Genomic DNA, 72,089 nt, shown 5'->3' with positions numbered 1-72,089 from the left:
TTGAACTATATGTAGTGACATAAATGTGGATCAAGTTCAAACATATAGCCAAAATGGTCTATAGTATATGAATAAGGTTGGGCGCCTTATTTTGGGGACACTATGGTTGTGGCCCACTTTGTAGTTAGTACAAAGGATGTGATCCTGAATCGTTCATATAGAGATATGTGAGTGGGGGCATCCTATGCAATGAGTTTGCATGAGACTGAACCATGAAATAGTCACTTTTTACGTTCTAAATGTCGTTTTATGTATAAAACTGACTATTTCGTTAATTGATGACCTAGGTAACTTAATCTTAATCCTGAGCTAACTATGAACTCCCGTTTACTCGGAATTATCCTTAGATCTACATAGGTGAGGGTAGCTCATCATCGCTGGCCCAATAAGCCTCCTATTTCAGGGGTAAGATCGGGTGGATAACTGGGAACATAGGGTGCAAGACGGAATTCACTCCTACCCATTATAGGGATAGTAGATAGGTTGTTCCCTTTAGTACTGAATCCAGGTCTTGAACAAGGGGCCTCACCCTCTCCTTGGCCCGATAGGGATTCGGTGTATAAGTTGGACCTTAAACCAATTGTTCATTAGAGAATCAGTGGAACTTAAGGAACAAGATGTAGTTTTTAGGGTAAAACGGTTTTTATGACCCAGCCGAGATTACGAACAACCTGTGAATGATTGACTTACTAATCATGGTTATATCAAATGGACACAAATATATCTATAGTGAGGGGAGTGCAACTACGAGACTATAGTGGAATGACCCGTTAGTTAACGAATGTTGATTAGCTCCGTCTAAAGAGTTTAGCCAGCTAATCTCGGATCTTTAGAGCCTATAATCTATATGTCCATTAGGTTCCCCTACTAGCTCATATGGAATAAACTTAGAACAGTATGATAGAATGATTCGAATTGTTCGAATTAGGTGAAGAAAGAGAAACCGACAAGTATATGTGATATAGTGGTCGGGTTTTTCAGTTTAGAGATACAACTTTAATATTTAAATGTGATTTAAATATCAAGAATATGAATACTTTCATATTCAGAAGCTCGGAAATAATAGAAATGGTCAAAGATGTAAAAAGTCAAAGAGTTGACTTTTGACTTTGAAAAGTCAAACTTTGACCGACCTTATATTCAAATTTAATTTGAATTTCGAGAAATTGAATGTGGATTCATGCTCGGGAGGTCAAAATTAATCAACACAGAAAAAATCATTAAAAGTCAAAATGTTGACTTTTTTTGGCAAAGTTTGACTTTGACCAAATGACTATTTTGCCCTTTGACTATAGTTAGTGGGAAAATCCAAACTTTTGTTGGATAATTCCACTAACAAAATAGTAGGCTAGGTGTTGGTTTATAGTGGAGACATTAAGCCCATTAAGATAGTGGATTATAGGTGTTGGATTTTTATTGATTTGGTTCATGCAATTGTTGCATGGTTTTTTCTATAAAATGGGCTTTTAAATTTAAATAAAAGACTTTTGACAATTTGCCAATTTTTTGTTTTCAAAATTGGTCTGGAAAAGCAAACCGAAACCCTGCCCAAACTCTATCTTATTTTCCATCTCTTTTCTCTCTCTCGGTTTCCTTCATCCACCAGGTCCCACAACCCGGCTCTAAGTCCACAGGATAGTAGGTCAACTCTAGTGGTGGTCCGGAAGAGTTCAGGTCGAGATTCAGCGAGGAAAAGCAGTGTTCAGAAGCTACAAAGGTTGTTTGTTATCCACTTTTATTTACTATTTTTTCCTCCATTTGTATGCTTATTTCCTTTAAATTAGAAGGAATTAGAGTGTAATTAGATCCTAATTCCGCTGTTTATGTCTCGTGTTCCATCACATTTAACTTTTTAAGTACCACTGATCCCTCTAATGAACATAAGTCATAGTCCTACTATGACTGAGTCATCTCTTCCAAAGAGAGGCTGTGGCCACTATGTTCAAGTCCCGGAATCAACCCTTAAGGGAGCAATCTATCTACTTACCCCTGCTTCGGGGAAGAAGTGAATGTCATCTTGTGTAACTGAGTTCCCAGCTCCCAAATTAGACAAATTTCCAAAAAGGTAAGCATGTTGAGTTGGAAATCTAGCCACTCTCACCCATACTAATCAAAGGACCGCCCTCAAAGGCAAGAGTTCCCAAAACACTTAGGATTGAGGTCATGTCACCTATGGTCGTTTAGGTGAGATGTAAGTTTCCAGTATCAACGACATATAGAGAGATGAATCATCTCGTGGTCTAGTCTTATACAAACTCTTGTATAGGACACCCCCGCTTGCATGTCTCTACATGAATGGTCAGGATCTACTATCTATAGTAGTTCACAATACTTACAAACCTCTACAAAGTAGGTCGTATCCGTAGTGTCACTAGGATCAGGTATCCCTCCTTAATCCTTATACTAGAAACCTATTTAGGTTATTACTTAAGGCATGATCCACTTGTATATCTCATATACATGCTTAAGTTTACATACAATAACCATGGAGCTTTGTTTATTGGATATGAATAAATGTCAAATAAAATAACTCTTATTTTATTCATAACAATGTGTGAAGATTACAAACTACGAGACTCCGGGAGAATTAGGACACCAATCCCAACATCTTTCTCCTCAATTTCCTTAATTCAAGCTTATTTTGAGTCTCATAACTCAATCTAAAGCACTAAGAGGATAGTAGGGAAGACCTTGTGGTGGTTCACATCCAAAAGAAGGGAGAATTGCAATTGGAATTCGTGATTCAAGGGTATCTTCAAAGGTTAGTGTTGAAACCCTTTTTTAGTTTATGAGCATGCTGAATTTGAAGCCAAGATTAATGAATTAGAATGTTTGATGATCCCTGTTTTCTTCCATTGCATATTTTCTGTATTCCAACACTATAGTAGACAGATGAGGTTGGATACCTTATCTTGGTGACACTACGAGTATGACCCACTTTGTAAATGTTATAATTGTTGTAAAGTGCTACAAATATTTTGTTCCTGATCATTCTTATGGAGACATGTGAACGGGATATTCTATACAAAGGAGTTTGTATAAGATTGGACCACAAAATGACTTGTCTCATTATATAATGGCGTTCATAATAAAGACTTACATTTCACAAGGATGACCATAGGTGACATGACTAAATCCTGAGTGAGTTATGAACTCCTGTCTATGAAGGCGATCCTTTGATTTGTATGAGTGAGAGTGGTCAGATCGTCGACTCAACAAGTCTACCATTTTGGGGATTCGTCTGAGTGGAGAGTTGGGAACACAACTACACAAGACAAAATTCATTCCTTACACAAGACGGAATTCACTCCTTCCCTAAGGTAAAGGAAAGTAGATAAATTGCTCTCTTAAGGGTTGGTTCCAAGACTTGAGCAATATGGCACTACACCTCTCCTGGCCCAAGAGGGGTTTAGTTATAGTTGGACTATGATTTATTGTTCATTAGAAAGTTTAGTGGTACTTAAGGAGTTAGATGTAACTATAAGGGTACAATGGTAATTTTGGCCTACTGTACTTACGAGCAATTTGTGAAGGGTCGTCGCGCTGTTGATTGGTTATATCCAATGGACACAGAAATATATTTGTAGTGTAAAGAGTGCAACTGCCAGTCTTTAGTAGAGTGTTCACAGTTAATGAGTGTTGAGTAAATTAATTAAAGAGTTTAATTAATTATTCAAGTACCGTTGGAGCTTCAAGCTACAGGTTTATGAGGTCCCCTCTGTAGCTCAACGAGGTATTTATGAGAATCAATTTTGAATTGATTTGAATTTTTCAAATTAATTGGGGAATTAATTATATGTGATATAATTAATTCAATTTAATTATATATGATATTTACTATAATGTATTTGATGCATTACAATATAAAGTTTATCTGAGAAGAAATAAATATTTGAATATGATTCATATATTAATTATGTGAACTGGATTCATATAATTAAATTTAATATAAATGAGATTTATATTAAATATTGTTTGAGAAAATTAAACTATATGTTATATTGTATTGGATACAATATTAAACTATAGGTTATATGCTATATTTGATATAACATATAGTTTAATATATATAATATGATAAAGTGGTTATCATATAAATATATATTAAAATTTTTATTAAAATTAATTTTATTTATTATTATTTTTTTAAATATAATTTTAGGGAGGGAGTTATTGTAACTCCCTCCCCCTTTTTTCTCTCTACAACGTGCAAGAGTAGGAAGCAATTCATTTTCTTCTTCATCTCCCTCCTCCTTGTGATTGTTACAAAAGTGTTATGTAAATTTTTCTCTGCTTCCCCAATCTCACAATTCTTCTTTCCTAATTCTTTCCATCACCAAAAAGCTAGAGTCCAGACACTCTTGGATTCTCATCCTAGAGAATACAGAGGAAACTGATTGGTGGTCGCTTTTGATATAAATTAGGCTTTCAAGTTTGTGGCCTTTTTTGGCAGAGGAGTTTTCTCACGAGAAGAAAATTTCTTCAAGGGTATGTCTTTTCTCCTTATGTTTCTTCTTATTTTTATTAGCATGCTGTATTTTTAATTTAATGCATGATCATTCCGTTTCTCTGTAAAATTAAGTATTCTTTAAGTTTTGGGATTTGGGTTCGATCCTGTTTCAGCTCAAGAACCTTCCATGGTTCCTTCATTATAGACATTAAACATATTCTATTTTGCAATAAATATGTTATTGAGGTTTACTATGAATTTCACCTTTTAAACCTAAATCCAATAAACTAAGAACTCATGACTATAGCATGAATACTTGGACTTTATGTGGAGACATAAAAGTAGATCAAGTTCGAGTAATAGCCAAAAGGATCTATAAGTATAAGGATAAGGCTAAGTATCTTATCTTGGGAACACTATGGATGCGACCTGTTTCTTAATTGTTACAAATTATTGTAAAGTGTTACAAACGATGTGGGCCTAAATCATTCATGTGGAGACATGCGAGTGGAGGCATCCTAAGCAATGAGTTTGAATAAGACCGAACCATGAAATAGTCACTTTTACTTTATAACATCCTTTACTGATAAGACTGACTATTTCAATCCGATGACCTAGGTAACTCGATTTTAATTCTGAGCTAACTATGAACTTCTGTTTATTTGGGACTATCCCTTAATATTCATGGTGAGAGTGGCCCAACATCGTTGACTTAATAAGCCTCCCATTTTAGGGGTAAGATCGGGTAGATAGTTGGGGACATAGTCCTGTAAGACGGAATTCACTCCTACCTGCTTCTAGGGTTAGTAAATAGGTTGTTCTCTTAAGTGTTGAATCTAGGTTTTGAACAAGGGGCCCCGCACACTCTAAGGCTTGAAAAGGACTCGATTTGATGGTTGTACTGCAAACCAATTGTTCATTAGAGGATCATCGGAGCTTAAGGAGCAAGATGTAATTACGAGGGTAAAACGATAATTTTGACCCAACTGTAATTACAAACAACCTGTGAATGATCGACTTACTAATCATGGTTAAATCAAGTGGACAAAAATATATCTACAATGAGGATAGTGCAACTACTATGATTTAGTGGAGTGCCCCAGTAGTTAACAAATGTTGGTTAATTAGGTTAATGAGATTAACTAGTTAATCTCGAATTGTTGAAATTCATGATCTGTAGGTCCATTAGATCCCCTGCTAGCTCATATCAAACTAAGCCTTGGAACAGTATATTAAGAGAATTTGAAATGTTCAAATTCAGTTTTAGGGGATTAAAGTATTAATTATATATGATATAATTAAAATGTTTAATGATCGAATTAAACAAAACCAGGGAGTTGGATAATATTTAAATATGATTTAAGTATTGTACATGGATAGAAAATCATGTTTGGGATTGGTGTTAATTATTAATTTAATATTTGATATTAAATTAATTTGATTAATTAAATTATTTAATTAATTATTTAAAAATTAATTATTGGAATTAATTTTATCTAAAATTATAATTTTAATTTATGAAATCCAAATTTGATATAAAAAATCATTTTAAATAGAATTTGTGAATTTTATTTTAAATGATTTTAGGGTTAGTGGGTTTTCCCGCAAAATCCACTAACCTAAACACCTCAATCCCCGTTAGCTTGCATGTTGAATTGGTGTCAACATGAAAAGCAATTTCTTTTTGCATGATTTATTCTATAAATTAAACAAAAATTGAATGGAAAAAGATTCATGCAAGTTGTTGCTTTGAAGAAGAGTTTGTTCTTCTTTTCCATTCACAAAAAGCTCTCCAATCCTCAAATTTTCCTAAAATTCATTACAAATTTGGTTCCCACAAACAGTTCTAAGGCCAACGAAAAGTGGGAAAGACTCCTACGATGGTCCACAAGTCGTTCATGATCAGAAATTTGTTGTAGATTGGATCAATTTTGGAGTTCTTCAAATGTTGCATTTTTAAACCCTAATTCTATATTCTTGAACATGCATGCTTGTTAACAAAAAATAATGAAATTAGAGTGTTTAAGATCCTAATCATTTTCGCATGATATTTGTTAGCACCAACCAAAATGTGGTTGCTATGCATTCACAATTTATTAATTACTTTTCTTAGATGCTGAAACTTAATTAAATCTCACGTTTTGTTGTGTTGTCATTGACTTACACAAATCACCATCCAACTATGTTTAATAGGTTACTTTTGATTTCACTCTTAAGTTTTTCTTAAAAATTGTACTTTGTAAATAGTCTCTTGGGATATGATACTTGAAATATTTCAACTTTATCACTCGTTAAAAATGCGCACTTACACTCGACCATCACTTTCTTACCAGCTCTCCCATTTTGGTCATACATCTCCACATCAAAGAAAATTCGAACCTTTTTTTTTTTTATTGCTTCAAAGAGATCAACAATTATAAAGAAAGATGGACGAAGATCTTGAAGTAGAGAAATCACTCGATGAAATAAGTTTTTAAGTTACACTTTGAGCTTTAATCATGTTGATGTCAAAATTTGGACAAGGAAAACACATTTGACATTCACATGACAACAATGGTAAATTTGTAATTTGGAGAAGAATGTGATCTCCACTGGTGTGGTGCTTTTCACACAGACTTTGATGTTTAAGTCAAAAAGTATAACTGTGTAGCAAGTAGAAAGTTTGAGTATTAAAATGGACTTACTACCTCTAGAGTCATGATGATGCATTTATATTGAAATTCTGACCTAAGGCATTCATCTCGGAGTTCCCAAGTCATATCAGATTAACTCTCAAGCCAAATAGGCCAGAGTATGCATTTAGCATGCCATATTTCATCAAATTTGGGAGCTCGGCCTCAACCTCATCCTTGGCCGAGCCTGAGGAGCTTGTTTTGGATTTTTGGCCCAAACTATCTTCTTTTAAAAGCTCAAATAGGTCGTAGTACGCTCCATTCACTAAACTGAAAGGGTCAACCTCGGTCTCATCCTTGGTCGAGGAGGTTGGTTTGGGCTTTTGACCCAAACTATCCCTTTCTCAAGGTCCAAATAAGTTGTAGTACACTCCATTCACAAAATGGGGAGGGTCGGCCTCGATCTCTCATCCTCTCAACCCAGTTGCTTGTCTATACTGTCATCTTCTTGGCCAGTAGCTTTCTTTTCTTCGTTATATCGTTTCTACCTAAAGCCTGAAGATCACCCATTTGAGCTTTAATAAAACTTCCAATATCAAGAAAATTTTGTATGATTGAACCCATTATAAACTAAACAAAACTAACTTGTTAGATTTCATAAATAGAAATTGAAGCCACAAAAGAAAAGAAATGAGGCTTTTAACTTTTTCCTATGATGCAACAAAGCCACAAGTTGTCTACTCATTTATTTGTAAGACTTAGGCATCCCATGAGGACCGTGGAAGTTCACATATATCAAATATCACATGTCAACTTATTACAACTATTGATAAAAATGACATATCACTTCTTTGATTTTAAGCAAAGAGACAAAGTAGTAGGTATAAACTTAAAAGCAAAAGAAGACAGCTCATCAAAATATCAGTATTTATTAAAATGTTTAATTACCTTTTTAATGCTTATGAATTTTAAGTTCTACTCTATTTCAATTTCACCAGAGAACAATTACTACGATATGATTTATGGTTGAAAGTATGAAAAAAAAAAAGATTTAAAAATTTTGAATCTGTATCAATGATTATTAGAGAACAAGTTAATTTTTAGATTCACGTATAACGATAAATATGAGAGAGATTAATAGATATATTATGGTAGTCTCGTTGAATAATTTTTCTAAATTTACTGTTATAATGTTATTAACTAAGATGGTCTTGTTGCTACCAAACATGATTTTAACACTTTTTTTTAGAATGCGCGACAATTTTTCTTAGGATGACAATTTGGATAAAAGGTTGGAGTTTAAAGAAAAAATATTGTCAAAAAATTATTAATATATGCCAAAAGAGTATAGCTCAACTGAAATATATATATAATATGTATTAGCAATCATGAGATATGTGGTGGTTAATTCGAATCCCTATTATTGTCTATTATACTTAGAAAATAAATTATCAATATCTAATCAACCGAAGTTTAAAGATATTTAACCAAATCTTTGGAATTCAAGATAGTAATTACTAAATTGATACGAAGTATAACTTTCTAATCAATTGACCAAGTTTGCACCCCATGCTTGAATAGACATTCTTAGAGATCTGGCTAGAAAATCATCTTCCACGAGTGGATATTCTTTGTTATACTGTAGTTTACATTTTCTCTAACTATCTTATTTGTGTTTTATTATTAAAAAGTTGTCATTTAATCTAGTTAAAACATTCTGGAAAAAAACATTTTTTTTAGTGCTCGAACTTTTAAGAATAGATTTATTTGATTCTTATGTTTTAAACAAAATGTACATTTTTAGCTCTCGAGTTTCTAAAAATAGGTTTAAATGTATTTGAAGTAATTTCTTTTATTATTCTAAATAACTATACATGATATTTTACATTAGAATAATAATCTTAAAAAAAATGATATTTTCCATTTAAAGTTAGTTTTCTAATTTAAAATGTTATATAATTAGTTAAATAACAAAAAATTACTTTAGTGACATTTTCAACTTATCCTTAAAAATTCAGAACTTATTCGATAATCATTTTGTTTTTTAAAATTAAGTTTATGGATACGACATTCACCTCCAAATTAAGTTTTTTTTTATTTTGAAATTTGGCTAAGAATTCAACCATTATATTAAGAGATATACAAAGCATTTGTAAGAAATGTGGATTAAATAGGCTTAATTTTCAAAAACAAAAACAAGAAACCAAATGGTTACCAAACGGACATCAGAGACTAAAAATACATTTTTTTGAAAACTTAGAGCATGTTTGATAATGGTCATATCTCTTATTTTCAGTTTCAGTTTTTCAATTTTTAAGAAACAAGACTATTTGATTATCAATTATGTTTCTTGTTTCCAAAATTTTGAAGTTGAAATTAAATTTCAAAAACTACAAAAAGTAGTTTCTCCCTGTTCCATTTTTTATTTGTTTTCTAATGGTATAAATTCCTTTTTAATAGGAAATGGTTATTTTTTTCGGCTGATAGTTGTAGCACATATGTCATATCTAAATCCGAATCCAAGATAAAATAGCTCTATTTTTCTTATTTATTTATTTATTTATTTTAATTCTCCAATTTACTATATTTATATGTTATTCATTTTAAAATTTAAAATTTAAAAATTTTCAGAGGTATATTTATATGGGCTGTTTAAAAATGATCAAAATATCTACGAAGTATCATGGTCATCATCATCTATCAATCAGTGATAGATAGTGACATTTTATTATATTTGAAAATAATTTTTAAACAATTTTTTAGCAGCTTTACCATTTAAAACAATTTTTCTACTTATATACTATTTTTATTTTGAATTTTAAAATTTAAATTTCACAATTTTTATTTATATATTTTTTATTTTAAATTTTAAATTTAAATCTTTTATTACACTTTAAAACCTGTTATAGCAATATAATTGAGTTGAATTTGAGTGGACATCATTTATCATTTAAAATAAATGAATCGAGTGACAAATAATATTACGGATTAAATATAGACAACATTTGAAGGACGGAAACAATTGTGTTATTGTTGTTTTTTTATTTTAGGACAATTGTATGATTGTTATTAATTTTTTATTGGAACTTATCAGTATTAAATAATGTAATTTTTTATAATTGTATTTTATATATTTTAATGGATGTTATACATTTTTATTTGTATAATAAAATTATAGTTAAACTATAAAACAAAGAAAAAGTCAGAAAATAAAAAATGCCATAAGGAAAAACAATAAACAGTTAAGAAAGTTTTGTTTCTCTGTTTTTTTTTCCAGAAACAAACCTAACATATTCATGTTTCTCAATCTCAAAAAATAAGAAACTGAAAATTGGAACGTTATCAAATAGGATTTTACAATAAAAAACACTCCTTTAAAAAAATCGAATTAAAATGTTTTGAAAATTTAGAAATCAAAGACTATATTTGACATTGTGTTAGATGTGTCAAAAAGTCATTTATATAATTATTTTTTGCATTTGGTAGAATAGATTTAGATCTATTAAAATTACTTTTAAAAACCCGTTAATTAATATTTGATTTTCAATTTTATAATCTTAAAAAAAGATATATTTTATATATTTATTTATTTTTCGCCTAATCAAATCTATTTTCTATTTTTCATGAGTTAAATACATCATTTTTAAAAATATATTTCATATAGATTTGTTCTACGTAAAACTATTTTCCTTAATATTTAAAAATTATTCTATAACAAACAAAATTTATCATACTAAATAATTATTTAAAATATTAAATTACAAAAAAAAATTTAAAAAGTTGATTATAAGTCTATTTTAGTTGTTATATCTAAAATAAAATATTTTTGTATTTATTTATCAAACACTCTAACATATTTTTTCAAGTTTATGCTGAAATTTACACAATACTATTTTACTACTTTTCAATAATTACAACAATCCCAAATCGGGCCAAATACACTTATTTTTCAAAATTTAGGACTAAAAGGTGAATCTCGAAAATAGAATTGCAACATTTTGAAACTTAGAGTCTAAATTAAAACTAAACTCAAAATTTAAAGACCGACTGTATTTTGAAACTCGGAAACCCCACACAAAACTTAGTGGTGTATTTTTTTTTTGTTAGTATTTAATATGGTATATATGTTTACCAATATCAATAGAAACAGAAACTCCCATCTTTTTCCATTAAAAACAATTCAAAACAAAACTACATCTCCCTTCCATTTTTTTATTACCTTCTTTATTGCTATTTTTCAATTGTTAATAATTAATTTATAAACAAGTTTTCTGTTATAAATTGTATTAATTATTATTTTATAATATCATATCATTTATAACATATTATAATAAAACTTTTGATTTAACAAATTGAAATGAGTTAATAATATAAAATACCGTGCACCAAAATTTTTAACTTTTTAATGTTATTTTACATTTTAAATTTCAAATTCAAAATACGAATATAATAAAAACATAATAATAGATGTTTTTAGAATTTCTACCTATTATTGAAAGTGTTCAAATAATCCGACAATCAGAACAATTCGAATTACCTAACTTAAATGGTAAGTATTGGGTTAGATTAGTTTTAATTTTGGGTTGAGTTGAATTTTTTATGTTTCTTTTCGGGTTGGCTTGGGTTCTGGTTATACTTTTAAAAATTCGGATTGACGTAATCCAACCCGAATTTTTAATATATATATATATATATATCGCAACTTATAAATATTATAACTCATATACACCTTCATGATGTTTGTTTGAAGTTTGTAATAGATATCTTAGATTTTGCTATTTAACCTTTGAATTTGATGAAGTTTTAGTTATTAGTATATATTGTAGACAAATTTAAGTATTTTAAATAAATAATCCAACAACAACCCAATCTAATCCGAATTTGAAGGGTTTGGTTGAGTTCGGTTGGAGATCTAATTCGAATCAGTCGAGTAGCCAACCCGATCAATCCAAATTTTCAAGTTGGTCTAAAAAATTTTCAACTCAATCCAATTCAGGTACACCTCTACCCTTTATGATTAGAAATCTGGAAAATGGATATTGGCTAAATTCATTATACTCATAAATTTGAACACATGAGAGAATTTTGATTTCAACTGCATACTAATTAGATCTTTTATTAAAAAAAAAAAATTATATTTCTATTCAATAATTCATTATCGCCCCATGTGAAAATTTTGTTTAAAAGATAAGCCTCCAATGTTCCATCAATGAATATTCACCACAATAACTAAATAAAATCCTAATTTAAATTTAAAAACAGTAATTAATTAACCACATTGTAACTAAATTTGTAATATGACCAGCTGTTTGCTAGTTTATTTTATTGGACAACCTATTTTTTAAAACCCAAATTGAAAAGACATAGCTATACTACAAAGGTTGTTACAATTTTATAATTCATAAGTGGTCAATATATTTTAAAAAAAAAAAATTAAAAATTGATTTATAATGACATCATTGAAAAAAATATTTTGAAAAATGGGTGTAGAAGGAAAAAAAAATGTAAACTACTAACATCTTAGTCTGGTCAGATAGTTGAACTATAAATTAAAAAGAATAATTATTTTAAATGATTCATAATTTAACAGTAATAGACACATTTGTTTAGTTTTTTTCATTATAACCACCAATTTAATCTCTTTTCAAAATATCTTAAAACATAATTTATCAATAATAGATACATCTGTTTAGTTTTTTGCATTATAGCCACCAATTTAATCTCCTTTCAAAATATCTCGGGATATAATAAGCAAAAATTAGTCACTGAGACATTGTTTTCAAATAGTAGTGTTTATGGAAACAAAAGCAAAATAACTAATTTAAGAACCACTATGACACAACCCTTCTTATTCACTAACACATGAGATCTGCCCATAAATACACATTAATGAAACAAATCAAATATCCATTTTAAGTAAACATTGCCTCATTTCCAACACAAATAACTATAGGCTTAGAAAAAATAAAGCCAGTCATTTGAGAAGCTTTCATAACCTCACTCAGCTATGTATTTTTACACAATTTCTACCTATAACAAAATCCAGACCGAGCGAGTCAACGACGCTTGGATCTCTGTTCATACTCAACTGGGTAAATCAGCACTGAATCTAAACAGAGACCGCCTTTTGTGTGCGTGCAGTCAATCTGAGTCATAGAGAATTTGATCCTTATCGATTCATTTCGAGCATTGACGTTGAAGTTACCTGCATGATGCAGAGTCCATTTCCCAGCTTCGTCTAAATAGCATTGAGTTTTGGCATGCTGACCATCTGAAGTCCAAAGCTGGAATTGCACAGGCTTTATGTTCCAACCATGAACGTGCTCGAGGTTATAGATTCGACGGCCAAACCTCTTCGATGTCCGACCCAATTGCAATCTGAAGTATAGGCTGTAAGTTCCTGGTGGAAACGGAAACTCTACCTCTCCACCAACTTCAAACCACCATATTTGCTGAAGATACGCAACATTGTGGAATCTACAAGCAAGAAAACAAAAACCGATTTCAGTTCCATCTCAACGGCGCAGGCGACAAAATCCCAAGAGTGCTATGCCTATGCTAGAAATGTTAATATGGATATATTGGTAATTAGTAAGGAAAGTTGTTAGAGTATTGGTGATGACAATATTTTGGAGTATGAATTAGGGCTTGAGAGTGATCTCAAGATTCAAAGGGTCCAAATACCTCAAACACTTGGGGGTTTATAATTCAATATATTTCGGTTCTATCAATTTGATATCCATACAAGCCTTGAACAAGGCAAATCATGCATCTTATTTCACTAATCACACAAACTTATACCTTATCTTTCCAGTTCTATCAGCTTCAAAAGATCATCAAATCTCAATGAGATAACAAGACTTCATCAAGAATACTACTGAAAACGATACGAATACACATAAACAAACGCTTTGTCGACACGAAAACGCTTTGAATGACCATTCCATTTTAGATGTTTAGAGGGTAGACGCAGATATATTTTCCACATGACTCAAGATAAAAACTTACATCCATGATCCAAACCAAATCTTAGTTGGGCACATCATTGTTTTTACAAACTTGGAATATTTGTTTCAAAAGCAACTTTCCATAGGAATCATTCTGCCTAAAACAAACAGATGGTACAAAATGATATTTAAAAAGTGAGATCTAGACATGTTACATGAAATTCGGCAAGCAAATCCATGAAATTCATCACCAATTTAAACAGTAATGATAAGAAACAAGCATAGATTGATTTCCACATCCTAATTCCAAAGATTCATTCCAACGCAATCAAAACACATAACAAATTAGTTCATTTTCAATATACATTTGATGAATCTGACTTACCTCGATTCTTCAGTCGAGATACGATTCCAATACCTCCGATCATCAATCCCAGTAATCCTCAAGTCCATAGAAGAAATCGACAAGCAAAGACCACCTGAATATTTATCCAGCCAAACATTCTGAAACCAAAATCGAAAAACAGAAATTCAACAAATGATCGAAACAGAGCAAGCCAAAAGAATTCAAACAATCCCAATTTGCCCTAATTTTGCAAAAATCAAAGAACACCTAACACTGAAATTAAAATTACCTTATTTCCACCATCTAATCGATTCTGCTGACAAAGTCTCGTATAAATCTCTCTTTTACTCATAGTCAAACCAACATCTCCAATCAGTCGTTGAACAAGAACCCTATAATTAGAAGGCAATTTGGACTCCCAAACGAAATCAGCCCAAGACGCCCCACGAAAAGCCCGATTCATCTTGGCAAGTTTACAAATCTCCACCGGACTCAAATACTTCAAAACATCCGCCGCACAGCTCTCCGGCAAGTCTCCGAGACCGGGAAACGGCGGCGGCGGCGAGGGCTGAGACCCAATATGGAGGCGGAAAAAAACAGAGATATTAAGACCCATTAGAGAAGGAAGAAGATCATGAGAAAATAATCAAAAGGGGTTGTTCATATAAGGGAAAAAGGAAGAATCAAGGTAATGGGGTTGCTTAGAATTGTCAGATTTTGAGAAAACTGAGAGCCAAGAGGTGTTTGTTTTGTTAGAAAGTGAAGGAATACAGCGAGGAATGATATGGACGGAAAGTAGGAGAGGATGATGAGTAGATATTTGGGGAATTGGAGATTATTTTAAAATGGAAGGAAGAATCTTGGTTGTGGAATGAGTGGACTTTTGTGCCAAATTTTTTTCTTTCAATAACAAATATTTATAATAATGGCTGCTGTTTATGTACTAGATTGAAGAACCAGTTTTCTTTTTTTTTTTTTTTCTTTTTTTTTTCTTTAAAGAAAAATAAATCAGACAATACAGTTGTCCCATTTTAATTAGGATAATGATTTCTATTTATTTAATTATAAAGAATTTGGTCTCAAATGTATGATGTGGATCCATTTCAGACAAATATTTTCCTCTTATTTTTATTTGGGTGGTGTTTGTTTGTGTTTGGTTCAAATATTCTTTTGGAAAATTCATTTTTTTTTAGTGGTGAAGAATGGGTGTGTATGGTCCAAATGTATCTTTTTTATCCCAAGTTTTTAAGAATATGTGTTTGTAGACTATGATAATTTCTAATGATATTAATGATTCTTTTTAAATACTAATTATTGATACATTAATATTGCATAAAATAAAAATAGAATTATTTTCAGATAAAAGAAAATGAATCAATTTATTTATAAAGAAGTTCATCATGATCTATCACTATAGATAATGACATTTTGCTATATTTGAAAATATTTTCAATAATTTTATTTTTTCGAATAATTACTCATAAGAATATTTAACAAAATTTTCAATCTGTTCACGTCGATAAAAGTATATATATAACACTAATATAAGTTATTATTTTCCTTTAAAAACACTAATATAATTTATATTAATTGAATTGTAAACTTTAAAAGAATATTACATTTTTAATTATAGAATTTCGTAATTATAAAAGAAAAAAGAATGGAGCACTAGATTGTTCCATTGATTATTTTATTTTATTTTATTCTACCATCTAATGTTATTTTTCAAGTTGGATTAGAATATTCCATTAAATCATTTAGTTGAGAATTAAGATAGGATAAGGACCAATGACTAGAATCAATTCTTTCTTCTTCAATAATTGTAATTGAATATCAATTAAAATAAAAGAAATTGTAATTAAATATTTTGATATTGATATTAATTGATATTAATTGATATTTTGAAATCTCAAATGTGTAAGATATGTTGTAAAATAACCCAGAAGTTTTGCTCACCAACTTAAGTTGGTTTGGGTTTATAAAAATTATCAATTCAACATTTGGCCTACCAACTTTAAATGTCGGTAAAATTGAGTTTAATTATTTTTACCAACTAAACTCTCCCTCCCTCTAATGTTTTCAATGGATCCATACCTTGGCCATTATCAACAACTACCGCTACCACATTTTGACAATCAACTTCAACGATCACCTTCGTGCAACTAATTTCAGACTCCGATAACCACCTCTGATAACAACTTCGGCGAAACCCCGCTTGATGATCAACTTTGGTGACAACCAATTCTAATGACCAACATTGACATTCGCCTTAGGCAACCAACGCTAGTGGTCAACTTTGATGATCACCTCGAGCGACCAACTCTAATTACAAACTTCGTCGTTCATCTCCAAAGATCAACTCTAATGACCAACTCAACCAATCATATACTGGAAAAAAAAAAGTAAAAACACAAAAAATTCGATCGACAAAAATATTTTTAAATACAAACTTGAAATTATTAGTCTATAGTGTTTTAATAGTCGACTTTTATAGCAATTTGATATTGAGTTGTGTGATGATGATTGGGTCACCCTTATGTTTCATAGGCATTCAAAAGATGGACTGCTTCTTAGGAGTCTCACTACAGTCTAGGAAGAGGTATTGTTTACATCTACTTGGTAAGACTAATTAGCTTGACTATCTTAATGAACAATATTTTTTTATATGCATGAAATTGATTTATTATCTGCAATAAATAAATAAATAAATAAATATATATATATATATTGTGAACATATAAATAGACTTCTGATGGCAACTCTACTTTTTTTTTTTTTATCTATATTCAATTCATGCTCATAATCATTAAAATATGTTGTAGTATTATCGATTATATGAATAATTATAGTATTTTGTCAACATTATACGCAATAATTGAATGTAGAAAGTTGTAAACTATATTTTTATTTATTGAGTTTACATCTCAAATGAAGGTTAAGAATTTAGAAAAGGTAGTTAAATAGTGGAACAAAAAATTAAAGAAAAAAAATAACAAATAAATCCCATAAAGATGCATGTTTTTTTAAGTTATAAAAAACCATCTTAGATATTCATAACTCAACACAACTCTATACCCCAAATGTAGACAATTATTACCAATTCAGCTCACTTTACACCCTAAACACAAACAATTATTTCCACAAACAATTACTGTTAACTCAACACAGCACAATTTGAGAGCCAAACACACCTAAATTTACCTTAATTATTTATGGTATATAGTCTTGACACCAAAAAAATAAATGTTCGAATCCTTCGCTTCACACGTTGAATTAATTAAAAAAAAAAAAGTTGATATTCTAATTAAATTACAAATAAAGAAGCTTGAAAATTTATTTGAAACAAAATATGTATTTCACTCTCTCTAAATAAATTAAAAATGATTATGTGATTAGTATTTCAATTCATATTATTAGTAGTTATTCTAGATAAAATGGTCTTCAATCTTGACTATAAATAGTTAGTTAACTCTAATATGCGCAAGTATTTCAAAAAGGAAAGCCTCTCATATTAATTATTTTAGCTTTTGGTTAGTTTAGTTCTCTAATATTTACTTGGTTTGACCTAGATAAAGTACACAAATCCTTAATTCGAGCAATAATATAACACACCCATTAATCTCCTAGTTAATTAATCTAACTTATAATAACTTTTTAACTTTCCTACAATAATTCTATCCATAGTATAATGAAGGTTCAAATAAATCAACTAATGTTTTTCTTATATAAATATAAATTTCATGTGATTTTCCTATTATATTGATATTTACGTTACTCAATTAAGTATATTCGAATTTATTTTTTACTCAATTAAGTCGTTACTTTCTCTTTATCAGATTTTCATACATAATTGTAGGTTTGTTTGTATCGTGATCTATACCTATGTAAATGTTGGAATGCTTTGAATATGTTATTTGACGAATGACGAAGTACAGAGTTTACGTATTTATCATTTTTATGTCTTTTATATTTATAACCCTAGGGCTTAGAGAACTGAGTTATATAAACTCTTTAAATCTTAGAGGCGCTTTCATTTGGTAATTTTGTATCATTGTTTCTGATAAAATTATTCTCTCTATTTCGTGAATGTAACTAACACATTGTTGACGAATCACATAAATTTATGTATCGATTCTTTACTTTTACATTTTGTTCTGTTATCTTTATTTTTCGATTTCATAACATCGTCATTATTTCAAGAAAAAAAAAGAAAGATTAGGTACACATTTGTTCGGAATTGTGTAAGATAGAATAGGATGAAATTTCTTTTTGGTGTGTTGTTGGATGGGCACACAGATTTGTTTTGAGAAAATCCAACATGGCCAAAGTCAAATTAGAGCAAAACAAAGTCAACAAAGATGAGCCTTCATCTCTCAGAAATTAAAAATATATTATGCTTTTGAAAAATGTTTTCTTAAAAAAAAAAAAGGTGTTTTGAATACCCACAAAGATTGACAATTTCTTTTCTGTTTTTTTTTTTCAAAAATTATAAACCCACTCATATAAAATAAAATTATCCTTCAAAGTTCAAACTATTTTCTTATATTTTCTTTTCATGTTCTTTCTCTCCCTCTTCCTAAAAAAATTCACCTTATTTATTGAATTAAATTTAATATTAGATTTTAAATTTTATCGAACCAAATTCTAAAATTTTGAACTTTCAATAACCAATGAAATTATCCATTCAATTAGTTTTTCTTTTAATTTTTTTTTAATAAGTGGTGGCACACAAGATAAAATTGTAGATTATTAGTTCTTATAATTTATATTGTCTAAAGAAATATGAATTATGTACATAGCTACATTCCAAAAAATAATAATGATAAAGAAGTTTTTTTTTTTTTTTAGTTTTCATAAATTTAGTTTAAATTATAAAAACATTTCTACAAGATTAAAAAAAATCAACAAGTGAAAGTAGGGAGGGTAAGCTTAATTTTTATTACAAAAATAAATTTTAAAAATATATTTAATAGAAAGTGGAATTGTTTGATAATAAATTATATTTTTTTTATTCTATTTTTCAAAAGTGGTATCTAATCTATGCATCTCATTTTCAATAATAAAATTAATTTAAAAAATTACCACCTTTATATTGATGTGCAATCTAGGCTTAGTTAAGTCAAAATTAAGGGTGTTTATAGGTTGGGTTGGGTTGAAAGATTTTTTTTAGACTTAACTTAATTGTTCGGATTGTAAATTTCTTCAACCCAAATAACTCTTATTAAAAAATGAACCCAACCATGAAATATTTGAGTTGGGTTGGTTCGGGTTAATCGGGTCATTTACTTAAAATTTTGTTATAAAAAGAAGCAAAAAATAAATATGTAAAAATCTAATTTAATTATTTTCATATATTGAATTAAGATTAACAACTCAATTTTAATTTATATAGTGAAAAAAATGCAAAAAAAAACTACTTTTAAAAGTTGTCGAAGAATAAATTACTAAAAAAATATTTGAATTAAATAAAACAAAAATCAATATATGTATAAATAATTATGTTATAAGTAATAAAAAATATATATTTTAAAGTTAATAATAAATTCGGGTTTGTTTGGATTATATTAGGTGAACCTATGAACTAACACTCAACCCATAAAATTTTCGTTTATTTGAATCCAACCCAATCCAAATGAGTTCATAACCGAACCCAAACCGGATTGAATTGGGTTGATCGATTTTTTTGGGTCATTGGGTTGTTTGAACACCCCTAGCCGAAATTGCACTCTTAAGATTTTTTTTCTTTTCAAAATCTTATTTGACTTCTATTCATCTCTTTCCAACTAATTTCTTTTTCAAACTTATATCCCTAAAGATTTTCTTGTTCTCTCCTATAATTTTTAGACTAATTTTTAATTCTCTTTTCCTCTTCTTAAAATTTTCATAGCTTTCTCTTCTAATATACGTCGTCATTTCTTTCTCTAAATAATCTCTCCAAAATTTTCTCCCTCTAAACTTTTCTTTATCTAATTTATCCCTATAATCTCACTCTAATTTTCTTCTATTCTAATAAACAAATCTCTCTAGTAAACTTTCCTCTTAAAAGATTTATTTTTCTCTCTCACTTCAATTTTTCTTTACTCATTCATATTTATATAGTATATAATTTACTCTTTAGATTGTTTCGAGCTAATGCTGAGTTGAATTATGAAATTGAAATGAATATGTTTGTAGAGTGAAGAAATATGTGTTTGGGGTACAAAATTGTTCAATTTGAATTTTTGAATTAGAACTTAAGAAGTCTATATTTTGAGGGCAGAGTTGAGTTATTAAATTAAGAATATGCGGTACATTTTTTTTGTAATGTAAAAAAGTGGTTTTTGTTTTTATTGAATTTTTTCCCTAACTTTTTGTTTAGCCCTCCAATTTCATATATATTTTCCTAAATTTTTAACACTCAATTGAAATGTCAACTTAACACATTCACATATATTTTACAATTTTTTACATGTAACCATTGTACTTAAGCACACACAAAATACTCTTGTTTCATACCAACAATAAAATTACAATATACTTTCAAAAGTGAAATGTATAAATGTAATATGAAAAAAAGAAAAAAAGAAAAAAAAAACGATCAACAAGGGGTTTAGGGCATGTATGTTGGTGTTCGTCAAAGTTCCACATTAACTAGATACGGAAATGATCATGGTATATAAGGGAGGACAACTAACTTGAATGGTATGAAACCTTTTAGGTGAATCTCAAAGTAAAGCTATGGGGAATTTATGCTCGAAGTGGAATATTAAAGTGTCAGACTCTAACTTAGCCATATTGGTAGAATGCTCGAGTGCTGAACAAAGAAGTGGAAGACTAGTGTTTTTTAAATTTCTATTTTCATGTCACCATCTCTAAGCAGACAATATAAATGTGAGGTATATTATTAGTAACAAATGTAATTAACAAACAACCATGTTCCTACCATCATTGATAGAGAATAAACTTGAATATCACATATATCCCACACACAAAAAAGCAAACACTAATAGAAAAAAAAAAAAAAAACTAATTATGATTGGTATATATCATTTTTATTGTTTTAGTACAATTGGGGTAAGGGAATTTCGAATCAGGAATCTCGTTACTTCTGGCACACTTGGACAATGACAGATCCAAGAATTTATATTACATGGAGAACAAATTTAAATGAATTAAAACTATAGTGCATGAACTTTTAGATTTGTATCTATATATAGTGCTTGAACTTTAAAAAAAATTTCTATGACTGGTATCCACTCATGGTTGAGCTTTCAAACCAGTGAAAGTTTTATTGAAAAGTCATTTACATTTAAACATTTTTTATGAAACTATTTATAATAAAATACAAATGTGTTTGGTGACATCTTCTTAAAAGTGTTTTATACACAAGTTTGTTTAATTTGACTATACACTCAAAATGTCTTTATTTGTATTAGATTACTATATAAGACAATTATTAAACACCATAAACTAATAATTTCAAATTTGTATTTAAAAACACATTCACCAGCTAAGTGTTTGTTTGTTTGTTTATTTTTTAGTATGTGGTCGACTGAGTTGGTTGTTAGAGTTAGTCATTAGAGATGAGTGATGGGGTGGGTCACTGGAGTTAATCGTTGATAGAGGTAGTCATCAGAACATGTCGTTAGGGAAATGATGATTGTTGCCCAAGTTGGTCGATGACGGTGGTCGACATGTGGAGTTATAGGAAAAATTGGAGAGAGGGAGAGAGAAAGAGGAGAGGACGGAGTTTCTCAATAAATGTGCAAACCTAAATAGTGAACACTGTTGAAATAGATGAAATTGAGTTATTTGACACCAATTTGTAAAGTTGGCGGATCAAATAGATGTTGGAAGGTACCAATGTGTAGTGGAAGAAACCAGGATCCATAAGCACTCTAATTCATTAATTTTGGTAGAAAAGAAAACATGCTTCAACAGAAATAAATGGGTTTCATAACATAACTTTGAAGAACTTCTTCTAAGCTTTGATTCAGCTGCAAATCTCTACAGAATCTTATTGTAGACCACCCCAAGATCTTCCCTACTATCCTCTTGGAGCTCAAGATTGAGTAGTGAGACTCAAAATTGTTGGGTTTTATGTCCTAAAAACTCGCAGTTTATAAAATGATAAACATTTTCTATTATCAATATGCTTGTTATTGATCTCATAAATTGTATGAAAGTCTAAATCCAATAAACTAAGACCCATGACTATTGTATGTGTATTTGAACTTTATGTGGAGACATAAGAGTGGATCAGGTTCGAGTAAATAGTCAAAATAATCTATGGTACATGAATGAGATTGGGTACCTTATTTTGGTAACACGATGCAGCCTACTCTATAGATGTTACAAAGAGTTGTAAAGTGCTACATACGATGTGATCCTAATTTGTACATGTTATGACATGAGGAGTGGGGGCGTCTATGCAATGAGTTTGCATAAGATCAGGACCAAGAAATAAGTCACTCTTACTTTATAACGATGTTTATTGTTTAAGACTGACTATTTCACCTAAATGACCTAGGTAACTCGATCTGAGCTAACTATGAACTCCTGTTTATTCGGGATTGCCCTTAGATTTGCGTAGTTGAGGGTTGGCTCAAACGCGTCGGTTCAATAAGACTCCCCTTTCAGGGGTAAGACCGGATAGATAGCTGGGGACATAGGGTGCAAGAAGGAATTCACACCTACCCGATTTAGGGATAGGAGAAAGGTTGTTCTCATCAAGTACTGAATCCAAGTCTTGAACAAGGGACTCACCATTTCACTGGGCTGAGAGAGTTCGGTTTAGTGATTGGGTCACAAACCAGCTGTCATTAAGGATCAGTAGGGACTTGAGGAATAAGACGTATATCTTGGTGGTAAAACAGGATAGTTGACCCAGCCGTTATTACAAACAACCTGTGAAGGTCGACTTGCTGATTATGGTTAAATCATGTGGACATAATATATCTAGAAACGCAACTATGACTTTAGTAGAATGACCCATTAGTTAACGAATGAGGATTTAATTTGGTCTAATGAGTTTAGCCGATTAATCTTAGATCGTGGAGCCTATGTCTGTAAGTCCGCGAGGTCCCCCTACTAGCTCGTAATGGACTAGCTCTAAAATAGCGTTGATAAGTTAATTTGAAACGTTCAAATCAGAATTAAGGAAATTAGTAATTATATGAGATATTAATTACATGTTTAATTTAGAATTAAACGGAATAGGAGAAATTTATATATTTAAATATGATTTAAATATATAAAGATGGATATGTTTAATAATTAATATTTGATATTAAATTAATTAAATTTTATTTAATAATTAATTTATGAAATTAATAATTTTTTTCATTTTTAAAATCAAATAGATTTTTTAAATCAAAGTTTGATTTTTAGATAAAATTGGAAAATTGGAAAACAAAACCCACTTGAATGGAAAATGAAATTTTTTTCATTATCCATCACCTAAATAGCTCACACATAAGCATTAATCTTGCCTCTCCAAGCATGAGCTACAACTCATGCAGCTCTTCTCTTTGCATATTGATCTGCAATATAATGAAGAGATTGGAGTGAAAATCGGGCATGCAATCAAAAGAGTTTTGAGAGAAAAACTGGTTTGAAGAAAGGTTCTTCAACAAGGTTGCAGTAGTGAGCTTTTCTCCTTCATCCCTTGATTCAAGCTTGTTTTGAGTCCCACAACTCAATCTAGAGCACCAAGAGAATAGTGGGGAAAATCTTGAGGTGGTCTACAACAAGATATGGAGAAGAATGCAGTTGGAGAATGAGCTTTGAAGAAGTTCTACAAAAGGTATGTCTCGAAACCCATTTTTCTGCAGAAGCATGCTTTATATTATGCCAAAATTAGTGAATTTGAATGCGTAGATTATCCTTGTGCTTCCGCTGCTATTGATACAATCCTACAAAAATAAGCTGGAATTCAGGGAATTTAGAGAAGCTCACAGCAGCAACCAAGTAGAAGAACACCCTTCTTCTCTCAAATTTTTCTCAAAATTTTGTTTGGTTGCAAAATCCTTTCAAAACACTCCAAATTCTTCAATATATTGCAGACATTCATGCAAAGAAATTTATTGCATGTGATGCAGCTCATGCTTGGAGTTAATGAAAAGTTAATATGGGTTGTTGGTGAACTAGTAGAAGACAAAGGAAAAAACTATTTTCCAATTTTTGTGTTTTTGTTTTTCTTTTTCAATTTTTCAAATTGATTTCATAAATCAATTTTAATTAATAATACTGAAAATAATATTAATTTTATAAAATTAATTTCATAAATAAATTTCTTAATAAAATTAATAAATAATTATTTAAACCATTTAAATAATTCTAATTAATTTAATATCAAATATTAAATTAATTTTTACATAATTTATCTTCAAATATTTAAATCATATTTAAATATTATTTCTCCAAATTCATTTAATTCTAATTTGAATACTTCAAATTAACTTATCACACTATTCTAGAGCTTATTCATTTACGAGCTAGTAGGGGACCTTGCGGACCTACAGATCATGGGCTCCAACGATCCGAGGTTAATAAGCTAAACTCATTAGACCGATCTAACCCCTATTCGTTAACTAATGGGTGATTCCACTAAAACCCATAATTGAACTCCCTTGTAGATATATTATGTTCACTTGATATAACCATGATTAGTAAGTTAACCATTCACAGGTTGCTCGTAATAACGGTTGGGTTAAATCTCTGTTTTACCTCCAAAATTATCTCTTGTTCCTTAAGTTCCACTGATCCCTTAATGAACAATTGATTTATGATCCAATCAACAAATCGAATTCCTCTCAGGCCAATGAGAGAGTGAGATCTCTTGTTCAAGACCCAAAATCAGTACTTAAAGGGAACAACCTCTCTACTAACCCTAATCAGGTAGGAGTGAATTCCCTCTTGCACCCTATGTTCCCAGTTATTGATCTGGTCTTATCCCCAAAATTGTAAGCTTATTGAGCAGAGGCAATTGGTCTACTCTCATCGTTTGTAGATCAAAGGATAATCCCGAACAAACAAGAGTTCATAATTAGCCCAGGATTAAGGTTACGTTGCCTAGGTCATTGCCTTGAAATAGTCAGTCTTAAATTGTAAACAACATTATAAAGTAAGAATGACTGGTTTCGTGGTCCGATCTTGCACAAAACTCATTTGCACAGGACATCCCCACTCCTCATGTCTCAACATGCACGAATTAAAATCACTTCGTTTGTAGCACTATACAACTCTTTGTAACAACTACAGAGTAGGCCGCATCCAATAGTGTTACCAGAATAAGGTACCCAACCTTATTCATATACTATAGATCATTTTGATTATTTACTCGAACCTGATCCACTTGTATATCTCCACATAAAGTTCAAGTATTCATATAATAGTCAAGGGACTTAGGTTTATTAGATTTCTAAAAACAATATATTCAACAACAACTTTATTGAATTCTCAGAATAAGTTCTTATGTTTACCAACCACTAGTTTTGGGACATAAAACCCAACAATAGAGAGTTGTATTAAAAACTTAATTCAAGTCAAGTCAATTCAATGCCTCAGAGCACACTTTTAACTTTTTTTCTCACTAAAATTTACTCTCTCCAACTTCTTTATTTTCTTATAAAATTATATGTTGATGTGTGAATCTAGTCGGTAGGTTTGAAACTCTTAATCAAACCAAATGAGTTTTATAAGACCTGCTAAATAGAAGACTTGCACATCGATGTGATGCACTTCTATGGTTAAATTAATACTAAGTATTATGTGGTGTCAAGCATAACATGATTTAGATCCCTTTGATAACTATTTAGGCCCCGTTTAGTAACCATTTTGTTTCTGAAAATTAAGTCTATGAACACTATTTCAACCTCCAATTTTCTTCATTTGTTATCTACTTTTTATCAATTGTTTAAAAAACTAAGCTAAATTTTGAGAACTAAAAAAAGTAACTTTCAAAAAATTGTTTTAAGAATTTAACTAAGAATTCAATCATTGTACTTAAGAAAGATACAAACCATGGTAAGAAATGATGATGATATAAGCTTAATTTTCAAAAATAAAAACAAAAACAAAAAATAAAATAGTTATCAAATGAAATCTCTTTTTTTTTTTTTTTGACAAAAACAAAAAATAAAATAGTTATCAAATGAAATCTCTTTTTTTTTTTTTTTTTTAAGTTCGTCCTATGTTTCTTTGTTTTGTTGTCATTTGAGGATTATTTTAATATTCAAACAAAGTTTTGAAAATTAAAAAAAATTATTATTATTATTATTATGATTGAGAATTTGATATTTAAAGAGATGAAAATATGATTAATAAATTGTGAAAAAAAGAAAGTACAGATTTCAAAAACTACGAATAAAAAATAAAATAACTATCAAATAAGTTTTTACCATCAAAATGGAAAAGAAAAAGTGGTGGAAAAAAATATGTGATTTCCACTATCAAATCAGAATAAAAGCATTAATAAAAAGGAATAAACTCTCAACCACAAAATTGTTCTTAAAAAAGAGAGAGAGAGAGAGAGAGAGAAAAGGCAAGAATATGACAAGGACAAAAGAAGAGCATTACGACATGTCGTGATCAATGATATTTTTCAACAAGTCCCTTTTAAGCGTATTTAATATAAAATTCTTCCTTTGCACCGTCAAATTTAATAATTAATAAAAATCTCGAATTGGTAACGTAGACCAGTCGATTATGGACTGTTTGAAAGCTTTACACGTGTGTGCATGTTCATACTAAACCCACGATCACATATGTAACTTTTGACACGTATTGTATAAAATGTGTCTGGCACTAATTAATATTTAAAATATGGACGATATTATAAATATGTTAAATTACGTGTAATGTAGATGTCTATTATTAATGTTTTGGGTCATGTGTTACTTATCCATTATCCCATGTATTATCATGTATCTCAAGATTATACACTATTAGTATTCATGTAGTCCACCTTCTACTTGTTAAATTGTCTATAAATAGTGACATTTTGTGAGTTTTGGAAGACATACATATTGGATAAAATCCATGAAAATTGGAGAAAGTAAAGAATTTAGAGAAATTTTTTATTTTTTATTTTGTTATTTTATTTATTTATTTATATATTATGTCTAATTTATTTTATTATTATATTTTATTTTATTGGTATTTATGTTCCCGTTGTACTCCTCAAGTTCACAATACGTTATCAGTATGAGCTCCTATTGTTTTCCTCGTTAAAAGTAGATCTTGAAGAAACCTGGATCATTTTTATATGTTAGATGACTCGAAAATGAGTAAAGAAGATCTATGTCTGGCAGATAGTGTAACTACACATACAAAACTTATAAGTAGAAAAGAATTTTCCAAACTGACAATGTTGGAAGCAAAAGTCAATACAGTATAAGGTTCTGCAAATCTAATTGAATGGTTTGACAAAGCAAATATTATTTTTTTCTAGAGAAACAAAATTTATAATTAACAATGCATTGTTCTCTAGTTGATAAAAAAGAAATCTACTTAGTTTTAAAGATTACATTGTAAGGGTTATCATACTGAGACTGATAGAAAGAATAATATGGAGTATATTTATATCATATCTACTGTCTTCTATAAAAAACGTATACTGGAAGAGTTGCCTACTTTATCTTCTGGATTATATTATACTTGAGTAATTGAAACATATGCAACAATGAACTTGAAGTTCATGAATCCATACATATTTATAATTTGGCATGACATATTAGGTCATCCATGGTCTATAATGATGAGAAGAATTATTGATAATTCAAAAGAACACCCATTGAAGAGTCAAAAGATTCTTCAATATAATGAATTATCATGTGATGTTTGCTCTCAAGGCAAATTAATCATTAAACCATCACCAGTCGAGACTGAATCACTTGCATTTTTAGAACGAATTCGTGGTGATATATGTGAACCTATTAACCCATCAAGTGGAGCATTTAGATATTTTATAGTATTAATAGACGTATCTAACAGATGGTCACACGTGTGCTTATTATCAAGTCGAAATCTTGTTGGATTTTATGTCCTAAAACTCGTGGTTTGTAAACAATAGAACTTATTATGAAAATTCAATAAGTTGTTATTGAATAGATGTTTTGCTTACTAGAAATCCAATAAACCTAAAAGTCTCTTGACTATTACATGAGTACTTGAACTTTATGTAGAGACATAAAAGTGGATCAGGTTCGAGTAAATAGTCAAAATGAACTATAGTATATGAATAGGTTAGGTACCTTATTCTGGTAACATTATTGGATGCGACCTACTCTGTAGTTGTTGCAAAAAGTTGTAAAGTGCTACAAATGATATGATCCTCATTCGTACATATTATGACATGAGGAGTGGGGGCGTCCCTGTGCAAAAGGGTTTATACAAGATCGGACCACGAAATCAGTCACTCTTACTTTATAACGCTGTTTACTGTTTAAGACTGGCTATTTCAAAACGATGACCTAGGTAACTTAACCTTAATCCTGAGCTAACTATCAACTCCTGTTTAGTCGGGATTATCCTTATATTTGCATAGGTGAAGGTTGGCTCAACAGCGCCAACTCAATAACCTCCTATTTTAGGAGTAAGACCAGATAGATAGCTGGGGACATAGGGTGCAAAAAGGAATTCACTCTTACCCGTTGTTAGGGATAATAGAGAGGTTGTTCCCTTAAGTATTGGTTCTAGGTCTTGAACAAGGGGTCCCACCTTTTCTTTGGCCTGAGAGGGACTCGATTATTTGATTGGATCACAAATCAATTGTTCATTAGAGAATCAGTGGGACTTAAGGAACAAGAGGTAATCTTGGGGGTAAAATAGAGATTTGACCCAGCCGTTATTACGAACAACCTATGAAGGGTTAACTTACTAATCATGGTTACATCGAGTGGACATAATATATCTACAGTGAAGGGAGTTTAGCTATGGACTTTAGTGGAGTGACCAGCTCGTATATGGATTAGTTTTAGAGTAACGTGATAAGTTAATTTGAAACATTCAAATTAGAATTAAAAGAATTAGTAATTATATGAGACATAATTACATGTTTAATTTTAGAAATTAAACGAAATTGGAGAATTAGTATTTAAATATATGAATGTGGAATTGTGTAAAATTAATTTTATATTTGATATTAAATTAATTATAATTATTTAAATTGTTTATTAATTTTATTAGAAAAATTAATTTATGAAATTAATTTATAAAATTAATAATTTTTTATTTTTGAAATCAAATTATTTTTTCTACAATCAAATTTGGATTTTCGAAATAGAAAAAATACACGAAATGGAAAAATGGTTTTTCCATTATCATCTTTAAGTAGCTCATCCATAACCCACCATCTTTAAGCTTCAATTTCTCTAAGAATGAGCTGCATCTCATGCAACTATCTTCCTTGCATGATGGTCTGCAATATATTGAGAAGATTGGAGTGAATTTGGGGTATGCCATCGGTAGAATTTTTGCTCAAAAATTTTGTTGAAGAAGGAGTTCTTCAAGTGGGTTGCTGTTGTAAGTTATCCTCCAAGTTCTCTTGATTCAAGCTTATTTTGAGTGCCACAACTCAATTTAAAGCACCAAGAGAATAGTGGGGAAGATCTTGTAGTGGTCTACAACGAGATTTGGAGAGATTTGCAGCTGGAAATCGAGATTTCAAGAGATCTACAAAGGTATGACTTGAAGTCCACTTATTACTGTATAAGCATGCTTTAGATTCTGCCAAAATTAATGAATTAGCATGCTTAATGATCCTTGTTGCTTCCGCTGCATGATGATACAATCCAACAGATCTTGCATTTGCAAGATTAATTGCTCAAATAATTATGTTAAGAGTACAATTTCTTGATTATACAATTAAAACCATTCAACTTGATCATCCTGGTGAAATTACATCTCAAGCTTTTGATAATTATTGTATGTCAGTTGGAGTAAGTGTTGAACATCTTGTAGCCCATATTCATACACAAAATGGATTAGTAGAATCATTCATAAAACGTTAGCAGTTAATTGCTAGTGAGAGCTAAGCTTCCTACATCTGTATGAGGACATGTTATTTTGCATGCAGCGTCACTTGTACGCATTAGGCTAGTATCTTATCATAAGTACTCACCATTACAATTAGCTTATGGTTATAAGCCAAATATTTCTCATTTGAGAATTTTTGGATGTGTAGTATATGTTCCAATTACTCCACCACAACATACTAAGATGGGCCCCCAAATGAGGTTAGGAATATATATTGGATATGATTCCCCATCCATTATCAAATATCTTGAACCCCTGATGGGTGATGTATATACTACATGATTTGTTGGTTGCCATTTTAATGATACAAATTTTCCAACATTAGGGGGAGGAATTAAGAAGTTGAAAAAAGAAATTACATGAAATGCATCGTTATTGTCTCATTTAGATCCCCATACAGATTAATGTAAACTTGAAGTTCCGAAGATAATTTATTTGCAAAATATAGTAAATCAGTTACCATATGCATTTGCAGATGCAAAGAAAGTAACTAAATCACATAACCAGCTACAAATGTTCCATTGAAAATTGATATCCCAACACAATAAGTTGTCACTAATGAGTCTGGAACACGCCAGAAACGTGGTAAACGAGTGGGTTTCAAAGATAAAAATTCTCAAAAAGAAAAATAATTAATAGTAAAAAAGACTTGGTTGAGGATGTAAATACCCACGAAGAAATCCTTGACATGACTAGTAAGGAAAGTGAAATACCTAAAGATAATAATGAGATTTCAATAAACTATATCATGACAAGAAAAAGATGGAACCAAACTCATGTAGTTGTTGACAACATTTTTGCATATAATGTTGCTCTTGATATTATATCTGAAAATGAGGATTCTGATCTAAAATCTATTGAAGAATGTCTACATAGAAAAAATTGGCTTCAGTAGAAAGAAGCAACCGAGGCAGAACTAAACTCGCTTTCAAAATATCGGGTTTTTGGACCAGCAGTTCGAACACCAGAAGGCGTCGAGCTTGTGGGATACAAATGAGTATTTGTGAGAAAAAGAAATGAAAATAATAAGGCCACAAGATATAAAGTAAAACTAGTTGCACAAGGTTTTTCATAAAGACCTGATATTGATTATGAGAAGATATATCCTTCGATGGTGGATACAATTACATTAAGACATTTAATTGGTCTGATTGTGTATGAAAATTTGGACATGCATCTTTTAGATGTAGTTACAACATATTTATATGGATCTCTTGATATTGATATTTATATGAGAATCCCAAAATAATTTAAGGTAGATGAAACATATAAATCAGATTCCAGGGAATTATATACAATAAAGTTACATAGATCACTATATGGATTGAACAATCAGGACGAATGTGGTACAATTTCTTGAATGGATATTTGTTTAAAGAAGGATATCAACAATCCAATATGTCCATGTGTTTTTATAAAGAAATCACAGTCAGGATTTGTTATTATAACTGTATACACTACATGAAATATAGCCTTTTATAGCTTTTCTTTATAGCAATTTAAGAAATATGCTATAGAAGTGTGGGAAAAAAGGTAGTAGATTTCTTTTAAGTTGTGTGCGCTCACGTTTATTCCTATTTAACCATTTGGATACCTCTCTTTCCTTCTTTATTCTATTCTTAATTCCCCCTCTTGCCCTAATCTCTGAATCTTCACTCTCTTCCTATGGGTATCTGATGCCCTAGTTTATCGTATTTATTTTTTTTATTCTCTTAGTGTAACTCAACATTGTATATATTTATATATATTGATCCACTGAAGTTTCAGTCCAAGTGGGAGTATTGTTGGGTTGTGTGTCCTAAAACTTATAGTTTGTAAAGTTAAACACATTCTATTATCAATAAAGATGTTATTTAACATTTCTTCAAAGTTGTTATTGAATCTTTAAATTGCATTCATATAGTCTATATCCAATAAACTAAGATCCATGGCTATTACATGAATACTTGAACTTTATGTAGAGACATAAAGATGGATCAAGTTCGAGTAAATAACCAAAATGGTATAGTATATGAGTAAGGTTATTCTAGCAACACTATTGGATGCGGCTTACTTTGTAGCAGTTACAAGTTGTTGTAAAGGTGCTACAAAAGAAGTGATCCTGGTTCGTTCATGTATTGACATGAGGAAGAGGGGTGTCCTATGCAATGAGTTTGCATAAGATCAGACCAAGAAATAAGTCACTCTTACTTAATAATGTTGTTTACTGTTTAATACTGACTATTTCGCTTAGATGACCTAGGTAATTGGATCTTAATCCTGAGCTAACTATGAACTCTTGTTTATTCGAGATTATTATTAGATTTGCATAGGTGATGGTTGGCTCAACAGCCCCGGCTCAATAAGCGTCCCATTTCAGGAGTAAGACTAGGTAGATAGCTGGGGACATTGGGTGCAAGATGGAATTCATGTCTACCTGATTTAGGGATAGGAGAAAGGTTATTTTCTTTGAATCCAGGTCTTGAACAAGGGACCCCACCCTCTCATTGGCTCGAGAGGGATCTGGTTTATTGATTGGATCATAAATCAATTGTTCATTAGAGAATCAGTAAGAACTTAAGGAATAAGACGTAATATCGTGGGTAAAACAACATATTGACCCAACCGTTATTACAAACAACCTGTGAAAGGTCGACTCACTAGTTATGGTTAAATCATGTAGACACAAATATATCTACAGTGAGGTGAATGCAACTATCAAGCTATAGTGGTGTGACTTGATAGTTAACGAATACTGATTAATTTGGACTAAAAAGTTTTAGCCAATTAATCTTATATCGTTGGAGCTCATGACCTGTAGGTTCATAAGGTCCCTCTACTAGCTCGTAAAACATGAACACCTTGAATGAATAAATTGAGTGAATTTGGAATGATATCAATTTGAATTGTGCAAATTGGATTTCAATTTGAAAATGTTCAAATTGAAATAAGGATTTGAGTTTGAATGAGTTCAAATTCAAACTAGGGTTTGTATAATTATATATGATATCATTAAACGTTTAATTTGTTGAAATTAAACAAAATTGAAGAGTTTATAATATTTAAATAATGTTTTAAATATTAATTACATGAATAAGATTCATGTTGAAAATTAATATGTTGATGGCTTAAATATAATTGGGACTCCGGAAGAGTTTTAAAAGGCAATAAAATATCTTAAGAAAGAATTTGAGATGAAAGATCTCGGAAAAACAAAATTTTGCCTTAGCTTGCAAATTGAGCATTTAGCGTATGAGATATTTGTTCATCAGTCAACTTACAGGAAAGGTTTTGAAAAGGTTCTATATGGACAAAGCACATCCATTAAACATTCCAATGAAAATCCGTTCACTAAATGTAAAGAAAGATATATTTGGACCTCGAGATGATAATGAAGAATTTCTTGGTCCTGAAGTACCATATCCTAGTGCATTTGGTGCACTTATGTATCTTGCTAATAATACAAGACTAGATATTGCATTTTCAGTAAATTTATTAGCAAGATATAGTTCTTCTTCAACAAAAAAAATATTTGAACGAAATTAAACATATACTCTATTATCTCCAAAAACTTATCGATATGGGTTTGTTTTATTCAAATAAATCAAATTTTGATCTAATTGATTATGCAAATTCTGGATATTTATCTGATCCACACAGCTAGATCTCAAACAGGTTTTTCTACACAGACATTGCATTTTCTGCAATTTTGATCCACACAGCTAGATATTGTGCTTTCTGCAATTCACGAGGCTAATCGAGAATGTGTATGGCTAAGATCAATGATATAGCACATTCGTGGAACATGTGGTTTGTCTTCTAGTAAAAAACTTCCAACGATATTATAAGAAGACAACATAACATGCATAACCCAAATCAAAGGAGGATATATTAAAGGAGATAGAACAAAAAATATTTCACTGAAGTTTTTCTACACTCATGATCTTGAAGAAAATGGCGACATTACTGTACAACAAATTTGTTTGAAAGATAACCTAGCAGACTTATTTATAAAGGCATTACCGACTGCAACCTTTGAAAAACTAGTGCACAACATTGGAATGCGGCGACTCAAAGATCTCAAATGATATTTCTATGAGGGGAGTAGATATACTTTTGAAGGGTATCAGATTATATGAAATATTTACTCTTTTTCCTTTAGTAGGATTTTTTTTCCCAGTGGGTTTTTTTCTAGTAAGGTTTTAACGAGGCATATTTCATATATAATAAGCATCTAAGGGGAAGTATTATAAATATGTTAAATTAGGTGTAATGTAGATGTCCATTATTAGTGTCTAGCTATGTGTCACTTATCCACTACCCCATGTATTGTCCATGGTCTCAAGATTACACATTATTATTGTCCATGTAATCCACCTTTTACTTGCCAAATTGCCTATAAATAGTGGCATTTGATGGGTTTTAGAAGATATACACACATTGGGTTAAAGTCCATGAAAATTGGAGAAAGTGAAAAATTTAGAGAAATTTCTTATTTTATATTTTGTTAATTTATTTATTTTTTATTTATATATTATGTTTAATTTATTTTAATATTAATTTATTTTATTGGTACCATATTCTCGTTGTGCTCCTCAAGTTCACAATAGACAATGGATTATGTATTGATTAAAAAGATGTGATATTTTTTACAATTTTTTTTTCGGAAAGGCCTAAGTTGAGAATGTATCTTAAGAAATGGTGATAGTTTTGAGAATTAAAAAAATTTAGGGATGAATGGAAGAAAGTTTAAAGATTATGCACTGTTGATGACAAAACCAGGCCAAAAATTTCTCTTTTTGGTGAGGTAGTGAATAAGTTTTGAAATAAAGGTATTCGACCATACATTATAGCTGTTAAAGTTACTTAAAATTTATTCCAATCATTATTTTTCTTGTATCTCTTCATTATCTAGATTTTCCTTTTCTCTTTCTTTTCACTATTGGGTACGTTGATGTCTATTTATTCTTTATTTCTCTATATTCTGAACAAGTTAATTATTTTATAATATATCACAAATTAACATGGTATCAGAGATTTAGGGTTTCTTTCCTCCGTTGATCAGTTGTCGACATGAAGGAATGGAATTCCTTGTGGAAGTGTGTGAACATCGTGCAATTGATTATCATGTCTTAAAAACATCAAAATTCAGAGAAGGAACATATAAACTTACAAGATAAATAATTAAATTCTATAAGTATGCAATTCTACTTGAGGGGAAGAGCAATGGAAGAACTTACCTTGTAGAATTCTTTCTTTACTAAATTCCTTTTTTGAAGATCACAAATAACACCTTTGCACAAACACAGGAATGCCACAAAAAACACGAACACCAAAAGCTAAACCGCAGGAAACTACCACACAGTGACCTGCTATTCTCCGATAAAGAATGAAGTGGTGAGACTTCTTTAGAGTTTTTGGAAAGGGAAAAGGAAAAAAAAAAGTTGTAGAGAGAGCTTGAGAAACCTTTTCGAGTGAAAATCACATTCAACTTTTTAAACTCTACTCACTTTTGTATTCTCCAATACAGATTAAGAGGAAAAGAGAGTTATAGTAACTCCCACCCACGTAAAAGAATAACCCCCTGTCATGGGAAGTTATAAAAAATAATATTACATTATCATATAATATAATACACACTATACTTTAAACGATTAATTAACTAACTTAATTAATTAATCATATAGTATGCATTTTAATCACATTAAAATGCAAATCTCTTTGTTAATCTATAGTTTTAATATAAATCTTATTCACTTTTTTAATCTATAGTATTTATATGAACCCCATTCATATAAATAATATCTGAATCTTTTTCAAATATTATCTCACATATTAAATAGTTTTAATTATAAATCATATTTACAGTTAACTGTATGTACTATAATGTATCAATATACATTATACTTTATATTAATCACATTAATATAAGTAATACCTTTAATTTTCTTAAATAATTTGAATAATTCAAATTATTCCAAAACAATTATTCCTTGTTTTATCTTTAGTGAACTAGCAAGGGGACCTTATGAACCTAGAGATCGAGATTAATTAATTAAGTTCTTTAATTGAATTAATCAATATTCATTAACCATAAGTCACTTCACTAAATACCCACAACTGTACTCTTCGCATTGTAGATATATTTCTGTGTCCATGGATATAACCAATCAACAGTAAGTTGACCCTTCACGAATTGCTCGTAACTATGGCTGAGTCAAATTACCGTTTTACCGATATAGTTATATCTAACTCCTTAAATTACCACCGATCCCTTTAATGAACAAACAGTTTATAGTCAAACTATAAACTATTAACCTTAGGCCAGGGAGAGGATGAGGCCTCATTGTTCAAGACCCGAATCAGCTATTAAGGGAGAAATTCATTTACTTACCCTCAAGACTGAAATGATTGGTTTTCATCATGTGTAGTTGTGTTCCCAACTATTTACTTGGACAAATCTCTAAAATGGTAGGCTTATTGAGTCAACGAATCTAGCCACTCTCGTCCATACAGATAAAAGTGTTGGGACTGATGCCCTAAAGTATTGTGTCTTGTAGTTTGTAATCAGTTTGTACAAACGCTTGTGATGTATAATATATGATATTTACTTCACTTCTTGACTTTGCACATTTTGATGTTTCATTTGCTTTACCACAAACCAATAAACTTAAAATCCCTGGTTGTCTTTATGTAACTTAAGCATGTATGTGGTGACATACAAGTGGATCATGTCTTAAGTGATAACCAAAATGGTCTATAGTATATGGATATAGGAGGGAAACCTTATCCTGATAACGCTACAAATGCGGCCCGCTTTGTGGAATAGTTACAAGTGTTGTGACTTGTCACAGATGGTCTGATCTTGATCATTCGTGTAGGGGATATACGAGCGGGGGCGTCCTATACAAATAGTTTGTATAAGACCTGCCCATGAAGTGTTAATGTCTCGTCATATAACCTCGTTCATGACAGAGACTTCACTTCACTAGGATGACCATTGGAAACATGACCTCAATTTTGAGTGAGTTGGGAACTCCTACCATTGAAGGCGGTCCTTTGATTTACTTGGGTATGAGCAGCCAAAATTCCAAACCTACAACTTTGGAGATTCGTCTGATTTGGGAGCTAGGAACTCGACTAAACAAGATGGAGTTCACTCCTCCCCCAAAGTAGGGAGAAGCAGATAGTGATGGAACATGAGACATATCCAGCGGAAAAAAGGACCTAATTATACTCTAATTGCTTTTAATCAAAAGGAAATTAGCATGCAAAATGAAGGAAAAATAGTAAATTAACTTACCTTTGAAGCTCCTGAAAACCGCTTTTCCTCGCTGAATCTTGATCCGAACTCTTCCGAACCACCACTAGAGTTAACCTACCATCCTCTGGACTCAGAACCGGATTGTGGGACCCGATGGATGAAGAACCCGAGAGAGAGAAAAAGATGGAAAAAAGATGGAGATTTTTTGGGTTGGGTTTTTAATTCTTTCAGCTCAATTTCGAAAACTAATTTTTTCAAAAATGGCAAATTTTTTTAATCCAAATTCAAAGCCCATATTTATAGAAAAAGGCCATGCAAAAATTGCATGAAATCAATTCATAAAATCCCAACACCTAGAATCTACTATCTAAGTGGACTTAATGTCTCCTCTATAAGCCAACACCTAGTCCACTATTTGTTAGTAGAATTATCCAATAAAAGTTTGGATTTTCCCACTAACTTTAGAAAAAGGGCAAAATAGTCATTTTGTCAAAGTCAAACTTTGACCAAAAAGTCAACATTTTGACTTTTTATGATTTTTTCTATGTTGATTAATTTTGACCTCTCGAACATAAGTCCGTATTCATTTTCTCGAAATTCAAATCATATTTGAATATAAGGTCGGTCAAAGTTTGACTTTTCAAAGTTAAAAGTCAACTCTTTGACTTTTTACATCTTTGACCATTTCCATTATTTTCGAGCTTCCGAATTTGAACGTATTCATATTCTTGATATTTAAATCATATTTAAATATTGAAGTTGTATATCTAAACTAAAAAACCCGACCACTATATCACATATACTTGTCGATTTCTCTCTCTTCACCTAATTCGAATAATTCGAATTATTCTATTATACAGTTCTAAGTTTATTCCATATGAGCTAGTAGGGGAACCTAATGGACCTATAGATCATGGGCTCCAACAATCCGAGATTAACCGGTAAAACTCTTTGTCCTAATTAATCAACATTTGTTAACTAACGGGTTATTCCACTAAAGTCCCATAGTTGTACTCCCTTCACTGTAGATATATTTCTGTCTATTTGATATAACCACAATCAGTAAGCTAATCCTTCACAGGTTGTTCGTAATCTCGGCTGGGTCATAAAGACCGTTTTACCCTAAGACTACGTCTTGTTCCTAAAGTTTCACTAATCCTCTAATGGACAATTGGTTTAAGATCCAACCTATAAACTGAACCCTTCTCAGGCCAAGGTGAGGGTGGGGTCCCTTGTTCAAGACCTGGATTCAGTACTAAAGGGAACAACCTATCTACTATCCCTATAACGGGTAGGAGTGAATTTCATCTTGCACCCTATGTTCTCATCTATCCACCTGATCTTACCCCTGAAATGGAAGACTTATTGGGCCAACGATGATAAGCTGCCCTCACCTATGCATATCTAAGGATAATTCCGAGTGAACAGGAGTTCATAGTTAGCTCAGGATTAAGATTAAGTTACCTAGGTCATCAATTAACGAAATAGTTAGTTTTATACATAAAACGACATTTAGAACGTAAAAAGTGACTATTTCATGGTTCAATCTTATGCAAACTCATTTCATAGGATGCCCCCACTCACATATCTCTATATGAACGATTCAGGATCACATCATTTGTATTAACTACAAAATGGGCCGCATCAATATTGTCCCCAGAATAAGGCAACCTTATTCATATACTACAGACCATTTTGGCTACATATTTGAACTTGATCCACATTTATATCACTATATAAATTTCAAACTACATTAAATAGCCTCAGGACCTTAGTTTATTGGATTCAAGATTACAATTTCAATAACAACTTTATCGAAAAACAAAATAGAATATGTTTATTAATTTACAAACTACGATTTTTAGGACATAAAATCCAACAGATAGATTGCTCCCTTAAGGGTTGATCCCGGTGTTTGAATGATGTGGCGCCACGCATCTTCTCATGGCCCGAGAGGTGTTCACATATAGTAGGACTTTGTTGTATTGTTCATTAGAGGGATCAGTGGTACTTAAGGAGTAAGATATAACTACAGGGGCAAAACGGTAAATTGGCTCAACTATACTTACGGGCATCTGTGAAGGGTCATCATACTGATGATTGGTTATATCCGATGGACATAGAAATATATCTGTGGTAAGAAGAGTTCAGTTGTTGGTCTTTAGTGAAATGGCTGATAATTAATGGATGGTAGATATCGTGGCTAAAGAGTTTAGTTAGTTACTCACGTACCGTTCGAGCTTCGAGCCAGAAGTCTATAAGGTCCCCTTGGTAGCTTGGATACAAATTGAGAATCAATTTTTAGGTTAGTTTGAAATGTTCAAATTCACAAGAGGGAGTTCAATTATATATGACATAATTGAACTAGTTAATTATATATGATATAATTGACTTTATGTATGAGATATATTAATTTGGAGGAAATTGGATATAAATATGATTTTTATCTAGTGGAGAAAAAATACTATGGTTAATATATGATATTAAACCATAGGTTATGAATATAATGTCATTATATTTATTATTTATTAATTGGACAGTTATGGGATAATTGCCCGGCGTCTCTTCGTTTTCGTAATTGATGAGTAAGATGAAGAATTGTCTTGAGATGCTTAAATAGCTCATGGTGTGTTGTGATTCAAGAGAGTCGTCACTTAGTAAATCAGAGCTTATACGATAGTGTTGTTTACTGAACGATCACTTACACTCGCGCACACTACTTACTAAACTATCACTTATCTTTTATCAAGCAATCGTTAAGTGTCCGAGCTTTACGAAACGATCATATAGACGATCGCTTAGCTTTTCCTATACGATCATATACTTCACCTAAGCGATCAAGCATTTTGTCTATATGATAGACAAGTCTTTCTCCCACTTGATTTATCATTGTATACGATCTCTTTCCCTCCCCCTCTCTACCAAATTTGAACAGAGCCCACTCTTTGGATTCTCACTCTGAGAATAATGAGGGTTCCAAGTGGTGGTGTCGTCCCTTTTCTTCATCTGTTCTATGGAGACTGTTCGTGGTAGACGATTGGGTGTTGCTGAACAATAGCTTGTCATTCCAACGAAAGTGATTTGCTGCAAAGAGAGTTTTCAACTGGTAAGTTTACTTGTTCTTCTATTTATTTATCTCTAAACATGTCGGTAATTTAGTATTATGATGCATATCTGTATGTGCGAATGTAAATGTGATAATTCTATCACAATACTTTTGGAAAGATCCGCTTCCACTCAGAGGTACTCTTGTATAAGAGTTCCTTAAAAAAGGATTGTCTTCATAGGTAGGAATTCATACCTCACTCAGGATTAAGGTCGAGTCACCTATTGTCATAATAGTGAAATGTTAATTTCTTCAAGTAACGGTATTATAAAGAGAGACTAATCATTTCGCGGTCCGATCTTATACAAACTCGTTGAATAGGATACCCTCACTCACATGTCTCTACATGAACAATTAAGATAAAATTATTTGTAATATTTTACTACTATTGTAACAATTACAAAGCTGATTGTATCCGTAGTGTCACCGAGATAAGGCATCCAACCTTATCCATATACTAAAATCTATTTAGGTTTTTACTTAAACATGATCCACTTGTATGCCAACCACATACATATTTAAGTTACATAACATAATCTTGGATCTTAGCTTATTGGATTGAGTTAATGCAAACTAAATTTTGAATAAAATAACATCTTATTTTATTAAATAAATAATTCGTGTACAAAATTTACAAACTATGAAACCCATAAGATTTAGGCCATCAACCCCAATACGACGGAGGTAGACCGTCGCTTGTTACAAGGAGAGCCCAATGCATTTAGGTTTTAAACTACTCATGCCTCTGTTACTGATTCTGTTTCGTTTTTAGTTCCACATTTATGGGTCCCTGTTTTTGTTTTCAAATCTTTTAGTGTCTCTTTTCCATTTTCAAATAAGTAGTTCATGAGTTCTATTTCAAATCTCTTTATGAAGATCTCTATTTCCAATTCAGAAGTTTTTCATGTTTTAGTTCTTTGTGGACTCTATCTCTAACCTAGAAGTTCTCTGTGTTTTAGTTTTTCATGGGTCTCTGTTTCCAACTTAGATCTGTCGTGACTTGATTCGGGAGTTTTCTTCAATTTCCATCATAGCTTCAGCCGGTCGCTTCATAATTCAAGTTGGTTGTTACTCTACCACCTTAAGTTTGAGGGAGAGTGTTAAAGTTAACTAGGGTTTAATTTCAATTATTATTTTTCTTGTATCTTTTCCTGATTTAATTTTTCCTTTTCAGTATTTTTCTTTTTCTGGTTCTTTCCTGGGCCTCTTTATGTCTATTTATTCTTTATTTATTTGTATTCTAATCAAGCTAATTATTCAATATATACAAAATTAATCATAGTAATGTCACACACGTTTTGTCTATAATCTCAAGGACAGTTAGAAAGTAAAAAGATAAACAGAGATGGACAGAACACAAAATTTGGTAACCCAATTTAGTGAACTATCACCTATATCTAGGAGGGAATATACCCGTGAAAAGATACTTTTGCTAATATGAACTTAAGCAATTATATGTTATACTTATCTATAAATGTATGACAAAAGCAATGACACACAAATAACTCAATTCACTAGATGAACACTTAGGCTCCCTCTAAGTGCAAGATCTTCTCCCAAGGCAACTTAGGTTTCCCCTAAGTTTATGATTATTAGTATGCAATCTCTTAGGTTCCCCCTAGGAGTGAGAATACCTCTTAATTGTAATATTCCCACCTTGTTATGAAGACCTCTTAACTTAATAAACTTAGTCTTCCCCTAAGTTAGAGAATCCCTTCTCAAGCAATGAAGAAATCTTAGGCTCACCCTAAGATCAAGAATAACCATCTCAACAAAGATCATTGACAAGAACTACTTCAAGATTGACAGAAATTCATAATCTCTTTTCTCATGTTCGGCCGCTAGACAAAGATGAAACCCTTCAAAACAAAGAGGTTCAATCAAAACGGCAACCCTAATAAGATAACAACTTGCCCTTAAAAAGATGCAGCAGAAAAAGGAAACGTGACCTGTTCAATATTGACATGAATATAAATAAGGAAAGAATCCTTAAGAGAAAAGAATCGTTGGAAAACAAATAAGGAAAATAATTCAATAGAAACAACAACTCAAGAGACATCCTAATAAGACATTTTCTTAGACAACAACCAAACGAGCCAACACTAAGCACCCTAAAACAAATCAGCCAATTTCGAACTCTTAACAAGTTTTATTGAGTCTTGCTTTTTTCAATTTGCTTGAATCTTTCGTAACTCACCTCATTCATTTCGAGTATTTCTTCCATCAAGAAAAAGTCGAAGTGAATTTGGGTGTCGACTATGATCGAAGTTTTGTCTATGAATCTCATTTTTTTTTTTTTTTTTTGGATCTTTTGGTATGCTTTAAATTTGCTTCTTAACATAAAACATTCGTTTCTACCAATTAACATAAACCAATATTGATAGCAAAATCTAATCAAGAAAATCTCACATAATCTTCACGTGTAAATGATCAAAATTTTTAATTTGGATAAGAGGTGGTGACCTGGAAAATAAAGATAAGAAGACACAGGTTAAATTAGAATACTAATCGTAGCAACACATTTTGGGCAAGAAGATGGAACTTCCTTTCTGTTGAAGTCATAAGCTTCTACTGTTATTTAGCTTAAAAAATAAATAGATCTTTAAATTAAATTTAAAAAGTATATATTTTAAAATTATATAAATCTAGAATTTTATTGTTTTTGTTAACCACAGATTCCTTAGAGACATGGGTAGAAATTGAGTAACTCTAAATCTCAATAAATGCATATTTAATTTAGATAAGGCAAAAATAAAATTTGTATGTTTTCCGTTTCGAGAGGTTAGAGATTTAATCTTCTACCCTAACATTGTATTAAAAGAAAAAAAATAAAGACTTTTCTAAAGATCAACTATGATTTTGGGATTTTTTTTCTAATTTAAGAGAATGATTGACAAATTAATTAATAAATCAATTTAAATTTTAAGAAAAGTAAATCTTTAAAATTTGTATTTGGTAGCATTCTTAGTTAGATTTGTTTTGTTACACTTATAAAAAGTTGATGTGACACCTATTTTTTATTAAAAAAATATTTTTCTGTCTGCTCCACTAGTTAAAAAGATATATAGTGATGCATGTGGTTAAAAATTTGTAGAACATATAAATTTTATGGTGAATTTTAAAATTTGAAGGGTCATTCATTGAGTTTAAATAGTAAATATTCTTTACAAAAATTTAAAAGTAATGAACTATATGCGTATTTTGAGAATATCCAAATTTAATCTTTATACATTCAATAAAAGGAAATTATTTTAAATAGTAAAATTGTTGAAAATATTTACAAAATATAGCAAAATTTTAGAACTATCAATGATAGATGTTGATAGACACTGATAGACTTTTATCAACATCTATCATTGATAGTTTTAAAATTTTGTTATATTTTGTAAATATTTGGTTCATTTTTCTATATTTAAAAACAACCCTTCAATAAATCTCTGTTAACAGTCATACATATCACGTGTATCCTTCCTCCATAAATTTGTGAGGTCATTAATGCTACCTTTTACTTCTTTTGAGCCACCTGCATTCTCGACCTTGACCTCAACTTCGACTTGCCTATCTTTTCTCAACAACTCAAACTTGTCAAGAACAACTCCACGATTAAGTTAACAAAAGAGTTAAGGCCCATATTATAGTTATTTAAATTCTTATTTCTTCTTTTTAAAATGAAATTTATAAACATTAATTTGTCTATTAATTGTTTGTTTCATTATCCAACTTTCTACAATATTTTTTAAAATCTATGCAAAATAATTGCAAAAAAAAAAAAAAACAAAAAAAAACAAAAAACCCTCTACCTAAGAAACTTGCTAAAACAGGTATAAAATTCATTCTAAATCACCTAAAACAAATATAAAATTGATTTGGAGTTGGCATTTCAAATTTGAATGTTGTAAGATAGTTGCAAGATTAACAAAAAAAAAAAAAAAAAAAAAAAACCTAAAAAGCTTGCTAAAACATGTGTACCAACCCTAAATCACCTAAACAAGTTTAAAAATTATTTAGAATTAGGCCTTTAAGTTTGAATACCGGAAGATAGTTGCAAAATAGTTGCGAGATAAAAAAAAAAAATAGTTAAAAATTTGCTAAAACATGTGTAAACTCATCCTAAATCACCCAAAACAAGTATAAAAATGATTTGGAATTAGACCTTTCAAATTTGAATGTTGGAAGATAGTTTCGAGACGTTGCAAGCTAAAAAAATTGCAACATAAAAATCTCATATTTTGTAGAAAGATGGAAATCACAAAACGTAGGTTACAGAGAACAAGATAATAATTTTTTAAAATGTATTTAAAGGCATAATGGAAATTCCATGTTTATTTATCCCAAAAGTCTTGGTTTTAAAAAACTCGTACTAAAAGTCTTGTAACCCATTTAAATATATCTTATTTTTTGGCAATTTTCTAAAAAAAACTAAAAAATCATTAAACGAGGCCACAAGTTTCTCTATTTATTAACAATCTTGAAATGTCCAAGAATGTCTAATATATAACTGAATTTTTATTCCGGAAAAGAAGACCATTACGACATGTCGTCATCATCAGTAGTACCTTTCGATAACTCCCTTTTCCAACCATTTTATTGTAATTAACATTCTTCCTTTGGAGTTTGGACCGTCAAAATTAAAATAAATAAATATATAAAAATCTGGAGATGGCATTTGGCAATGTAGGCCACTAGATTATGGAGTGTGTGAAAAGTCTACACGTGTGTGCTTGTTCATACGAACCTACTACGATCACATATGCTCAAATGAACACCTTCCACCTTCCTACATTTGTGTTATTTCTATTTGTTTTGTTTTAGTACAACCTTTCTCAAGTATAGACATTTAAATTTTTCATAAGAAAAGAGTATATGCTAAATAGAATTGAAGTCTAAGACAAGATAAATTGGGTCCAGAGACGAGAGTTGGACACATATTTGGGCTAATCATCCCTCAACCTCAGCCTCTCGGATCAAGGCAATGCGAATTGTGCCAACGTAAGAGAATTTGAGCATTTGGGTTCAGGAGTATTCACGATTTGGTTTGATTTGGTTTAGGACTCAAATCGAACTGAACCACAAATTTTTAAAATTATATTTTCTGAAATCGAACCGAACCATATGTTCGGTTTCAATGTTTTTTTTTTTTTTAAATTTTAATGCTTTTTCATATTTTTCTAAATTATATTTGGTTCGGTTCGGTTCAGTTCGGTTTTACCATTTTTTTTTAGTTTTTATTGCTTTTTCATATTTTTAAATTGTGTGTGCGCGTGCGTGCGTGTGTGTGTGTTATTTTTAATATATTTATTAAAAAAACGGTTCAGTTCAGTTTCAACTTTGAAACCTAACCGAATCGCAATAATTCGTTTGAAAACATATTAAACTGAATCGAACCACATTAATTCGATTTCGGTTCGGTTTAGTATTCGGTTCAATTTTAGCGGTTTCAATGTGTGTGTATTATTTTTAATATATTTATTAAAAAAACGGTTCAGTTCAGTTTCAACTTTGAAACCTAACCGAATCGCAATAATTTGGTTTGAAAACATATCAAACTGAACCGAACCACATTAATTCGATTTCGGTTCGATTTAGTATTCGGTTCAGTTTTAGCGGTTTCAATGCACACCCCTATTTTGGGCCAACCTATCCCTTGGTGGAAGCTGAGGAATCCAACTTACACATAGTGTGTCAACCATACCCTTTAGTCTAATTAGCTCACAAGATATGTGATGACTGTGCGTTTGGTTGTGCATGGAAAATACTATTAAAATTTAATTAAAAAAATATATGTTTGTATTTAATTTATGAAATTAAACATGACAATCTTATATAAATTTAATACATTAATGTTGGATTTTATGTCCTAAAACTCGAAGTTTGTAAATTAATAAACATATTCTGTTTTGTTTTTCAATAAAGTTGTTATTGAAATTGTAATCTTGAATCCAATAAACTAAGGTCCTGGGGCTATTTAATGTAGTTTGAACTTTATGTGGTGACATAAATGTGGATCAAGTTCAAATATATAGCAAAAATGATCTATAGTATATGAATAAGGTTGGGCGCCTTATTTTGGGGACACTATGGATGCGGTCTACTTTGTAGTTAGTACAAACGACGTGATCCTGAATCGTTCATATAGAGATATGTGAGTGGGGGCATCCTATGTAAAGAGTTTACATAAGACTGAACCATGAAATAGTCATTTTTTACATTCCAAATGCCGTTTTATGTATAAAACTGACTATTTCGTTAATTGATGACCTAGGTAACTTAATCTTAATCTTGAGCTAACTATGAACTTTTGTTCACTCGAAATTATCCTTAGATCTGCATAGGTGAGGGTAGCTCAATATTGCTGGCCCAATAAGCCTTCCATTTCAAAAGTAAGATCGGGTGGATAGCTGGGAACATAGGGTGTAAAACGTAATTCTCCTACTCGTTATAGGGATAGTAGATAGGTTGTTTCCTTTAGTACTGAATCCAGGTCTTGAACAAGGGGCCCCACCCTCTCCTTGGCCCGAGAGGAATTTGGTTTATAGGTTGGACCTTAAACCAATTGTTCATTAGAGGATCGGTAGAACTTAAGGAACATGATGTAGTCTTGGGGGTAAAACGATTTTTATGACCCAACCGAGATTACAAACAACCTGTGAAGGATTAGCTTACTCATGGTTATATCAAATGGATACAAATATATCTATAGTGAGGGGAGTGCAACTACGGGATTATAGTGGAATGACCCGTTAGTTAACGAATGTTGATTAGCTCCGTCTAAAGAGTTTAACCAGCTAATCTCGGATCGTTGGAGCCCATGATCTATAGGTCCATTAGGTTCTCCTACTAGCTCATATGGAATAAACTTAGAACAGTATGATAGAATGATTCGAATTGTTCGAATTAGGTGAAAAGAGAGAAACCGACAAGTATATGTGATATAGTGGTCGGATTTTTCAGTTTAGAGATACAACTTTAATATTTAAATGTGATTTAAATATCAAGAATATGAATACGTTCATATTCGAAAGCTCGAAAATGATGGAAATGGTCAAAGATGTAAAAAGTCAAAGAATTGACTTTTGACTTTGAAAAGTCAAACTTTGACCGATCTTATATTCAAATGTGATTTGAATTTTGAGAAAATGAATGCGTATTCATGCTCGGGAGGTCAAAATTAGTCAATACGGAAAAAATCATAAAAAGTTAAAATGTTTGGTCAAAGTTTGACTTTGACGAAATGACTATTTTGCCCTTTGATTAAAGTTAGTGGGAAAATCCAAACTTTTGTTGGATAATTCCACTAACAAAATAGTGGGCTAAGTGTGGCTTATAGTGGAGACATTAAGCCCACTAAAATAGTGGATTATAGGTGTTGGGTTTTTATGGATTTGGTTAATGCAATTGTTACATGGTTTTTTTTTTCTCTATAAATTGGGCTTTTCAATTTAGTTGAAAAAGTTTTTCTTGCAATTTTGTCAAATTTAGTTTTTCAAAATTGAGCTAAAAAACAAAGGGAAAACCCAAAACCAAAGATCCATTTTATTTTCCATTTCTCGTTTTCTTCATCCACCGGGTCCCACAACTCAGTTCTGAGTCCAGAGGATAGTAGGTCAACTCTAGTTGTGGTCCGAAAGAGTTCGGGTCGAGATTCAGCGAGAAAAAGGGTTGTTCGGGAGCTACAAAAGTTGTATCCCATCCCTTTTAATTCATTGTTTTTTCTTCAAATACATGCTATTTTCTTTTAAATTAAAAACAATTAGAGTGTAATTATATCCTAATTCTGCTGTGTATGTCTCATGTTCCATCAATTAATTAATTAATTAATAAATATTATTCAATATAGTGATAGAAATGAATTAATTAAGAATCAATAATAATTTTAATTATAAATATTTGAAAATTGAGTAACTTATCACTAAAATTAATGAATTAATATATCATATTAATTTTTAATTAAGTTCAATATTAGTAATTTAAATAATAAAAGAAAATATTTTTAATAAATAATATATCATATTAAAATGTCAAAAATGAGATAAATATATGAATAAAGAATACTTGTTTTATATATCTATACACATATATGATATGTTAATAATAAATGAAGTAATGAAAACTAATCACAATAAATAATTAACCAATTACAAATAATCAATAATGATTCTATATTTTTAATGAAGGATCAAATTAAAATTAATCTCAATAAATAATTAGTTGATTATAAAAAAAAATATGTAATAAATTATTATTATTGAAAAATAATTTTGTGTATTAACTCAATTAGTTTATTAATTAAATATATTTAAGATATTGTTAACTAATTAATTAACTCTGGTAAATAAGTAATTGCATTTAATAATTTTTATTGAAAATAAATTAACCGTTATTTATTTATGAAAATAAATATTTATATTAATTTTATTAAATTAATACTAATTAATTAATTAATTAACTATATTCAAAATGAAATTATATATAAAATGAAAAGCAAAAGAAGAGAGAAAAAAAGAAAACACTCAATTTTAGAAGGGAAAAGAAATTTTTTGTTTGTAGGAAAGAGGATGCTTGAGAATTACTTATTCCCAGGTAAAGTGCTAAAAGCTATGAAACAAATATGGGTTTTAGATGTCTGTGTCAATTGTCATTAAAAAAAACCCTCAAACTAAACCATTCCTAAGGAGACAGAAAAGACCTCGGTCCACCCAAACTATTAATATATCATTATACTCTTTAAAGAGCACCATTTCGATGTGTATATTTCCTCTTCGTCACTTTTTTTTTTTCTTTTAAACAAATTCACTTCAGATGTTACGTGAAAGTTAAGTGTGTATATATTTTAAGTACATGTAGTTTTATTTAATATTATATAAAATTAATTAGATTAAATGCTAATTCAAACCTAGTTTAGAAAATAAGGTTACATGTTACTCTTTTAAAAAATTAATGGTTTAATTATTTTCAAAAAAAAAAAAAAGTAATGCTTCAATTTCCCACTTCCACAATTGATTAAACTAAAAAGGAAAGGAATAAACGTTTGTTGAATCATAAGAGGCGTAACTTATAAAATAGACTACACATCGATATAATGTTTGTCACACACACCACTTTCAACATATATGTTATTCAAAGGTTTAAAAATATGGGCCACAGGGATTTGGGCCGTGTGGGTTTGATATATCTTGTTAAAGCTCTATTTGGGCCTTAAGCCTTATTCTACAGTCTTAGCCATTCCTTTGTCTTCAAACTAGGGATGGTAGAGTATGTGGATGTTCTTTCAACTGAAGCTTTGGCTCTATACCATGTGAAGATTTTAGAGAGAGATAAAGAAAAATAAAAAGAGACGGAAAAACAATGGAGAATTAGATTAGGGTTTCTCAACTTTTACAAGTGAAATGAAAGTTAGCTTAAATACTAGAAAATCTAAGACCCAATAAACTTTTACATATACAATAAGCTAACTAAATAACAGTTAGTGAAATAATATAATGTCAAACTATTACATTTTAATACTAAATACTCTAACATTTACAACTTAAAATTGGCATTTGATTACGGTCATACTCACTTTTGGTGGAATCTAAAGGTCATTCATACTGATAGTTTGTCTAATTCTTCTCAAGGAGTTTATTTTAGGGAAATTTGGGGATTGAATGATCAAAACTCACATTAAGGGGTTTAAATTTAACAAACTAATCATCTATAATCATAATTGTCTACTACACGAGCGTAGCATTAAAATATTATACAATAATTATTGAACTAAAAAAATAGTTGGGATCATAATTAGGTCATTCTTGGATGTATTTAAACTATTAATTCAAACACAATTTAATGGATCATATCAGATATTTGATGGTTATCTCCGGAAATCAAATAGTTTTATTATAATAAATATAGATTAACGCTATTATTAAAAAAAAAAAGTGATCAATTTTTTAAAGAAATAAAAGGGTGATCAATTTCTGTTTACTTATGATTTGTTCATTGGGTCTGGAACCATACTGCTCATACATTAGTTGATATTAATTTACCCTATTTGGTCTAGTAACTTTTTTATTGGCTTTTATTCTCTTGTAAGTCATATGTTCGTTTGTTCTCCTCCATTGAAGTGTGGTAATTTTTTGATTCTATAAAACTTCATTTAAAAAAAATATTCTTATTTTACCATGTAAGTAGTATTTTAATAAAATTATATTTGATTATATTATATTCTACTCAATATTTATTTAAATACAACAAGTTCTTATATTAAATAATCTATAAAAATGAGTAGTGAGAGTATTTTGTTCTCTTCAATTCAAAACAAAAGGACAAAATTAGAGGAAAAATTCAAACTTTACTAAGTTAATGCATTTTGATACCTGACTTTTAACTTCATCAGATTCACCATTAAATTTGGGATAAGTATCACTTTTTTTAAAGAAGAAAAAAAACGATTTTTGTTTAAAAAACTTTATTGGATAGACTCAAATAAGTTTAATACTAATCATATCTAAATCTAACCTATTTAGGATTTAGAAAAACTAATCACGGTGTGTTTTGATTACTTTTGGATGAGATTGGAGTGATTATAATAAAATTTGAGTCTTTTATATTTGATAAAATAGATTTAAGATTAAATCTGTTAAATCATTTTTATAATATGATGATTTCACAACTATTCTACAATTAGTTTCTTACTAACTTTTAACATTTAGTTACATTTTTAATTTTTAATTTTCAAATTTATCCATTAAATTTATGATTTATTTTATATATTTATTTCTTTCTCGCTTTTTTTTTTTTAAAAAAAAGATTATATCATATTGACTTTTCTTGAATAAAATTATTTTCTTTAATATTTAAAAATTAATTTAAAGCAAACAACATATACCATTTTAATTCATTATTTCAAATTATAAAAAATAAAATTTTAATAATATGTCTATTTTAGTTATTATATCTAAAGCAAGATAATTTAATATTTATTTACCAAATACTATGACTAACTTTAATAATTGCTAATCACAACAACTTAACACTAATATTTACCAAACGTTGTTATCAACGTTTTCAGCTTGCAAGCCGAAATTTACCAAATAATAAGATCGTATTTGGTTTTTGATTTTTTTTTTTTTCAAAATTAAACAAATAGATTGTTGCACCACCAAATTTCTTCTTTCTTGATTATCTACTTTTTAACAATGATTTAAAAAACTTGATTACGACATGTCGTAGTTTCTTCCACCACCTATAGAAGAATTCTGTTTTTTGTTATGAATTTGGCTAAGAATTCAACATTGTACTTAAAGATGCAAATCATAGTAACAAATGTTGATAAAATATGCTTACTTTTTTTAAAAAAAACAAAAAACCAAATGATTACCAAGCAGGACCTAAAAAAGTAGCTATTAAAAACTTATTTTTGTTTTTGAAATTTGACCAAAAATTCAACCATATTAATTTTTAAAAAGAAAAAGCAAAAAAAAAAAACAAAAACAAAATAGTTCATTAATTTATTTAGATTTAAATTTTGCATTTTCTCCCGAACTATGCCACGTGTAAAGGATGTTATAAAAGAGGAAATTAACGACGGTAAATTTCCAAAGGCACATCAGAAAAAGCAAAATGTCATTGTAACGTAACCCAACGGTCGGTCTACGTAAAAGAAATGAAAAAATAAAAATAAAAACAATTTATTCAGAAAGTCACGTGCGTCTAGCGTGACGTTTTCCACACGAAGAAAAAGAAACAGAGAGTGAAGCCGTACCCCCTAAATTCCCCCCCCCCTCCTTCAACGGTCATATTCCACCGACATACTCCAACGGTCACTTACACCCTCTTTCTCCACCGTCCGATTCAAATCCAACGGACACCCATCATCGTCCCCACAGTCCATAATACTCTTTTCTCCCTCTGGTCCATCGTTTTTTGTTTCAGTGCTGCTAAATCAAATCAGTCACACAGAACTAAGAGGAGAAGAGAAAGAAAGAACAACAACAAGGGAAATTGACAGAGACAGAGACAGGTAAATGGAAGTTGAATTAAACATAAAAACAGAGAAGGAAAAAAAAAAAAAAGAAAAAAAACCCCAAACCCCATATTTCTCTCTCTGTGTATGTTCTTAGTGGGTTTTTGTGTTGTTTCTCTGTTTTGTTCAGTTGTTGGATGAATGTTGTGCGAATTTGGTGGAAGGGTTTTGGGGATTTGCTTGTTCTGATTCGATTTTGCTGTGATGGCTTCACCCTCTGTTCTGAGTCTCAGATTTTGCTTCGATTTCAATTCTCGAGTATGGTTCTTCAACTCTCTTCATCAGTTTGTAAGTAAATCTTCTTCTCTCTGTTTTTTCCAATGAACTTCCTCTGAAACTTTGGGAATCCGATGATTTTCTTTTCATAGGCAGTATTCTTCTTGTAATCTATTTCCCATTCTTTCATTCTTTCTTTTGGGGTTGGGATTGAATTTTAGGACACACATTTTGCCACACACAGTGTTTCTTTTGATTCTTCCTTTGTTTCTCATCGGATTCCTCTTGTTGTTGTTCTTTTTCTTTTTTATTCTTTGTCCATATCATTTTTCGGAATTGTTCACACACTCACGTAGTTTCATTCTTTTTAGGTCTTAAAGGGAATTGATTTTTTTTTTTTTTTAAAGACTTATAAACTCTAAAAGGAATTTAGAAAAACAGAGGGGAAAAAAAGGAAAAATAGGTTTGTGGGGGTGTGTTGATTTTTTTAGAAAAACGAAGCAAAAGAGTTGGAAGAAGATAGAGGATGTTGGCTGGGTGTTCTAGTTCAACATTGCTCTCGCCAAGGAATCGATTGAGAAGTGAAGCACAGCCGCCATTTCCAGCTTGCCATTTGCAGTTGCCCACTTCAATGAGCACACAGAGATTGGATTTGCCCTGCAGCTTTTCCCGTTCTAAAGACACCTCTGCCACCGCCCGATCCCCGTCAATCCGCCCGGTTGCACTCTCTGTCGAGAAGCAGAACATCAGGCTCCCGCCGCTATCCGCCACCAACCAGCAGATCAAGCAAGAGTTTTGGAAAGGGAAAGGTAAGAACTTGAAGAGAATTGCAGAGCAAGTTGGGTTTGATGATGATGATTCTTCCATTAACAGCGCCAAAAGGAAGAGAGAATGCAGAGACGACGCTGGAGACAGACTATTTCTGAGCCAATTCGGCGGTGGGGGTGGGAGTTTCTGGTTTCATCAGCCTGATGGGGATGAAGAAGGACTCTGTTTTCTTCCAGGAAGTGAAGTAATTTCGTCACCGTCGCCATTTTTGTCTGAGATCGCCGATTTGGGAGAAGGAAATGATGGAGAAAGCAGCCATGTGAAGGCTCATGAAGGCTCTGGTTCGGGTTCGGGGTCGAGTTCATCATCAGAAAGTGAGAGATTTGCATTGAGAAGAAGATTACCAACAGAGAATGTTACAGCAGCAGCAGCAGCAACAACATCAGTGCCAGAAATTGGGAATGGAAGCTCAAGAAATCCTTCATATCATCATCATCAAGGTTCTGGTTTAGAGAATGAAAGGGAAGAAGAAGAAGGGTTTGAGCTGATAAGTCTTCTAATGGCATGTGTAGAAGCAATTGGATCAAAGAACATTGGTTTGATTAACCATTTGATAGATAAACTTGGGAGTCAAGCTTCACCAAAAGGCTCATCACCAATTACACGTTTGATTGCATATTACACAGAAGCTTTAGCAGTTAGGGTGAGCAGAGTTTGGCCACAGGTGTTTTACATAACGACACCGAGGGAATATGATCGGATTGAGGATGATACCGGGACAGCGCTACGGCTTCTAAACGAGGTGAGCCCAATCCCGAAATTCATCCACTTCACTGCAAATGAGATGTTGCTAAGAGCATTTGAAGGGAAAGACAGGGTTCACATCATAGACTTTGACATAAAGCAAGGGCTGCAATGGCCAAGCTTGTTCCAAAGTTTGGCATCTAGAACAAACCCTCCAAGTCATGTGCGAATCACCGGGATCGGTGAGTCGAAGCAGGAATTGAACGAAACAGGAGATAGGCTAGCAGGGTTCGCTGAGGCATTGAGGCTGCCATTCGAGTTCCATGCCGTGGTGGACCGATTGGAGGATGTGAGGCTATGGATGCTTCATGTCAAGGAGCAAGAAAGTGTAGGAGTGAATTGCATTCTCCAACTGCACAAGACATTGTATGATGGCAATGGAGGAGCATTGAGGGACTTTTTGGGGCTTATAAGAAGCACAAACCCAAGCATTGTTGTCATGGCTGAACAAGAAGCCGCTGAGCACAACGAACCGAGGTTGGAGACTCGAGTTGCAGCCACACTGAAATATTACGCCGCCATATTTGATTCCCTCGACGCTAGTCTTCCACCCGACAGCTCAGCCCGGTTGAAAATTGAAGACATGTTTGGGAGGGAGATAAGGAACATGATAGCATGTGAAGGAAGGGAGAGGTATGAAAGACATGTTGGATTTAAGAAATGGAAGAAGGATATGGAGCAGCAAGGAGGCCTGCAATGCATCGGGATTTGCGACGATCGAGAGCTTCTTCAGACTCAATTCCTCCTGAAAATGTACTCATCAGCTCATGGATTCAATGTCACAAAGATTGAAGAAGAAGAAGAAGGAGCAGCTCAAGCACTTTGTCTAACTTGGGAAGATCAGCCACTTTACACTGTCTCAGCTTGGTCACCAGCAGAAGTTCCTGGAAGTTCATCTTCATTTAACCATCCAACTTCTTGATTAATTTTTTCCATTCTTTTGATTTCAATTGTAATTTGTTATACAAAAATGAAAATTCTTTGTAGGGTAGAAGCGAGAGTATAGAAATGGGTGATTGATTATTCTTTCATTCTTTTGTTGGAGATACAAGATTTTATTTGTTGAGTATTAAAACTATAGAAGCATAGGCATTGTTATTTTTTAAAGTCTACATTTGATTTGTTGTAATTCTTTAATTCTTTATGCAAGTATTCATTACAATTTCTTTCTATGATGTTCCTTTTGAAGGTCTTCCACTTCTTTTATTCAATAAAGACAGACAACTTCATCATATTCTTCTTCTTTTTTCTTCTTTTGAACTCCATTGATTTTAGGGTTCTTTATGTGAGTTTTCATGTTAAATCAGGTTAGAAAGATAATAGAGTTTGTAAAGTAATGTTTTGAAGAATTGGGTATGTGAAATACTTTGTTATTAAATATAAAGTATTGTTATTAATCATCTTAAGAAATAGATCTAAAATTTATTAAGTATATAATTTCTTACTAACTTTAAATTAATCTATCTTGTTCTCTTTATTGTTTGAGAAATAAGATCGGGTTAATAAGACATGTTGATAGAGAATCTAGATTATGTTTTATGTTCCCAAATTCATTGAGTTAAATGAATGTGTTTGGTAGACAACTCGGATTCTATTTTTGAAAATTGTTTTCAGATTTTTGTATCCAAACAGTGCAAATTCTGAAAATAACACTTTTATGTTTTCATTATATCCACATTTTGAATTTTGAATTTTTAAAGTACAAAATTATATTATAAACTCAATGCCTTTTTTTGAAAAGTAAAATATATATTATATAATTTATATAATATTATAAAATAATAATCATATAAAAAGAACATAAAAGATGTTTACAAATAAACTAATAATATTGATTGTTAACTAATATTTAGTGCACGACTACAAAATTTTTGATCATTTATAAACATAATATCAATTACATTTTCAATAATTATCTAAATTATAATCCAGTTTATAAATCTGTTACCAAACACGTATATGATAACTTGAAATACAATTATGTTCTTATTAAATCTATTGTCTTCAAATTTTCTATTAAACAAATCCTAAATTTTTATCTTAAATTTTCTATTTCATCAAATTAAACATTAAACTGGTAATATGTATGTTCAAATTTACCCCAACTTATTGCACAAAGTCGACAATTAAATTAATCTCCAAAACATCACCTATTTCAACAAGAATTCTAACTCTAAAATCTTTGTTTTTTTGTTTTTAATCTGAAACTCCATCAGATACCAAGCCTTTATTTGTAATCCAATCAATGCATTCATCAGAAAGTACAAGTTATGACACTAATCCAAGTCTGAAATTCAACTGAAAAGTTCAGTTTCAAATTGGTTTACCCTGACATGTCATGGACTAGAATTTCATTATGTATGAATTGAATATTTATTTAGTGTTATGGACAAAGTATTTTCGATTGATATATCGTTTATGTTGTGATTAAAAGGTCTAAGGTTTGAATTCTCTAGTTCCGTTGCACTAAAAATTTGAGAGCATTATTATCCAAAAAGAAAAGTTCCACTTAGATCATAAATACTTAAATAGCATGAGAATAAGAGTGTACACTTAAAAATACCTTTTAAACCTTTATAATTGCTTCTTTTTCACTTAAAAAATACTTTTTTCTTTTTGCACCCTTCCCTCCCCTTGCTCTTCCCTCATCACATTAAGTATTAGGATTTTCGGGACATCAGAACCAAATACCAACTCAAACCAACCCGAATTTATTATTAACTTTAAATTATAATTTTTATTACTTATAACACAATTATTTATACATATATTGATTTTAATTTTATTTAATTTTAATATTTTTTGAATAATTTATTCGTCAACAATTTTTAAAAATAGTTTCATTGCATTTTAAAAAGAAAATTTTCAATATATAGATTGAAATTGAATTGTTAATCTTAATTTAATATATAAAAATAATTAAATTATATTTTTATATATTTACATTTTCGAACAAAATTTTAAATAAATAATCCAATTATCCAAAACCAACCCAATCCAAATATTTCATGGTTAAGTTGAATTTGATTCATTTTGTAATAGGAGTTATTTGGATTGAAAAATTTACAACTCGAACAATTAAATTGAACCTAAAAAATCTTTCAACCTAACCCCGAATCTAAATACCTTTATAAAAAAATTCTTTCTTTTGTTTTGTTTTTTTTTTTAGAAAAAGGGTTAATACAACTTTAAATGATTTTAAAGTGCAAAATTGTTAAGTCTTGACAAATAAATAAAAAAACACGTGAGTTAAAAGTTACTTTAATTAAGATTTAAAAAAAACTTCTTGAACCTCTAAATTTATTAAAAATTAAAATATATATTACACAAAAGCATTAACTTATTAATTTTTCAAAATTGATTTGGTTTAAAATATAATTTTTTTTCTAAAAGATTGATAAACTCTATCAACCTCTATCGACTTCTAAACGCTCAATGATAGACTTCTATCAACGTCTATCATTGATAGACTTCTATCAACGTCTATAAAAAGATTAAAACTTTACTATGGTATAAATAATTTTCCTTATTTTTCAATTTTTGAAAATCCACTTCTTTTTTCAAATTCCCACACACTTTTTCGACATATTCCAAAGTATGTCTCTTCATCCTCCATTTGCTCTTTTGATATAAAAGCTTGAATCATGTCCTTCAAACCAGAAAGAAGCTGATTTATCAAGGCTCTGAAATGTCCAAAAGATGAAAATGACAAGGAAACATCAGAACCAAAATAACCATTTTGTGGAGCTATCTAAAGATTTAGGCTAACAATCTAACATATGCAACGTTTGCGTCTAAAATGAATTGAACTCTAGTCATGTACAAAGCAGCAGCCACATAATTCAATATGATTTCTAAAATCATAGTATTAACAGGAAAAGCTGCATACAGGCAACAACCTCCACGGCACAAGGATCAACAAATATTTTGCACTTCAAAGATCATTATTTATACCTTCAAATGCCATCTCTGTTTCATCCACACAAACAAAGCTCCAACAGAGAGGGAAGACGATGTAGTTTTCATGTATATGTCATTTAAATTTCCGTGGTTCAGAACCGATGCAGTTGCAATTAAATCAACTCCAGATACAAAACTTCTTGTTTGCTGTTAAGTCCAAGTTCATTCAACGTTAATGAACCCTCCCCATCTCCGAACGCTTTTCGAGGATATGGCCTCACCTGTTCCATGGATACATACATACATCAGATGAAATCTCCAAAATATTAACCATAGGTTTAATCATTAGATTCTGTATTAGTCTTTGATCTAACTTTTGAACTTCCTATTTTAGCTCCCATGACCTGGGATATGTAAGTATTTCATTCATACAAAGTAAATGTCTACTCTTCAAGCAAATGATCAAATAATCAAATGTCTCTGTTGGGTTTTAAAATAAATTTTGATTGTTTATTGACAAATCACACCCCTTCCAAATTTGTTCTTACTCTCTAGTTAGCATAGCATCGGAATTACTATATAGTCTTGGAAGAAAGACAAAAATAATCACTTGACCGAGAAACAGGACACATGATATTTGCTCGTCTTAGCATATTGAATGTACTCACCAGTCTATAGGAGCCAGGCTTGACAACTCTACCAATATCAATGAAGTCCATGAGACACTACAAAACATATCACAGGCGGTAACTGGTAAGGCAAAGAGAGGGGCATAGAATACAAATCCACCGTCAACAACCTTTATAAAATTCACCTGTAACTTATCAGTTTTGAGAAATCGACGACCACGGCGACTGCCATCTGGCATGCGCACTAATAGTGTCACAGCATTCTCATCATCTGTTCTTGGTTCACTTGGAAGAGAAGCTTCTATTTCTGCCAAGCATCTTTCGAGTTCCTGCTAATTAAAAAACCATGGAGTGAACATCTAGAACAGAAGATTGCTAATTGTTCCTAAATTCCAAAAATGTGGAATATATGGACCAAATATATCTTGCGGAAGTTAAAATATATTTCACCATTATAAAAGGAATTACAGTACAAATTACACCTAACCAACCCAAACAAAAGGTTTCGGAAAGGAACATTCATTTGAAGATCAATATTCATCACAGCAATGCTATGTTATCTTTTTTTTTTTTTTTAATAAATATTCGTGAGTGTTCAAGCCAGCTTACGTGCATCTCAACTAATCTCACGAGACAACCTGCTTGATTTTACCACATTTGGGTGTTAAGAAAACTAGTAGGATATAAAATCCTAGGTAGGTGGCCACCATGGATTAAAATAATGCTATGTTATCCAAACACTATTTTTGGATCATTAAACAGCCTTTGAATAAATGAGAAACTGAGCAACAACGTCAGTTTGGTATAGAGAAAAATGATAACCTCCAGTTAATTTCTATCAAGTTACCACAAAAACGCTAATAGAAAATAAAATAAAATAAAGCAAGGACATGGATAGAAGACGGATACCACAAGGACACATCTATTAAAAATGTGTAATATATAAAATAGTTTATATGCATTTTAATGAAATTCCCGCTATGAATTTGTTAGTACCTTATGATATTTTCATATTAGACACCTAAAAGAAGTGTTGAAATATGCAACGCAACACCGCTCTAAGAGGTTGAAGAAACAAATTACCTATTTCTAGTGATAAAAGCCTTAATCATTTAACATTCTATACAAAATTTCAAAGTACTAGTGCATTTATATATTCTTTTTTTGAAAACATAAGTCTGATGTTTTTACTCTTAAAATTTATTGTATATTTCCCAACATATCATTTTAGCATCTTATAAAAGTAGTATCAAATGACAAACAATTATTTGAGAGGAAATCAATAGATAGCTCTGTCGTGGTTAACAATTGCTAGAGATAAGTTTCACAAGTATCGAACTCATATTTAATTTGTTCAATCAGTGTTCAACGTGTTGTAAAAATCTATTACATGTTCACATGGACACATTACCCTAGTTTGTCCTATTATACCTCAGAAGATAAAGTTCATAACTATAACAATCAGTAATGGGATGTAATGTTTGTCGAGACTACTCAGAATAGAGTACAATGTTCTGTGTGGAGCCTGAATCCCCTGAGAGTACAAGAGAGCAAACAGACATATAATACACACACACACACACACAAGTAACTTCTCTCAAATATATATGTAATATTCTATGAATTAATTACAACGGATGGGAAAAGGGATCTCCAGAAGAGAGCTACAGAAATGACCAGAATTACCTTCTCAGCATCCAATTTCTGACGGGATTCTTCCTCTCTTTGTCTTTCTTTTTCACGAACAGCTTCAGCTTCTGCCATGGCCTTTAGTTCTTTTTCCCTGTCAGCTTGTAAGGCTGCAAGATACTCATCATCCTGCATGCGCAAGTGACTTGCAATTAGACACAGTAGATGGCAACCAATTGAACAGTTTTTCCACTTAATACCAAAGCCAAACCTGTTGTTCCCTTATCAAACGCTGAGCTACTAAAGAGGGTGAAGGAGGGCGAGGGGCTGGCTGCATATATGAACCTTGATTTCTCATGAATTCATGAGGTGCAGATGGAAAACGATATGAACTTCCTTCAGAACCTCCACCAAACATGGCAGCCTCAAGCATGACTGCTTCATCATGCTCCTCTGAAGAAATTCCACCCCACTTCAACAGAGAAGGTCAACAGTTAAAACAGATAGTTACAAATCAGCAGCTAAGAAGAAAAATCTTTTTATCATAACAATGCAGAAAAAAGAAATATGGACATGCCAGACTCTATACCTCATCAGAAGGAAAGATATTCCCATTGTGCTGTGGATTATTACTAGTATCGGAATGCTTGGGACTAGATGAAAGGTCTACATCTACTTCAACCCCCTTTGCAGGCTCAACATAGGACTTGCGTTTAGATCGATGCCTAACTAAATTATCTTCCTCTAGGTCTTCAACTTCAACTTGAGCAGACGTGCTTCCCATTTCCATCCTGAATTTTTCCAATATAACATCATCAGCCTTTTGCATCAAACAATACAACACAAATTACAGACTCTCCTACTCAGTAGGCATCATAATAAACAAGTTAATGATAATTTATATTAAAGCTTAGTTTGAGATTGTTGTAACTTTCAAAATAATTGGAGATAACTATATTTTGAAGAAAATCAATTTTGAAATGAAGTAAATTAGTGTTAGGTAAATATCAATCTTAAACCTGAAAATGTATGTTTCGGTGTTTGAAAAATTAATACTAAATTCTTGTGATTCATCTATCGTGACCAAAGTAGGCATACCATTGCAATTATTTCATATTGTTATTTAATGCCTAATTTATTATAAGATAATTATTTAAAATTATAAATGATTAAAATTGCAAGTAAAGCTTTTTTAATATAAATTATTTCATAAGATTTAGGAGAACTAATTGTGTGTGTGTGTGTGTGTGTATGGAAGGATAGAATTGGATCTTTTAAAATTTTGCAGGAGAAGGTGCAAATTTTTAGGATAGTTAATTTCAAAGTTTCTATCCACCTGATAGCTAGATCGGAAAGTGATTCAAACTAGATAAATTATATAAATAGTCATTTTACGAAACAATATTGACAGTTAAGACTTTCTTATAATTTCTTTTGGTAACTCCAAAAGCAATCCAAATGAATCTAGCTAGCATAGTTTACAGATAATACAGTTCTTGAAAAGAATACCTTCCATTTAGTGCTCTGACTTTCCTCAGCTCCACGTCCACCTCAGGTAACTTAGAAGCTTCTATTTTCGATCCTCCAATATTCTCCCCTCGCTGAGGGATTTCTTCCTCTGGCTGCATTGTCAATACAAGTCAACCATGAGATGGTGTAAGCTTTGAGACAAAAAGGGGCTTTTAGACGAAAAAACCTTGATAGATGAAGCTGCAGGTGGAAATTCAAAATTATTCAAGTGAGAAAGATGTTCTTGAGTTCTAAGGTTGTTTAAATCCTGCCATCATGATAAAAGCCAAATCAGTAATATACCACAATACGATGCAATGCCTCCACAGAAAATAAAAAACCACACCACATTTTTAGTGTTAGTGCATACAGTGTGAGTAGTTATGGGATCACTAGGATAAGCTTGCCCAACATCCTTCTTTGAAGCCTCAATTGCAGCACGAATCATTTCTTCTTCAATATCATTTCTGTCCTGAAATTCATCACCATCAAAGGCACGAGATATAACATTTCTGTCACGAGATATGTTACTTGCAACAGCCCGATGCTCTAAATCTGGTGCATGTGCTATAGAAGCAACTGGAGGTTCTTCATCTTCCCTATCATCAATTATTACAGTCCCATGAACCTCTGGACCATGGGCATCTAGAGTCCCAGTGACATCCTCAATTGTCGGCTCATGGCCAGATTGGCCAGACGGTCGATCACCATCTCTAAATTCTATGGGAATCTCCCTCAACTCTCTTGGATGAGTAACAACTGGAGCAGAACTTGTAAAATCAGAGGTGCGGTCAAAGAACCCCTGGCGAAGATTTTGATCAAGTAATGAAAATGGATTCATTATCTCTCTAGCTGTAGATAGAAGAGACCGAGGAGGACCCTGGGGTTCAACTTCAACTGGATCATCAATGTCCATGAAATCATATTCACCAGAAACAGAGGTTTGACGTGCACTGGAGATGATGGGAAGAGTTTCAAGTTCATCATCAGAATATGGTTAGATACAAAAAAGAATGTATAGATATGCAGGTAAGCAATTCAATTCCTTTTTCAAAAGAAAAGTTTAGAAAAAGAAAACACGGAGTGAAACGGAACTAGTAGCATACTTTACAGACGAACTTCTATCTCCTTCATTGAAATATGCATTCACAGCAGCATTGAGATCAGCACCATGTGCCTAAATGTAAGACCAAAAAAAGAAATTGATTGAAGAAATTAACAACCAAAAAAGAAGTCTAACTAATCATCAATGCTTAGCATTTGTATCCCCCCTCCTAATCTTTACTATCACATCTGCCAGCAAAACACCCACCCCACGAACTGCCAACAAATAACCAAGAGACCAGAAGATACTAAATTTAACTAAAATTTCACCACCCCGCATATCCATAGTTGAAATTAAAGAACCCCCGAAAACAAAAATATAGAAAAATTAAGTAAATTAAACACTCCCATTGACAAACCACAAAATTAGTTTCAGAAGCAATGACCTAAACCTAAACGCCCTAAACGTCCTAAAATCGACATCAACAGTCCAGAGGGAGCATAAACAAAAATCAAGCTGAGGCAAAATCATCATCTTCGTTCCAGGAAGGGAGAACGGCAACGCGATTACAAAAAAAGAAAAAGGGAAAGAAGAATATAGCTAAAAAACCTCTAGGCTTTGAACGGCGATGGCTTCGGAGGCTCCTGTGACGCTGATGAAAGTATCAATTGCTTCACGCGAAGGCATCGCCATAGAAATCAAAAATGATTAGAGAGAAATTGGAGAAGGAGGAAGTTGATCGGAGGAGTATTATCTTGGTGAATAATGAGAAAATTGGCCTTGATTATACGTAAGGAATATAAAGAGATTGGTATTGGAAGCCGAAAGCGCTGGAAAGGAAACGTAACGGACAATTAACCTAGACACGTGTTCTACAAATTTGTTGGCACTCCAATAACTATCCCTAAACTCTCCCATTTACACACTTGGGGACATTTGATGAGCGATAAAAGTACAGAGTTAGTTGAATTGGTAATTATTGTTAGATGAAGTTGGGTTGTGTGATAATTATTGTCCGTGTTAGAGGCTGACTTGAGTTGAGTTGAGTATCTGGTGCTGTTTTTATAAATGGAATTGATTGTATTTTTTTTTTTGGATTTTAATTTTCAACTATATACATATTTTCCTAACTTTTCTAAGATAAAAACAAAAAAGCTTCGAATTCTTTTCCATTTTCAAAACATGACAAATTCTCTATAAAATATTCACATACAGGACACAAAAATTTGAATTTAATTTTTTAAACACTCAAATAGGAGTGGATATTCCATTCAAAAACCCAACTTAATCATTAATTACCGTAAAAGTTAAAAAGAACCGAAAGGATTAATGCAATCAAATGAAATTATTGGCATTATTTTAGATAAAAGAGGTGACACTTATATGTTATCTTATGATCTAAATCATAAAACCAACTATTAGATGGTCTTTTTTTACCAATGTGTGGAATATAGATTTATCTTTTTCTAAAACGGGTGAAATGATTTTAGAAATATTGATGTATATTTTTTTCTACTATTATGTTGCATCAGTGTACAAACTATCTTTTTTTTTAAAAAAAAAAAAAACTTGAGCCATAATTTTAAATTTCACTATTTCATTAGAATTATGTAATATTTGAAAACATCAAGGGGTATATTGTTTAAAACATATTGTTGAACTTTTGTTTAGTGAAACAATAATAGGAACGTCGTATGTAATACTTTTTAGATCTAAGAAAAAAATAAAATAGAAGAAGAATAACTAGATCCAAAAAACAACCATAGAAAGAAAATTAAAAAAAAAAATGAAAAATGAGGAGTTGAGAAAGAAAAGGGAGAATAAAAATCATACAAGCCAGACAGAGAAAGAAGAGAGAAAATGAGAAAGACGAACTAGAAAGCGAAAGAAGCGAGAAGATGATAGAAGGTGAGTAAATGTGAAGAGATGCATGAGAGAGAAATGGCAAAGTAATTGAGGGAATTGGGAGAGTAATGAAAATGCGTGGGAAAACGGGTGAGAGTGAAGGTGATAAAATGGTGGATAATTAAATCCACCGTTTTTATTTTTATAAGTGGTCGTCGAAGTTGGGCACACAAAAGTGATAGTTGAAGTATGTCACCGAAGTTGCTTGTGCGAAGGTAGTCGTTGGAGTTAGTCGCTAGAGTTGTCATCGGATGTGGACGGTGGAGCCTGAAGTTCTTCGTCAAAGTTGGGCGTGCGAATGTGAAAGTCGTAGTTGGCCAATCGAAGGTGGTCATCAGAGTATGTCGCCGGACTGTGGTAGCGGTAATTGCCAATGGAGACTGATCGGCGGAGCCATTAAAAACATTAGAGGTAGAGAGAATTGGGGTGAGTTGGTAAAATAACCAACTTAACCCCATCAACATTTAAAGTTTGTTGTCAAACATTGAGTTGGTAAAAAATACCAAATCAACCCAACTCCCTTTGAGTGGTCAAACACCCCCTTGATGGGCCCAATTTATTATATATACCACTTTTACCATACTTCATTGAATGATATATTAATTTATTTAATAAACATCGTTATATATATATTTTTTTTAAGGTATGTTTGATTCAAGGAGTTGGAAAGTAGAAACCGTGAACTCCACTTATTATTTAGCCCAAAAAGTCTATGGGTCCTACTACCAAAAAAACATCAAGAGATGTTTACATAAAACATCCTCTTTAGGACATATATTTCAAAAATATCTTTAAATTTGAATTTTTTTTCAAGAAAGGGTTTTAGTATTATTTTTGGCCAAATTTACCCTTTTTTTTTTTTATTTATATATATATATTTCTCTATTTACAAAGCTTTCTTTGATGGTGTTGACATTCAACATACGGAAGTAATTAAGATCTTAAACACTTAATTTCATCAATTTTGGTAATCTAGCAAGCATGGTCATAATAAAGAAAATAGGGTTTCATTAATTATACCTTTGAAGAACTCTTCTTTCCTTCAAACCTAGTTTGAATCTCTTCTCCAACAAAATGTAGACCACCATTTGATCTTCCCTATTATGCTTCTCTACTATGCTCTAGGACCTCAGATTGGATTGTGAGATCCAAAATGAGCTGAAATTGAAAGGAATTTTGGAGAGAAAAGCTGGTTTTTCAGGTTTTGAGAGAAAACACTTTTTCTTCAAAAATGGTTCAGCTGCATGCTCTAGAATCTCAGCCCATTTACCTGAATTTTGTTCAACCGCCTCATGCAATTAGATTGCATAATAATTTGACACCAAATGTGTCAATATTTAGTGGAATTTTAGTGTTCAAAGTGGGAAAACCCACTATATTTTAAAATTTGATTTAAAATAAATTTTTTTTATCGAATTTTCAATATAATTCAAATTTTCAATTTTTAATTAAAATTTTTAAAATTTAAATTAAAACAGAAATTGATTTTTCATAAAATTCAAAATTTTCAATTTTAAATTAAATTAATTCAAACATTTAATTTTAAATAAATTTTCTTTAAATAATCAATTAAACAATCTAATTAATTGAATTAATTTAATATGAAATATTAAATTAATTAAGCGCTAATTCCTCAATCATTATTCATGTAATTAATATTTAAATCAAATTGAAATATTATCCAATTATCCAATTTTGTTTAATTCAATAATTAAATGTATCATTATATCGTATATAATTACTGATTCTCATAATTCGAATTTGAACGTTTCAAATTCTCTATCACGCTATTCTAAGGTTTAGTCTGTTTGTGAGCTAGTAGGGGACCTAATGAATCTACAGATCATGAGCTCTAATAACCCGAGATTAATTGGCTAAACTCTTTAAATTGAATTAATTAGCATTCGTTAACTACCGGGTCACCCACTAAAACCCGTAGTTGCACTCTTCTCACTGTAGATATATTCCTGTCTACTTGATTTAACCATAATAAGCAAGTTAACCTTTCACAGGTTGTTCGTAATAACGGTTGGGTCAAAAGCTATTTTACCCCTGATATTACATCTTGCTCCTTAAGTCCCATTGATCCTTTAATGAACAATATATTTGTGATCCAATCACCAACCGAGTCCCTCTCGAGCCAATGAAAGGGCAGGGCCCCTTGTTTAAAACTTGGAGTCAATACTTAAAGGGAAACCTTTATACTATCCCTAAAAGTGGAAATGATTGAATTTCATCTTGCATCCTATGTCCTCAGCTCTCTACTCGATTTTACCCCTGAAATGGGAAGTTTATTGAGCCAGCGCTGTTGGGCCAACCTTCACCCATAGATAATCTCGAATAAACATGAGCTCGTAGTTAGCTCAGGATTAAGGTCAAGTTACCTAGGTCATCACTTTGAAATAGTTATTCTTAAATAATAAACAACATTATAAAGTAAGAATGACTTATTTCTCGGTCCGGTCTTATACAAACTCTTTGCATATGACGCCCCCACTTGCATGTCTCCATATGAACGATTCAGGATCACATTGTTTGTACTAAATACAAAGCAGACCGTATCCAATATTGTTTCCAAAATAAGGTATCCAACCTTATCCGTATACTATAGACCGCTTTGGCTATCTACTCGAACTTTATCTATTCTTATGTCTCCACATAAAGTCCAAGTACTCATATAATAACCATGGATCTTAGTTTATTGGATTTAACTTTTACAGGTACAATTTACATATTCAATAAAAATTTTATTAAATAAACCTTAATAACTTTTCTTTTGTAAATAGAATATGTTTAATTTTACAAACTGCAAGTTTTAGGACATACATTCTTAACGAATGAGAGAGAAACTGCATTTATTATGGAAAAAGAAAATGCATTTAATATGGATTTTTAACATTTTCAAATGGAGAAAGAAAATGCATTTATTTGTTGAGATTTTTTCCTTTATTTAATTTAATTGGAGAGAGAAATTTTATTTTCGTCAGTTCACATATTCTTTTTTTTCTTTTTCGGATTCATGGTTATTTAAAACATACCTTAGAAAATTTTGTTAGGTATTTGAAAATATTCTAACAGATACATGAAATATACTACTGTATATAAACTAGAGATTGATTCAATTCTTGACATAAATCACCATTTCGTTTTTCATGTTGATTTTTTATATCATGTAAATTTTTCCATTATTTGTTCACACGGGAATGTAATATATTCCATTGTTTATTTGTAAACATTCTAAAAACTATATGAAATATATTGGTAAATATATTTGATATCTACTCAAATATTCATGGTTATTTTTAAATATACCTTAGAGCATAAATTTCAAAACATATATACAAGCGTGTATGTATCATATATCATAAATTCAAAATAGTCGAAAATCAACAAAAATATCTATATAAATCACAAATGGACTTGATGTTCAACATAAAATATATATATAAGCATATATATCACAAAACAAGAAATCTAAATACAAAAACCATCATCGTTTATATAAAATAAATGATTATATATATCATAGTGTATATATANATTTATTCTTGTTTTGTGTGTCCAACAACTCTCCTCATCTTCATATCTTATTCTCCCCATCTTCATCTCATCAAAACCCGCCATCGACCAAATCTTCTTGCCTAGCTCCATCGACTGGATCTGCCCAAGTCCATGAGTAGATCTATTCGCACCCAGTGTCGGAAGCTTTGCCACGTCGTTTCACGTCGTCCGTTTACTCGAGCTTATGCCGTCGTTGATTGGATTTACTTAAGTCCTCATCGGATTTGCTCGCACCTGGTGCTAGAAGCTTCGCCCCGCACCACACCGTCTCACACCGTCCATTTGCAACCACGTTGTCGTCTGCTCGAGCCAATGTTGGATTTGTTTGTGCCTGCATCGAATCTGCTCGTTCCCAATGTAAAAGTTTTGCCTTGCACGAGGCTGTCCTGAGCTGTTCGTTTGCAACTACACTATCGGGAAGGAGAAAAAAAGAAGGAGGAGGAAGAAGAAAGAATAAGTAGGAGGAGGAGGAAGAAGATTTCAACTTATTTTTCTTGTTTAAAAAGCAACATCAATGGGCGCAAAGCCCTAGGATCGTGTATAGGGGAGTGAGAATAAAAAAAAATATTTTTTGTTTTATAAAAAAATATGGATGAGGCTTAAATGGTAAATATACACCAACTTTAGCGAAAATTTGTATTCTCCTGGCCTATTTTTGAAATAAATTAAATGTTAAAGACAAAAGTGTAATATGGGCCTAGAATTAAGGTTACATGTGTAGAAAGCCCAAACATTAATTTTATACTTTATCAACTCTTTATATTGTAGGCCTCAAGAGTTTACAAATCCCTAGACTTCATAATTCCTTAACGCTCACTATTCCATTTCTTGTCCCAAACATCCCCTGAAAGATTGAATGATGACTAATTGAATGCGTGAATAACATTTATCGAATCATATTCAACAATAAAGGTAGGGTTTGACTGACCTAACAACTAAACAAGAGAAAATAGCCCTAAATCGATGATTTCACATTTCCAAGCTTTAATGGGCCAACCATGATCAACACCCCAAACCTTCAAACTTTTCTCTTTACTCCATGATGCATCGACATTGAGCTCCCAGCAACCGATGGAAAGAGGAACCACATATCTGAACTCGCATGACCCTTGAATCTCACTAAAGTAGGGAAAATAAATACGCCTTCAAGACTAGAAAACATGGAATTATCCATCAACTTCAACACCAGATTTTTTTTAAAGTGGAATCTCGAGTTAAGCTGGTGATTTATGTGCCTCCATAGATTCCACATCACACTAATCGCAAAAGAAGATCATCCCTCCCAAGTTTGTTCATCATCCATTTCCATCAATCATCGAACGAGACAAATAAATTAGGAAACATAGTTCATCAAATTTTTTTGGTAGAACTTACACCTCCAGATAACATGACTAGATACCTCCTTCATTCTCCTACAAAACAAACAAGTAGTGTTAGTATTAAACCTTTTTTTTTTAAATATTATCCTAGGTTGGGATTAAGTCATTGATAATCCTTCTTCCATGAGCATATTTGGCTCTGGGACCGCCTTGATATTCTAGAGTGAATTCTAAATAGGAATTTTACCACCCAATGAGGAAAAGGCCCCATTTTGGTAGGAATTAAGCAGAGTTGCAAAGTGTTCAGCACTTTTGATTAGGAGACCTTTATTAATTGTCACGGCTCTAGATAATTTCATCCTTTGAGTGATGAAATCCAGGAGGTGTATTGAGGATATCCTCAATGTCTGCTACCAAGAAGTGATTCCTGATAATGGAAGCCTTCCACCCATTTTGATCATCTAATAACTCTTTCACTCTTTTTCCTCTAAACTCATCGCTCACCCAAAGTGGATGATAATTACTTTCTCTACTAATCCAAGAATCCTTATTAATTGTAATGTGTGCATCGTTTCTCACTTTCCATTTATATCCCATTAAGAAAAGATCTCTACCCCATATGATGCTTCTCCAGATCCCCTACCATATTGTGTAATCCTCCACGTACATATTCTAAGAATTTGGTTGATTCTATGGTGGAACTTGCTAATTATGCAGGTATCTTTTCTTTTGTTAAATGTAGTCGTTCATGTAATTTTGTTCCTCACTCGCTTGCTTGAGCTGTATATAATTGTTTACTGGGACTCTTGTTTTCTTGATTGGGTGTTCTCTATTCTTCATGAGGATCTTGTTTGTAGTTAGCTTGTTGGTTTAATGAAGTTTTCTTTCCAAAATAATAATAATAATAATTACATTTTTAATTTTTTTAATAGAAAATAATGAACAAATGTTATATGATAATTTTTTTAAAAAAATTATACTTTTGAACTCTAAAGTTTGATTTAGGTTAAATCTTGGATCCTTGAATTTTAAACTCAATAATTCTATCCCGGATATTTGCTTTTAGTAATATCCTAGTTATCTTGTTAATCTTGACATGACATTTTTTTTATTAAGGAAATAAATTTTCTAACCTTTTTTAGTTAAATTTTTTTAATTATTAAAATTTTTCACCTTCCTACTTAGTTTCTTTCTCCTTTTTTTTTTTTTTTCCTTTTCTTCTCCTTCTCATGGCTACCATGTCATCGGTCACCACTGTCTGTGGCCACTAGTTTTTTCCTTCTCCTTCTTCTTTTCTTTACTTTAACCAAAATAATAATAATAATAATAATAATAATAAATAAATAAATAAACTAAACGCCAAAAAATGAGGAGAAAAAAAGAATGATAAGATCATTATTGAGTCATTGACCATGAACTACTTCATGAAGGACTCGAAGCTAGGAATGGAGTTTGCATTGAGGGTTGTGGCAACATTTGTGACCCTATCTTTATACTACATGTTTGATTGTTGATATTAGTGATTAAACCTTGATGACAATCCTAGCTTCGATTTGAGATAATTGCAATTGCCCCTCTTTAAGGAAAGTTTGGATATTGCCTCCATCCAAGATTGTATGTATTCGAGTGAGAATTCAACCTATTTTTGTCCGATATAACACATATAAGTTAGATTATGAAGAAAATCTATCACAAGGATGATCTTCACTACAATAGATGTGCAATAGTGACAAGAGCTTGATTTCCCATAGTCAAGGTCTTTAATGTGCTATTCATCGTTAAAATTTGTTTACTTGGTACCATACTTCTAGAAGAATGTGAGTTATTTGCTCCCCATTATTTGAGACTATGGTGTATAAGATATTACATTTCCTTCATTCACAGCCTTTTTCAACGAGGAATGACTTGCTAATGCATATCCACCAAGGTTTTTGACCCCTAGGTCGTCATTCCATTGTGTAAAAAAAAAAAAAAAAATACAATTAGGAGACATGTCGAGAAGTCATGGTATGGACACTTCTCTACTAGCTTTTTGAATTGTTCCCCACGTTACATCAATATTTTCATTAAAATGGAAAC

At 31.3% G+C, this 72,089-nt stretch overlaps 3 protein-coding genes across 4 annotated transcripts; 1 reads left to right on the top strand and 2 right to left on the bottom strand.

Annotated features, from left to right (window-relative positions):
- Positions 1 to 12,812: 12,812 nt before the first annotated feature.
- Positions 12,813 to 15,262, bottom strand: LOC120091910 (F-box protein PP2-A11). Its single transcript, XM_039050074.1, has 3 exons — positions 14,645 to 15,262; positions 14,395 to 14,513; positions 12,813 to 13,539 (listed from the first exon to the last, which is right to left on the bottom strand). The coding sequence occupies exons 1-3, from the start codon at positions 14,969 to 14,971 to the stop codon at positions 13,119 to 13,121; spliced, it is 867 nt and encodes a 288-aa protein (XP_038906002.1). The 5' UTR covers positions 14,972 to 15,262; the 3' UTR covers positions 12,813 to 13,118.
- Positions 15,263 to 52,561: 37,299 nt separating this feature from the next.
- LOC120090336 (scarecrow-like protein 28) lies at positions 52,562 to 55,724 on the top strand. The gene is made up of 2 exons (XM_039047920.1): positions 52,562 to 52,722; positions 52,856 to 55,724. Exon 2 carries the CDS (start codon positions 53,468 to 53,470, stop codon positions 55,433 to 55,435), a length of 1,968 nt encoding a protein of 655 aa, XP_038903848.1. The 5' UTR covers positions 52,562 to 52,722; positions 52,856 to 53,467; the 3' UTR covers positions 55,436 to 55,724.
- A 2,375-nt stretch (positions 55,725 to 58,099) lies between these two features.
- On the bottom strand, positions 58,100 to 63,918 carry LOC120090337 (plant UBX domain-containing protein 8). 2 transcript variants are annotated; one of them, XR_005485520.1, is made up of 12 exons: positions 63,835 to 63,918; positions 63,287 to 63,357; positions 62,551 to 63,133; positions 62,368 to 62,448; positions 62,181 to 62,293; positions 61,261 to 61,462; positions 60,943 to 61,143; positions 60,729 to 60,860; positions 59,228 to 59,371; positions 59,082 to 59,138; positions 58,468 to 58,694; positions 58,100 to 58,196 (listed from the first exon to the last, which is right to left on the bottom strand). XR_005485520.1 is itself a non-coding variant. In XM_039047922.1 (11 exons), the coding sequence occupies exons 1-11, from the start codon at positions 63,916 to 63,918 to the stop codon at positions 58,587 to 58,589; spliced, it is 1,776 nt and encodes a 591-aa protein (XP_038903850.1). In that variant the 3' UTR covers positions 58,233 to 58,586. The 2 variants fall into 2 exon arrangements, 1 of the variants encoding a protein (XP_038903850.1); XM_039047922.1 differs by lacking the exon at positions 58,100 to 58,196 and having other exon boundaries at positions 58,233 to 58,694.
- Between the last annotated feature and the right edge of the window lie 8,171 nt (positions 63,919 to 72,089).

The sequence above is a fragment of the Benincasa hispida genome, chromosome 11, assembly GCF_009727055.1.
Source record: "Benincasa hispida cultivar B227 chromosome 11, ASM972705v1, whole genome shotgun sequence".
Lineage (NCBI taxonomy): Eukaryota > Viridiplantae > Streptophyta > Magnoliopsida > Cucurbitales > Cucurbitaceae > Benincasa > Benincasa hispida.
Note: the sequence above shows the minus strand (reverse complement) of the source record. Positions and strands in the feature narration are given on the sequence as shown.

Bases quoted from the DNA above. Each gene is read 5' to 3' on its own strand.
- LOC120091910 (XM_039050074.1), bottom strand. From the start codon at position 14,971: ATGGGTCTTAATATCTCTGTTTTTTTCCGCCTCCATATTGGGTCTCAG. The intron at 14,514-14,644 runs GTAATTTTAATT...TTTTGGTTTCAG, and splicing joins GATTAGATGGTGGAAATAAG to AATGTTTGGCTGGATAAATA. The intron at 13,540-14,394 runs GTAAGTCAGATT...TCTTGCTTGTAG, and splicing joins ATCTCGACTGAAGAATCGAG to ATTCCACAATGTTGCGTATC.
- LOC120090336 (XM_039047920.1), top strand. From the start codon at position 53,468: ATGTTGGCTGGGTGTTCTAGTTCAACATTGCTCTCGCCAAGGAATCGA.
- LOC120090337 (XM_039047922.1), bottom strand. From the start codon at position 63,918: ATGGCGATGCCTTCGCGTGAAGCAATTGATACTTTCATCAGCGTCACA. The intron at 62,449-62,550 runs GTATGCACTAAC...TCATGATGGCAG, and splicing joins ATCCCATAACTACTCACACT to GATTTAAACAACCTTAGAAC. The intron at 59,372-60,728 runs GTAATTCTGGTC...TTTAATTAGCAG, and splicing joins AGAAATTGGATGCTGAGAAG to GAACTCGAAAGATGCTTGGC.